The sequence below is a fragment of the Acinonyx jubatus genome, chromosome X, assembly GCF_027475565.1.
Source record: "Acinonyx jubatus isolate Ajub_Pintada_27869175 chromosome X, VMU_Ajub_asm_v1.0, whole genome shotgun sequence".
Taxonomy (NCBI): Eukaryota; Metazoa; Chordata; class Mammalia; order Carnivora; family Felidae; genus Acinonyx; species Acinonyx jubatus.
Window position 1 is genome coordinate 25,306,238 of NC_069389.1, and position 71,471 is coordinate 25,377,708.

The 71,471-nt window shown below is 43.8% G+C and overlaps 3 protein-coding genes and 1 pseudogene across 3 annotated transcripts; all 4 read left to right on the forward strand.

The window, feature by feature from the left end:
* The first annotated feature begins 26,007 nt into the window (after positions 1 to 26,007).
* Positions 26,008 to 29,533, forward strand: LOC106983525 (melanoma-associated antigen B2). The gene is made up of 2 exons (XM_015081721.3): positions 26,008 to 26,163; positions 28,046 to 29,533. The coding sequence occupies exon 2, from the start codon at positions 28,108 to 28,110 to the stop codon at positions 29,035 to 29,037; it is 930 nt and encodes a 309-aa protein (XP_014937207.2). The 5' UTR covers positions 26,008 to 26,163; positions 28,046 to 28,107; the 3' UTR covers positions 29,038 to 29,533.
* Positions 29,534 to 38,873: 9,340 nt separating this feature from the next.
* On the forward strand, positions 38,874 to 44,327 carry MAGEB3 (MAGE family member B3). The gene is made up of 3 exons (XM_015081719.3): positions 38,874 to 40,037; positions 42,129 to 42,206; positions 42,718 to 44,327. Exon 3 carries the CDS (start codon positions 42,747 to 42,749, stop codon positions 43,815 to 43,817), a length of 1,071 nt encoding a protein of 356 aa, XP_014937205.2. The 5' UTR covers positions 38,874 to 40,037; positions 42,129 to 42,206; positions 42,718 to 42,746; the 3' UTR covers positions 43,818 to 44,327.
* A 5,000-nt stretch (positions 44,328 to 49,327) lies between these two features.
* LOC106983509 (melanoma-associated antigen B4-like) lies at positions 49,328 to 52,738 on the forward strand (annotated as a pseudogene).
* A 5,111-nt stretch (positions 52,739 to 57,849) lies between these two features.
* Positions 57,850 to 62,718, forward strand: LOC106983518 (melanoma-associated antigen B1-like). The gene is made up of 2 exons (XM_027054524.2): positions 57,850 to 57,984; positions 61,138 to 62,718. Exon 2 carries the CDS (start codon positions 61,184 to 61,186, stop codon positions 62,162 to 62,164), a length of 981 nt encoding a protein of 326 aa, XP_026910325.1. The 5' UTR covers positions 57,850 to 57,984; positions 61,138 to 61,183; the 3' UTR covers positions 62,165 to 62,718.
* Positions 62,719 to 71,471: the final 8,753 nt, after the last annotated feature.

Here is a 71,471-nt window from a genome sequence, read left to right on the forward strand (position 1 = left end):
ACAATGTGTCTTTTGTGCTTCATGTAATACCTGACACATAGTAGGGACTCCCAGATTTTTGTTGAGTGATGAACAACTGAATGAATGAACACACAAATGAATAGGAAAAGATGTCTGACACCATCAGACAGTACAATGTAGATACTCAATATTTGGTCATATAGCAAAGTAATAAGCAGGAAGAATCACTTGCTTTCAAAAGCAAATATTCACCATACCTTATGTAGCCTAATCCCTTCAGGGTGAGGTAAATAGATTTAAGCCTTTCAAAATTTTATCACAAATCGTGTTCATAGAGGTTATTTCATTTGATGACTTACTTAGTTTAGGTTTGACTGAATCACCACGTTTCTGCATATACGTGACAAAAATATTCTTAAAACGAGCTTCAATTAAAGCAAAAATGCAGATTTACTAGTTAAATTCCAATTTGTATTCAGTTTTTTAAAAAACTTGTACGTCATATTTCCAGTAGCAAAGAACCGACTGAAGATAACTATCACCAACCTATCTCTGCATAAAAGTACTACATGACCATACTATAATTTCCAATCTTCGAAGGCATCATCATCTAAGCTTATTGCTGTCTGTAAACACATGGTTAATAGGCTACAACAGGAAAGAACCCCAACTCGACATAGAGCTGCATCGTTCATAGAGAGGCTTTAAGAGTAAGCATCTAAGGTAAACTGACTCTGATCCTTACGGAAGCAAAGTAATGCCTTGCCTTACTGCCATTTTGGCTAAATTGCATGTCATGCCCCCCACTAATCGTTGCCAGAATATAAGTCACCTTTAGCTTTTGCTATATGCTGTTGACTCCTCACAAAATAATAAAAATGGAAAACAACCAAACACATGTTCCTTGACTTCTGTAAATATCACAGAGTATGTGAAAACTTTTGAAGATATGATAATTATATGAGAAAGATGTTATTTAACTCTGAACAGACCAACTGTAACCTTGGTAACCATAGAATATTTTTTTGTTTTTCTGGAAGCCTGCTGTGTTTTTAATTAGATGAATCAGTCCTTCTAACCTCGGAACACTTTTCAGAATTCTTTGCGAGTAAACTTCTTTTCTAAAAGTTTTGTCTCTGCATCTTCAAATAACAAGAGGGAACTAAAATTTAATGAGTGACAACTATGTAATACATAAAGGTTATGAGGCAGTCTTTCATATTCCCATTTACAGATGAGAACGTTTAGGTCAGAAATATTAAATATTTCCTTAGGATTAAAGAGTTAATAAATTTCAAAGCCAGGATTTTAACCAGTTAAAAATGGGAAAGCGTTTACTCCATTATGTCTTAATTCTTCCCAGTCTGCCATTACTGCACAGTGGTTTCAGGATTTAGGGTAAATTGTAGGGGGGGGCATAGCAATTCCTCTCCAGGTGTTTTGCATTATGAGTCATTTATTCTTTGATTCGCCAAATCTTTATTGAGCGTCCAATATATATGAGGCCTTTCTCAAGGTGCTAGAGACATGATGATGAACAAGATAGGCTCCCTCTTCTTATTGAGTTTCCATTCTGATGGGGAAGACAGATATAAACACAGCAAAAAAAAATAGAATATGGCGTTAGGTAACTAAAGGAAAATGTCCCAGGATCAAGGGATGAAAGGTGATGGAGGTTAGGAGTCAAATTGGGCTTTATAAATAAGGGGCGAGGGAGGTGCCTGTAATATGAATACAGGTCTAATATTAAGCTTCTTCAATTATAGAGAACTAAGATAAAAAGGATATTCCAAACAATGTACTTATCAATGCTTATTGGCTTTAAAAACAGGAATTAATTTGTGTTACTTTGAAACAGTCATCGAGAAAGACAGGAAAAGAGCCTGACTTCACAGCAGTAATAATAATAAAAAGTCTTTCAAGGCTTGTATTGACCTGTCCGTATTCTGCCTCTTGTATCATCTTAGCTCATATTTTAGTGTAAGAACTCTGGCCTTCCAAGTTCAGAGATCCTCACTCTCCATCTTTACACCGGTCTTTCACGTTGATCCTGTCCTAAAATATGATTCCCCTTAAAAAATTTAAAGACTCTTTCTTTCTACTTCTGTTACAGACAACAGGCTCCTAAAAAGTCAGACACATTTTTATTTTCCTTTTTTCTTTCCATAGCATTCTAAATATTAACACAGAGAACCACACATGAATTAAACATTATTTTCATCACGACTGGGTTTAAAAGGGATCAGCAAGAAAAAGAAAAACACAACCTTGACACTGGAGTGGAAATGAGATTGAAGACAATTCTTATTTTAATGTTGTTTACCCAGAAGTCAGCATAGCAAAGTGATCAAAAGTCAAGTGGGTTCTAGAGTCAAACCCCAGATCTTCTGGTGACCTGCTGTAGGATTTGAGCAAATTACTAGGCCTTTTGGATTTTGGGATTCTTCATATGTGAAAAAGCATCAAGATTGTACATTCCTCATGTTTGTTTTAAAGAATAAGATAAAAAGGTACTATTGGTACAGCACCAAGAATTTAATTACACACTGCAGATAGATATTAGTTATTATTTTTACCATTGTTGAATAGATTGGTTTAAAGACAAAAGATCTTTCCCATTTCATCTTGGTAAACTCCTTCAAATATTTAAAAACTCATCTTTCACATCACCTTTCCTGTGTTTCTTTGATTCCCCAGGAAGACTTAGGTGCCCTTTTCTTATGCCCATAGTACTTTGTTCCTAATTATATGTTAGAATTGTGAAGGAAAAACATATACGGAAGCAGTCCAAATGTCCCATCGATTGATGAATGGATAACGAAGATGCAGTGTATATATGCAGTGGAGTATTATTCAGTCATAAAAAAAATCATGCAGTCTTGCCATTTGCAGCAACGTGGATTGAGCTAGGCATAATAAGGCAGAGAAAGGCAAATACCATATGATTGCATTTATAAGTGGAATTTAAGGAACAAAACAAATGAGCAAAGGGAAAAATAGACAAACCAAGAAATAGACCCTTAACTATAGAGAATGAACTGATAGTTGCCAGAGGGAAGAGGGGTAAGGGGGTGGGTGAAATAGGTGATGGGGATTCAGGAGTGCGCTTGTGATGAGCACCGGGTGACGTATGGGAGTGTTGAATCATTGTATTGTACACCTGAAACTAACATAACACTGTATGTTAACCAACTGGATTTTTTTTAAGGAAAAACAACATAACAATTAAAAATAGTTTTTGGAAGGGAAACAGCATTGTAACGGGGTATAGGCAACTCTCTCTCCAGTAGCTACTAAGTCAGTGGTCTTAAGTGAAGTTTTCTAAGTGCAAACCCTAAGATAAGGATTGAGGTGCAACTCATTTATTTAGGAAGTGCTCCTGAGTGAAACTGGAAAGGATAAGAGGGAGACCAGAACGGACAAAGCCAAACAAAGGTGTGATTCCAGGTGAAGGCCCCCTCTCGGTCTGATCCCATGGGGAGCTCCGGAGCATATTTTGTACTCCGAGTTTGTCATTCCATCAGGTGAAGAAGCTGGGCTTTCACACTACCCCATCAGTCAGTCATTGGCCAAGGGAGTGGGATGTGGCATAAATGTGCAGGTGCTTCCAGCTCTCTTCAGCCGATGCTTGGAAGATCTCAGATGGAAGCCAGTAAAAACACAGCACCCAGAAGATGGGCCATAGGGGCACACAGATCAAGGATTAGGGGAGGAATCTGTGTGTCGCCACCAACAGTGTCTGACCCCCGGTCCTCAGTGCACCCCTACATTTTTTCTGGTCGTATCATCAGGTGCAGTAGTTTCTATGAGCTAAATGGCTAGAAGAACAGTAGCCGCCGTTGACAAATAAGCCGTTCCTTTGGAAATAGACACGGTCACACAGCCCCAGGGCGTGGTTTGCTAATTATTGATGGCCATAAGATGGCTGACATCCAGGACTTCCACAGTGTCTACTTGACTGGCTACCGGAACTCCTACTATTTTAGTGACTTTATTCCCCGCTCCCCTACACTGCCGTATTGCTTCTGGTGCCTGGCTCAGTGCCAAGAGAGGTTGGCCTCAGAAGTTCCCTTCTGTAGTAAATAGCATCCTAACTTACGGCAGTAACCAGAGTGCCTTCTGGTCTCAGCCTGGAATGGTGTTGACACACCCCGCATGACCCTCTCATGGCTGACATCTCTGCTGCTGCTGCCAGGGCAGCTGCCACAGCCTAGAGTTCTTGCCACAGAGTGCCCCAGTCCTGAGGCAGGCTCGTAGCCACCCGTCCTGTACCGCCGCAGCACCTTTTCACCATCTCTGGCTGATGTTGGCGTATCCGCTGTCTCTTCCGATCTATAGTAGCTTCTCCTGGGTTGCAAATCTGACTGCCTTCGACCCTAGTAACCAGAGATGCCTAGGTGGCCACTTGCCTCATCTTTCATTCGAAGACTCGCCGCCAAGTGCTTCTGCCTAAATCATAATATCTATTCCACTGTAGTGGTTCCACTCAGGAAAGAGAAATTGCCTTTGTCCTTTCTAATTAAAATTGTAAAACTCGGTCTCTTTTTCTGATGTTCCTGACGTTCTCCATGCAGTTGCATCATCAATATTTCAGCGTACCGAAATCTGTCACCCATGCCTTCTGTTTCACAGTTGGAATCTGTCTTATAAATAGAATATTTCCATTGTTAGGAAACATCCCGAAATTGAAAAAAAAAATATGTTCAAAATTCATGAATTTCATCTAAAATGTATCCATATTTTTTAAAGTTTCTGTGCATACTACCTAGGATTCAGTGATCATTTTTCCGTTATACATCATTCTCTATTATAACACGTAGAGATCCTCTCTGATGGTATACAGGAAGAAAAGAACTGTTCCATGATGAAATGTAGCATGTAATTTTAAAAAATGAACATTTATTCATTCATTTATTCATTTTTGAGAGACTGTGAGTGAGGGAGAGGCAGAGACAGAGGGAGACCCAGAATCTGAAGCGGGCTCCAGGCTCTGAGCTGTCAGTACAGAGCCCGACATGGGGCTCGAACTCACGGACCGAGAGATCATCACTTGAGCTGAAGTCGAATGCTTAACCGACTGAGCCACCCAGGCGCCCCTCACGTCATTTTTAAAATGCTAAAAGGAAAAGTCATGACTGTCTAGTCAGAAACAGGTTCCCACGGATAGGTAGGTAGGCAGATAATTTATAGCATCAGTTATAATAATCTCTTTCTTACTTTGTTGGTCATTTATTCTATAATAATTCATTGAGACCTTACTACTGGAGTGGGCCCCAGGAATAAAAGATGATAGATCAGAACTTCCATTAAGGCCTCATAATCTAGTAAGGAGGATAGACATGAAAAAAATAATTCTAATACAATGTTGAAGTTACCATAAATGAAACAAGGGCAAGAAGTAAAAATGCCAAAGTTTTGTAATAACTAACTTTGTCTTCCATTTGCGTCCTGCTCTTTTGAGTTAGGAAACTAATGATTGGTTTTGACTCAGCTCAGCCCACCCAGGCTGAGTCCCATTCTTTCTGCTTGTGACTACCTTAGAATTCATCACATAATCCAGTAGTTCTTTATTGGTCTGTCTCCTGGACTCAAGTCTGAGCTTTGTGAAAATGGGATTTTGTCCAATTGTCTTTATATCCAAAGTGTCCACTTTAATTTTGGGCACATAGTTGCTTCTCGGTAAATGTTTGGTAACTGAATGAATGAATACACTGAACAAAGGACAGAGAAGGAAGAATTTCTTTGAAATCCTTATGTATGCTTTTCTGTTTAAACTACTAAGGATCATACACTGTTGAGGTCAAATTCTGAAACTCCCAAGTGAAGGTGAGAGAATCACCTAAGGTCACAAGCTCCAGTTTTGTTTTCTTGTCCAAAGCTCCTGACTTTGCAAATTTGGCCAACCTGTCTCCTGTCCGCCATACTAAGGTATAGAGCTCCTTGGGGTCGGAAACACCTGTACCTTCCAGAGCGTCTCGTAAGATGTACCAGAAAGAACTGTTTCCTGTATCGAGAACTTGGGCTTTTAAATGCTGGTTGGATCCAGTTCTGGTAATGTTTGGTTTTTAAAAAATCATCTAGAAGGTTATTATTTGCTGTCCCTGCAGTGCTGTTATGTGATTGCTGCCTCAGCTCTTTGCAAGCAATTATGGCCAGTTTTAAAATCAAGTAGCAGTGCAGGGGGCAGTTCTTCTGGTTCTCTCCAGCAGTTGGAGTTCATGCCTTATTATCATCAAGTCCATTTTCGTGATTCCTCTGGGCTTTCTAAAGAGTATTTAGGATTAAGAGTGTTCTGTTGAGGGTTAGGTATTCAAATATTTTGTCCCTCTTTTGAAATGCAGTCTAAAAATTCTGGCTGCCTGTTAGAATTAACTCTAGTAACCTAAGTATTCCCATCACAGAGGTTAGCTGTATAGATAATCATCCTATGCTGCTAAGTTCCATAAACTGTATTTGCCCCAAATGCCTTTTCACAAGGTTCTAGGAAAGTGTTGGTTCAGAAGACGGATGCTTTTCTAAAATTTTGCCTAATGACTCTACAGGAATCACTTAGGTTGAGAACAACCAGATAACCCCTTTTTCCTTCTCCCCAGTAATCAGAATTTGGGTTCCCAAAGTGTGAAGTTTCAGTACTCTCGACTGGAGATATACATGCCTCGAGTTTGTTGTTCAGAAGCCACTCCTGATCAACTCATCTGTTAGGATAGCAATCAGAGTAGAAATTCAGCTCGCTTGTCCTCTCCTTACTCTGCTTTCGCTTCTTTCTTAAAACTTAAATTTTTAAAACTATTTTTGATTACTTAAGTATACTTGACCTTCATTGGTACATTCGTTTCAGACATTCAACACAGTGACCCTACACGTCTGTATCTCACTCAGTGCTCACCACCTCTTTTCACTTCTGAGTCCTTCATCCCTTCTCTCTTCCTCTGTAATCTTGAGCACCTCTGTTTGACCCTGCCACTCTCTGTGTTACCAGGCTCGTGCTTTCTGGGCAAAAGCTTGTCTGACTTCGTCAATCCTTCTTTGCAGAAGAACTTCGAAATGTCCAAAGGAAACAGTGGTCTAACTTACCTAAGAAGTTACATTTGATCATCCCACTGGTGAAAGTGACCTGCTGTGAGTGTATTCCAATCTGCTAGGGTATCTCCCATAGAAAAGAGTTCAAAGTTAGTGGTGGTGGTAGTTGTAGTAGTAGTAGTAGTAGTAGTAATAATAGACCCAAAAGTTGTACTGAGACTAAGTTATTTCAGAGCAACTACTGTTCCCACAGGGGTTTGAAATACAATTAATACCTCTCTTCTAAGTATCTACTAAGCATATATTGAAGTGTGTATCTCATAAGCTGTAAAACGGCCGGTTGCTTTTTGCGAATAGAAATATAATCATACAAATGGAGAAGAATCACTCAGGGATAATATTCTCTATTGGCTTTTTAAGTAGAAACATAACATGTAATGTGTTTTACTAAACGGGGCCTAAGAGATAATTGAGTCATGTCCTCATTTTGTAAAGAAGGAAGTGGTCTTCTGAGAGATCGTGGTATCTTTTCATGGTGACACAGCTGAGCTAGAAGTGCAGCTGGGCCTCAGGACTCCTGGTTCCTACTGTATTCTTCTCCCTTGAACAGTCACGGCAGTGAATTTGCGGGCTATCTCCTAAATTAGGGGTCCTTAACACTGGGATCTTTGGAAGGGATTCCTAGAGCTTCTTGTAATTTCAGGTCAAGTTCAGTGTGCATGTTCCCTCTGGGGGGGAGCATAGTTCTCAAAAGATTCAGAATAGCCCATACACCTTCTGCCCCCAAAAACGAGGTGTAAAAACTTCTAAACTAAATAAATACTTGTTTTCTCTTAATATAAAAATCATAGATAAATGTTTCACTGGTGTGTCCTGCTTATTTCTCACACCTCTCCACGCGGGAGATTAGTCTAGTTTCAGTTCTAGTTCACCCATCCATGGAGAAGGCAAAGTGCCATGGAGTGAAAAAAAAAATGATTGCATGCACCTTGAGCCTACATAATCGTTCTGTTAAGACATCTTCTTTTACACATTTTTCCTCTATATGTGGTGTCCATTTCCCTACCACTTATCCCACTGACCTCCCCCCTCACCCCTTCCAACTCCTTCCTGAACTGTCAAAAGTCTAACTTATCAGTGTACCATGTCACAGTAAGGCAACTCTCTTAGGCGACTAAAGACCTCTTGGAAAAAAGAGTAAAGGGTTTTTTTGTTGTTGTTTGCTAGTTTTATTTGTCCATCTAATTTCCTTTGTTATATATTGTTCGTTCTTATAGCGTGGTTGCCTTTTTTCCCCCGTGATTGTCTTTTCTCAGCTAGTGTAACACTCTTCTACCTTCAGCTGGCTCTTTCTTCTCTCTCTTTTCCCACCTGTTAATTCCAGATATCCCAACATCCTGAGTTCTCAACCTTATTCATATACATAATACATTATATACATTCTCTCAGGGGCTCATCCATTCTGAAAATTTACATGTGTTCTCTCTACCAAGGAATCCCAAATCTGCCCTTCCTGCCCCCTTGCCTAATATCTTATTTCCACCCAGTCAGATTTAAGCCCAGCTTATTAGATACTCTTCCATTAAATACGGACCATGTCCGTATATCCCCAAAGGCGTTGAATCTTCCGTCTGTGTTTTCTGTGTCTGACAGCATCGCCAACTTTTCAGTCTCCAAATTTAAACATTCAGACTGTTTGCTGGCCTCCCATTCTTTTTCAGTGACAGCACCCAAGAACTGTTTGTTTTTTCTCACTGTATATCATTTACTTCCATTTGTCTCTTTAATAAACAAATGATTTTTATGGGGCACTTCGGTGGCTTCGTCGGTTGCATTGTCCGACTCTTGATTTCAGCTCAGGTCATGATCTCACGGTCACAACACTGAACGCTGCTTCAGTCTCTGCGCTGGGTGTGGAGCCTGCTTGGGGTTCTCTCTCTTTCTCCCTCTCTCCCTCTCAAAAAACAAAAACTAAAATAAACAAATGATTTTTGAGAGTCAACTAGGTGCCAGATGATTTTCCTGATGCCATGGGGGAACCAAGACGAATGAGACTCTGGTTTATCCCTCTAAGAAGTTGCTTTCTAACAGGGAGTGTGAAGAATATTTACAAATCACTATAATGCGAGGCCTCGCTAGCATTGGCAGTGGCCGTCCCTGGCTTCAGTATGCCTCAGCTAAGCCTTTCCGTCAGTGACCCTTGCCCAAATCCATACCCATGTATAGGGTTTATTTCAGATTTTTGCATTCTACATACCTTACCTTATTTTTATTTTTGACTCATGGTCCTTTCAAATTACATCATTTGATTTTTTTTCTCTCTTCTGGGCCAGTGGTGTTAGAAGGATATGACTCCACAATCCTCCTGTTGATCCAGTGGAGTTTTTTGTGAACCGTGCCTTTTGACAGTCAGCATCAACCGGAGGAGAGCCTGGACATGGACTTCCCTACTTGAGAAGCTGATTTTAATTAACTGGAGCTCCTTTTCTCCATCCCTCTTTGCCTCTGAAAAGCTGAGATCCTTTACTGCCTTAGCTTTGGCTGTGCTTCTCTCCCTGGGGAAGGTCTCTGTCTTTTCAACTTAGGCCGAGTTTGACCTTCTAGGCCTCATAAGATACCTAAGTCACTTCTGAGTATCCTTCTCTTCCCACCTGAAACACTTTGGTATGCTACCCGTTGCGATAAAGTACTCCATACGCCCACATTAACAAAAGGAACATGATGGTGCAACGAACAAAAAACTGGGCCCCTTGTTAGGTAGTCCAGCGCAAGGAGGAAAACTGCCGAAACCCTAGCACCCATGCCCATGATTACTTGTTCTTTCAACATCCATAGTCTCCTTCACGTATCGTAATTGAGTGCTCGGCTTGCCCAAATTCCTGTACTCCTGTCATGAATGTTTTATACAGCATCCCATCCTGTGTGTTAACTGCTGTGTCATGCAATTGAATGGAGAGAGGACAAGGAATCACTCATGCCTAGTTTTTGAGCTTTTGCCAATTCCAGGTCTCAGGCAAAAGGCTGCCAAACCAAGAACCTATTCTTAAAACCAGGCATATTTGTCTGTATTTCTTCTACCATTAAGTAATCCACGAAAGCATCATTTTCACAATTTTTTTAAACAAGAAATCCATGTTATTCAACTCCTCTAATATCTTGTGAGAAAACAGTCATTGAAACATGATTCTGTTTATTTTAGGCTAAGACTTTACAGATCATTTAAAAATCTACAACAAGGGGCACCTGGGTGGCTTAGTCGGTTAGGCATCTGACTTCAGCTCAGGTCATGATCTCAATGGTTCGTGGGTTCCAGCCCCGCGTCGGGTTCTGTGCTGACAGCTCAGAGCCTGGAGCCCGCTTCGGATTCTGTACCTCCCCTTCCCTCTTCCCCTCCCCCGCTTGTGCTCTGTCTCTCTCTCACTCGCTCTCTCTCTTTCAAAAATAAACATTAAAAAAAATTTTTTTAAATAAACATATACAACAAATGAGAAGTAATAGCCACATTCTTGGTTGGATCTTGTTTTTAACCTGAAAGGTTATCAAGTTGACTAATGAAACAAAGGTGGTAAATATAATTATCTACCTTTGAAAGCACTCCTGGTCTGTGTGTTACTGATTTGCAATTTTATATTTTATATTTTACATTCTGGGAAACCTTACCTTTTAGTTTTCTGTTTGGAAAACAGAATTTCACCATTCCTTCAAATATTTCTCTGTTGTAGGGGCTTGATGTGGAGTTTAGGTCACTGAGAAGAATTATAAGGGTATAGTGACATCTACAGGTAGCATGTATATTGTTAAAAAGGATGTGATTATGATCAGCTGAGGAATGGACTGTTCTAACAAGCCTCTCTGCCTTACATTCATTCAAATATACCTTGCCTATGGTAATCAACAGCAAAGATTAAACCAGTCACGCTGGAAGGGCTGAGTTAAGAGATCTTGCTAAAATTAAAATTCCTGTAATAACGAGCTTTGCTTTTTTACCTTGTTTCTCATACATAGATTATCTTCATTTTTGAAATGTGAATAGCAGTTTGATTGGCATTTCATTTCGAAAAGCTGTGTAAGGCATACATATATACCTGGTAAAAGCAGTCACTGAAACCTCATGGAAATCACAGAGAAAGAATATGCCAATTAAAAACTCACAAATTCATTTTTGGCTCTCGATGACAAAGAGCCAAAATACAACCATTCTATTCCAGTAGTAACCAGTAGTAATAACTTAGGTTAACAGTATGTCAGGAGGTATTCCTACATTCTCTTAATGATAACAGGACTGGAAAGAACAGAAGTGTGTGTTGGGGGTTGGGGTTGAATGATTAAACTATAATCAAATCAGGCTCATGAGCATCAGTTATTTTCCTGTCTGGGTAAAAAGAACAAATCAGGGAAAGGAAAATAAAGTTTAAGCTCCTTGTGGGGTGAGAATATTAAAACTTTTGTATTTCTCATGGTGGCTACATATACACTGACCAATTAGAAAAAAATGAAAAAGATGTAAATTTGCTTTACAGAACTCTCTAATATCTATGGATTTAGTAGAAAAGAATGAGAAGTTTCAGCATAATTGGGATTTAGCAGTCAAGCTGCTAAGACATATTTATCAGTATCCAGTTTGTGCAAAGTGTTACACAGACCTACTTAAAAGTGGAAAAATCCAGCTGCTTAATTAATTCTTTCTACTCCTTCATGTCTTCCTTTCCCTGTATGTTTCTGCTTCCAGTATTAACATCAAAGAGAGATACCATAAGAAGGTATCTTTTCCCCAACAATTTCAAGTGATTTTCCATTTCTGTGCCGTTGTTTTGTAATGTAGAATATCTTTTCTTTGTCTGATACATAAGTCCTACCCAGCCCAAGTGTCCTGTCCTCTAAGTCTTTCCTGGGTGAGTCAAAATAGAGTTTTTCTTCCTTTTTGAATTCTCACAACAGTCTCTTATGTCACCTGTCATCTTTTACCTTCTTGATATTAAAAATACTTAGGGGCGCCTGGGTGGCTTAGTTGGTTGGGCATCCAACTTTGGCCCAGGTCATGATCTCAGTTCGTGGGTTTAAGCCCCGCGTCGGGGTCTGTGCTGACAGCTCAGAGCCTGGAGCCTGCTTCAGATTCTGTATCTCCCTCTCTCTGCCCCTCCCGCGCTCATGCTTTGTCTTTCTGTCTCTCTATCAGAAATAAACATTAAAAAACTATGTAGCTTATATTAGCTCTCCTGAAGTATCTGAGGGCAGAGAGAATTCTGGAAAATTTTATTTATGTGCCCTGTATACTTTGGGTGCTCAGTAAATGCTTGTTGAATGAAGTCAAAGATTCATCCCATGGAAATTGAATAACAATTCAAGAATTAGAGAATAAGATTTACAAAGATGAGTTCTCAAGGTCATTAGTTCTTGTTTTAAGGAGTCCATTTTATTTCTAAAGACCTGCTCTTTTGACATAAATTAAAATGGTAAACACGGTGTAGGATTTCACCTGTGTGCATATCTGAGAAGGAGGAATAGGGTTAAACAGATAGGGATGATTGCAGAGAGAGGGAAGCAGTGGAAAAATCTGAATTCCCTCCTTTGGGCATGGGGAAAATGTATGAATTTCCAGTGATCCCTGCCAAGATTACCTGGCTAGAGCAATTTTGCTAATAGCCCAATCAGGGAGGCTGGCTCCTAGCTGAGACACCTCATCAGCAAGAGCCTGGAGGATGTTCTGCTACATGGGGGCCTGCACTGTCCAGGGAACAGCATATTAGAGAGGCTCCTCAGAGACCTATGAAGAATTCTATGTGTGTCCCATGAAAAGATGAGTAATTTGGGCACTGCCACACAGATTGCCTCTTAAGCCTGTCGATACTATAGAAGCAAGAATAGCCTCGGAGAGGTTAAGCTTCAGAGAGAGAGGAAAGCATTGCCTCACAGCCAGACCCTGCCCGCACCATCCAGCTCAGATCCAGCAGTCAGGACTGCCACTCAAACCTGACCTGAGGATAAGGAAAAAAAGATGAAGTTTAAAACAAGTTTGAAATCAGTGCTTTAATTTGAACTAAATTTTAATAGCCAAAAAGTAGCCACAAAGCTATGGAATCTTCAGAAGATCATACTGCAGTACTGGAAAGGGAAATACAACAATGCATGAGAGAAGACAGTAATTGGAAACACTAGTCACTTTATCTTTCGATACCAGCGAACTAGGACTTCTCCATAAACCAAGTTACATTACACAACAAAGGATTGGCGCTGTCTCCTACGGCTGCCATAACAAAATACCAAAGACTGGGTGGGTTAAAGACCAGAAATTGATTTCCTTAACGCTTGTAGAGGCTAGACAGTCCAAGATCAAGGTTCTAGTAGGGTTCAGTTTCTGCTGAGAGATGTTAGGACTTTCTGAGTCCCCACATGGTGAAGAGAAAGAGGGAAAGGGAGAGGGCAAGGGGGAAGGAAAAAACGGATCTTGGGTATTTCTTCCTCTTTTATAAGGACACCAGTTCTGTCAGATGAGAGTTCCACCCTTATGACCTCATTTGACCTTAATTACCTTTCTCGAGGATTTATCTCCAGTATAGTCACCTGGGGGTTAGGATTTCAACATACGAATGTTAGGCACAGTTCAGCTCATAGTTAGGACCTGACACATGTGTTGACATGTGGCACACCTGTTTCAAGATATGACAGGATGGAGAAAAGCAGGCTAGAAAATAACTTGCTGTTCTGTGCCAAGGTCAGAGCATTGCAATTTCAAATGGAAGCAAGAACTCTGAGGCCTTCATTAGGTCTTGATTATGAGCAGAAGCCCACAACCAGAACCAGAATAGCAGAAAACTTTACATTGAAATTGATGAATTGCTGCAGGCTCAGTGTCGACAAGCTTGAGAGTTCAAAACTCCCAGGGGGCCCAGTGTTAGAAGCACCCCCACCCCAATCCTTTCCTGTGTTTTACCTTCAGGAGCCCCATCAAGTTGTCAGTATAAAGATTAGAGAAAAATCCCTTCATACTTTAGGGAGAGGAAGGGGGGAAGTAACACTTTAAAAACACCCGCAGAGTCCTCTGTTCTCCTTAAGTAGACCTTTCCTCAAGGGAAATTACTTTACGAGAGCACTGTCAACTAGAGTTTTACCAAAGCCTAAGTGACATGGGGGAAGAGTACTCAACCCAGCTCTCTCTAGCCTTCCATATGGTGGAAGGGAAATACCCACTTAGGCTCACTGAAAGACTAAGAACTCAGGGTTCCTGGGTGGCTTACCGACTTCGGCTCAGGTCACTATCTCATGGTTCGTGGGTTCGAGCCCCACATCAGGCTTTATGCTGTCAGCGCAGGGCCCGCTTTGGATTCTGTTTCCCTCTCTCTGTGCCCCTCCCCCACCCACACTCTCTCAAAAATAAACATTAAAAAAAAGACTAAGACCTAGCCATAGAACTATAGAATGCTCCCCCTCCCCCACACCACCACGTCAGTAGGGCTCATGTAGAATAAAGGAGATGACAGTTAAAAGAACTGGATGCCCTCACACCGTATTTAAGAAGTTGCTAGGAAAACTCAAAGGCAATAGGGGGAGAAAAAACAAGGACACTAAAGGAAATTACAGCCTCTGACACCGCAATTACAGCAAGCAGTAAACATAGTCTAAGTACCAGGCAGATAAACCTAAAACTCTCACTATCTCAGTTCCTTTTATCTGGTATATCATGTTTGGCTTTCAGCAAAAAGACTGTAAGGCATTCTAAAAGGCAAAGAAGCACAATCTGAATGGACAAAGTAGCCTCAGAATTAGAGTCATATATAACAAAGAGTGTGTAGTTATCAGACTGGGAATTTAAAATAATTATGATTAATATTCTGAGGACTATCATAGAAAAAGTGAACAACATGCAAGAAAACATAGGTAATATAAGCAGGGGGATGTAAGCTCTAAGAAAGAATTAAAAGAAAATTCTAGAAATCAAAAACACCAACAGAAATGAAAAATGTCTTTCATGGATTTATCTGTAGACTATACCCAGCCAAGGAAAGAAGCAATGAGCTTGAGGATATATCAGTAGAAACTTCCAAGCCTGAAATACGAAGAGAAAAAAAGGATGAAAAAGACTGAACAGAGTATTCAAGAACGCTGGGACAATTACAGAAGGTGTAACATATATGTAATATCGCAGTCAGAAGTAGAGGAAGGAGAGGAATAGAAGTATGTGAAGCTTTAATGGCTGACAGTTTTCCAGAATTAAACACAGACACCAAACCATGGGTCCAGAAAGCTCAGAGCAGAAGCAGGATAAATATATTAAAAAAAAATCAGCATGTAGGCATATCCAAACTGCATAAAATTCGGAAACAGAGAAAATCCTGAAGTAAGCCAGTGGAAGAAACTGCCTTCCCTATAGAGGAACAAGGACAAGAATTAAGTTGTACTTCTCTTCAGAAACCATACAAGCAAAAACAGAATGAAATGAAATATTTAAAGTGATGAAAAAACTAACCACTATCCTAGAATTCCATATGTAGCAAAACTCCTTCAAAAGTAAAGGAGAAAAAAGACTTTCTCAGACAAACAAAAGTTGAGCAACTTTTCACCAGTTGACCTACTTGCAAGAAATGTTAGAAGTTCTTCAGACAGGAGGTAAATGATGGAGATCAGAAACACACAAAAGTGTTAGAGAAGGAATTAATAAAAGTAAAATAAAGCCTTTTATTTTTCTTATTCTTAATTGATCTAGCATAATTTGTTCAAAATAATAATAGCAACAGTGTTTCCAATGAATGTAGTTTATGAGTGAAATGAATGATAGCTATGTAATAAGGGGTGGAAGAAGGAGTTGGGAATACTCTGTTGTAAGTTACATGCACTACCTGTGAAACCATATAATATTATTTGAATGTGGACTTAGATTTGTTGTATATTTCAAACTTGAGGACAACTGCTAAAAAGGCTTTCTTTTTAAAGGTATAATTGATAAGCTAAGATAGCAGAGAAAATGGAGTCATGTAAAACACTCAGTCAGAACCAGAGAAGACAGAAAAAGAGTGGAAGACAAAAACAGACACAAAGAAAACAGGGCAATGAATAGACAACAGTTACAAATACAGTAGATATTATTAATCCAGATATGTCAGTATTCACTTTCAATGTGAATGCTCCAAATAGACTAATTAAAAGAGACTTTAAGAGTGAATAAAAACAAGGCCACACTAGATGCCTGCAAGAAACCCACATTAAACATAAAGACAGATGAATTTAATGTAAAAGGACAGAGAAAGATACATCTGGCAGGCACTCATCAAAAGAAGGGTGGAGTAGCTGTAGTAATTTTAGGCAAAGCAGCGTCATAGCAAGGAAGATGATCACTGATAAAGAGGTGCATTACATAATGATAAAAGGGTTGATTTTCTAATAAAACATGACAATCTTTAATGTGTACTTAATAAAAGAGCATCAAAATACATGAGACAGAAAGTGATAAATGCAGGGAAAAATAGATAAATCTCCTGTTATAACTGGAGACTTCAACACCTATCAGTGGTTGACAGATCCAGCAGGCAGAGAATCAGTAAGGACTTAGTTGAACTGAATAGTACCATCAATCAACTGGATCTAATTGACATTTATAGAACCCTTGGTCCAACAGTGATAGAATATGCATTCCTCTCCAGCTCACATGAAACATTCACCAAGGTAGATCACATTCTGGGCCATAAAACACACTTTAACAAGTATGAAAGAATAGACACCATAAAAGTATGCTCTCAGACCACAATGGATTTAAAATAGAAATCAGTAATTGATAGCTGGGAAATCATACGATATTTAGAGATTAAACAATACAATTCTAAATTACACATAAAGAACTCAAGAAAAATGAAAAATATGTTTAAATGAAAAAGAAAATCTGTCAAAATTAATGGGATGTGGCAAACCCACTGTTAGAAGGAAATTTGTAGCATTGAATGCATGTATTAGAAGATTGATCTAAGATCAATAATGTATATTCCACCTTAGGAAAACTAGAAAAAGGAGGAGGACACATTAAATTCAAGGTGAGCAAGAAAAAAATACAGAATTAAAAGCAAAAAATCATTGACATTGGAAAAAAGGAGGGGTGCCTGGGTGAGCCAGTCAGTTACGCGTATAACTTTGGCTCAGATCATGATCTCATAGCTTGTGAGTTCAAGCCTCACGTCGGGCTCTGTGCTGACAGTTCAGAGCCTGGAGCCTGCTTCGGATTCTGTGTCTCCCTCTCTCTCTGCCCCTCCCCTGTTCACACTCTGTCCCTCTCTTCCTCAAAAATAAATAAACATTAAAAAAAATTTTAATTTTAAAAAGGGAAATCAATAGCAAAAAGTCAATGAAAACAAAACTTGGCACTTTGAAAATATCAAAACTAAGTTGATAACTTAGATGAAATGGACCAATTCTTTGAAAGGCATATCTTCTAAAACCCATACAGGGAGAAATAATCTGAATAAGCCCATAACTGTTAAAGAAATTGAAACCAGTAATTCATAACTTTTTAAAGCAGAAAGCGCCAGGCCCAAGTGGTTTCATTAGTGAATTTTACCAAGAATCTAAGGAACAAATCACACTAATTCTCTCCAATCTGTTCCAAAAAGTAGAAGTCAAATAGATACCTCCTAACTCATTCTCTGAGGCCAGCATTACTCTAATACCCAAACAGGCAAAGAAATTACAAGAAAGAAAAACTACCAACCAATATGTCTCAGGATGATAGATGTGAAAATTCTCAGCAAAATATTTGCAAATCAAATCCAACAATGTATACAAAGGATTATATACCCCAACCAAATGTGATTTATTTCAGGGATGCAAGGTGTAGTTCCACCTATGACAATCAATTAATATAACCCCTTATATCAACAGGCTAAAGAAGAAAATAATAATATCGTATCAATAGATATAGATATAGATATAGATAAACATATATTATATATTGTATATTATATTATATATATTATATTGTATCTTATATAATTATATATTATATATAAATATATTTAATACATATTAATATATATCTATATGTAGATATATAGATATATATAAAATATATAGATATAGATATTCAGATAACTCTGAATATTCTGGATATTAAAGAAGAAGAATATGTGGTCCTCCTCTTGGAAATTCATTTGACAGAGAAGAAAAATGCTTATTGAACAGTTAATCAACACCTGAAATGTGACCTTTATACAAGCTGTAGACCGACTTTCAACTGTAAGGCTACTTTCAACTGTAAATCTAAGGCTATGAAGAATTCTAAGTATAGAAATGAAAAGAAGTTAATAAATACATGGAGAAGTCTTAAAAGGGAATGGAAAAAGAAAATTATATGTGACCTAAGCTCTGTTTTTATTCCTACCTACAAAAAAAAAAAGTTCAAAATACTAATGGTGCCTTAGCAAAGTCTCAAGTAACATTTTGAGCTGTTCTTATTTTATCCGTCCTGATACATTCTGGACAGTGTGAGGCCTATATTTGAATAGGTGTCCACAGCCAGCTAAGAAAAATGCTCATTACTGAAGGAATGACTCAGCAGTTGAAAATGATCAGCAAACATTTTCGTAGAAGTTCGAAGGTATCGATGGACTTCGATTAGTATTTTTGTATTTAAATAGAAAACACTTTTTTTTTATTTTCTGAAAAAGCCTTATTTTCCAAGAGTTTAACACTTTGTAATGAAGTGCTAGCAAGACATCAGTGTGGGTAACAGTGTGGTTCCAAATTTGGCCTCTCATCAGAATCACTGAGGCTTCTTTTTTTAAAAGCTGCGTTACAATGTTCCTCTTGATTCTGGGGGGGAAGGAGGGGGGGGGGGGTGCAGCGGGCCTGGAAATCTGTATTCTTCCTAAAGTCCCCAAGTGATTTTTCTTACCACGGGGAATGGAGCCCACTGCTTTTGAAGAACTCACGAGTTCTTTCGTCCATTGCTCTCCCTCAGCGAAAATAGACACAATTTACTACATGCATTCACTTTTCCCCTGCGTCATTTGCGGGCCTCTCTGCGGCATTATTGTGTACTCCAGATACATGAACGGACTCTGAATTTAACACGGATCTCCCCTGATTTAAATAGAGCTCTTTTAAGTTCACCAACACTTAGTTATTAACTTACACTGTAATAGCTTTTGTACCTTTTGTTGACTGTTTGATGTTGTTCTGGATTTTAAATACTTAGTGGTTTTTGTCATTAAAGAAAGATGGTCTTGGGGCACCTGTGTGGCTCAGTCGGTTGAGTGTCTGACTCTTGATTTCAGCTCAGGTCATGATCCCAGCACTGTGAGATCGAGCCCCATGTTGGGCTCCTTGCTGAGCATGGAGCCGGTTTAAGATTAATTTTCTCTCTCTGTCTCTCTGTGTCTCTGTCTCTCGCTACCCCACTCATGCACTCTGTTTCTCTCTCTCTCTCTCTCTCTCTCTCTCTCTCTCTCTCTCTCTCAACAAAAGCAAAAGAGATGGTCTTGATCACTCTTAGTGTGGAGTCCATTTTATTCTCCCCATAGTATATCTGTGTCATCTTCAGTCAGGAACTGGAAGCCAGGGAAATCTTAGTTCTACCGATTTGGACTTGGAAACACATTTGAGATAATTGAAGAACTTCAGGCCCCATCTCTCTGTCACAGACACTTGATCTAGACCTCTAGCTTTCAGTCACAAGTACCACATCAAATCCAACTCATTAAAGAAATACATTACATATGTAGGCCACCTGGTGATTGAATGTTTAGTAGACTGAAGTTTGGGGGAAAGTGTCATTCTCTGTTAGGTGTTGTCTGTCAATCACTGACAAAGCCTAAAGTTCACATCCTGATGGTGGATCTTTGTCTCCCTTTATTCCCGTTCTCTGAATATCCTATGCAGTTTTTAAGCTATTTTCTCCCTGGGGTTCTTTTTTAAAGGAAAAATCATTGTCAACAGCGTAAGCAAAGCCCTGCGGTAATCAAAGCAGTATAGAGTCACTGGAGGAAGAAAAGTAGGGAGGAATCATTTAAAAAGCAGCATTCTTTTCTTGGGGCTGAGCTTCTTTACCCATCTGCAAACTGAAAAGAACTAACTGGGTGGTAGGATTCTGCCATTGTTCGCTAGGTGGTTTGGGTATGCCAAGCTGAGATTTGTTTTTCAGATCCTTCCACAGTTGCCTAAGAACAAGTAAGAAAATAGTTTGATAGCAGCAGATGTCCCCGAGTAGTGGAGATGATACTGTTATTGTTGTTTTCCCCCACGCCTTTGCTATTTTCCTACCTCTTGACAATGACCCTTTTAAAGATTACACGTTAATACTTTTAAATAGGCTTTCATAATAAAATGGACAAACCAGTTAGAAGAAACATAGGAGTGATTCTCTAAAACAAAACTGGCACTTTGAAAGTCTGGTAGTCTGGTTAAACCCACTTCAACAGTGATTAAGATGTTTTTATTTTGTTCTGGGTTTCTTGCTCTACAATAAAAGAGTGGTATGTGGTAGCACAGAATTATAAAACTTGAAGTCATCTTCACTAGTGCTGGCTACTCGAAGGGCATGTTTTCAACTGAAAAGATTTTTCGTAAAGCCCCACAGCCCTGCTCCAATTCCCTGATAAAGAATTTTATAATATAAAATCATACACCTGTCCACATATAGAGGGAAATACGTAAACACTAAAGTCTCATTGAAGAGGTATTGCTAAAATATATGCCGGAGGCACAGGTTTTAGACATGGTTATATCTAATATCTTTATTAATTAGCCTGTATGTGACTAAACAGTATATTAATGACACTCATGAGTTTTGTTCCACTGGGAGTTGAAGGCACTAATGAATACTAAAATTACCCAGGAGATGCGATAAATATAGCTCTAAATATGTTACTCACATGCTATTTTTCGAATGTCACTTACCTTGAGCCACCACCTTGTGTCTCTTTTTTCTGAAAATGCTTTGAAATACAGGATTTAAGAAATTAACTTGGTCACATCAGTACACTTCGAATTACCTGTGTCCATTAAGTCCAAATCCCAAGATAAGGGCCGAATTTGGTTTCCATTTTTGCCTAGGAAATTGCTTTAGTTTGAAAATGTATTTGAACTGTAAAGAGGAAAGTGGATGTGTGTTTCGGGAGTACGCATCTAGACTTCTGCAGGCATCTCTGGGTCATTGCTCCGAGCCCGTCTCCGTTCCATGCCTTTGTCTTTCTCAGATACATCTACCATATATGTCCTCTAAGGAGTGTGGCTTGCTCTGGTTTCAGAGCTAATCAGTATCAGAGTAGCAGAAAGAATATCAATAACCTCAGTCCCAGCATCCAGAGAGGCCCAGAATTACGTCTCTCGAAAGATGCAGTATCCAGTACCACTTGGATGAACTGTAGACGCTTGCGTAGCTTTCCACATTCCCACATTCCTATTCTGCTCACGCTGTGTAAAGCCACTTCATAAGATGGGATTTTCCCTTGTGGTTTCCAGACATTCCCATTCACTGCTGAGGCTGAACGTGTACCCTGTACTTACGCCTGTTTTTGATGAGGTCCCTTACAGGTGGCCGGCTCTAGCCGATTTCCCTCCTTGGAGGCTTGGGGGCCGGGGAAATGTGCATCCACTCTCCTTTTAGTAGCCCTAATACAGTATCGTTGCCTGGGAAATTGAGGGTGACCTATATTTAACGCACACCTTAGACTGTGTCTGTCAGTGGTCAGGCATCTCAAGCAAGCTGTGAATGTGGTTAACTCTAGGTCCTGTTAACTCTAAGTTAAAATTCGGAAAAGTACCCGAAGAGCTCATATTTTGTGTCACTTACTAAGAGATGGCCCTGTGCTTTAGATATCATCCTTATAGGCACTAAAGCAGATTATTTTATTTTGAAAATGTCCCTGGCCTATATTCTTGCCCTACCCAAGGGCCGCTGCACTTTGACCAAAAACATCCAAGAAAATAAGCTGAGGGTCTGCCAGGAGCATGATAGACAGCATCTCCAAAATATTCTGTGTTGAAATCTTGAGGTTCAATGTGAGGGAAAAAATGGTAGGAGGGCACATTTTCCACAGTCAAATATATTGAGAAAACTCATTATGCTATATTATCCCCCTTGGAGTTTCTCAGTACATACTGGTATATTGAGGGCTCTGGGAAGTCTTGCAGTGAAAACAAAACCAGAAACTAAAACCTACTCAACTTTGTAAAAGCCAGCTTACTCTAAAATGATTTCACTTTTTTTTTAGTGGCACCTAATATTACCTCACAGGCCCTATTTTTGGCAGTGCTGATGTAAACACCCTTGCAGCACTGACCGGGAGGTATATTTGATTCCCTGGAACAGTGTCTCAGCAAGATGCGCAGGTGCAGGTGTGGTCTGCTGTTCCACCCTTCATTACTGTCACCCCCTCTGCAACCGGTCCCTTGCAGGCCCTCGAACTTGATTTTCTCGGAGTACAGTGATTTCGCAGAGGACCTCCCATATGAATGGAGAAGAATAATATAACTCCAGAAGACAGGGACCTCAGGGTCCTGTCCCACCCATGCTGTGAGACCCGGGAGGTTCAGGCAGAATTGCAAAGGACCTTTATTTCCCCCTCAAGTAGTTTTGCCAGATGTGTGTGGCGCGCGTGCGTGTGTATAACCAGTCCTATATTACTTTGTCTTGTGTTATTTTCTCCTCAGGGGACTCATGGAGGTGAGGTCCTTTGTCTGAAAGAAGTGATCCCAGTTTGGCAGAGGGAGGAAGTCCAGACTCTGCTTAGGAGTCAAGGTAAGGAATCAGAATGAGTGGTGAGACCACCCACTGCAGGAGGGAGGGGCCTTGCCATCAACTCTAGGAGGTCTCACGCAAGGACAGTGATGTGAGACGTCCCCTCGCTTCCCCATAAGGGTCTCAGAGAGGGCAAAGGCCTTGGTGTGAAGGGAGATGGCCGCAGGCAAGGACAGCCGGTGTCCTAGGAGTTGCCAGGAGTCGTGGTGAAGGCCCTGAGTGAGGCCTAGAATGGCAAACTGCCCTTAAAGTTACTTTGGGGTTGTGGGGAAACCAGAGAGAAATCCCCCAGAGTGGGGATGCAATGTGTCGTGTGCTCTTCTGTGAGTGGGGGTAAAAGCAGTGTCCAAATTCTCTGGTTTAACCACATTGTCTCTAGGCAGTTTCTGAGACATAAAGGTGATTCTGTCGAGGTGAGATGTTAAGAAGCCACTAGGCACTCTTTGTACCTGGCCTGGATTGTCAGAGCCCACTCCATCAAAAGGGCATTCGGGGTGCCTGTGTGGCTCAGTCGGTTAAGCGCATGATTTCATCTTGGGTCACAATTTCACGGTTCTTGAGTTCGAACCGGTTCATCGTTCTTGAGCTCCTTGCTGTCAGCACAGGGCCCACTTCAGATCCTCTGTCTCCCTCTCTCTGTCTCATTGCCTCTCCCCCACTCATGCTCTCCCTTTCTGTCAAAAATAAATAAACATGAAAAAACATTTTTAGGGATGCCTGGGTGGGTCAGTAGGCTAAGTGTCTGACTTCGGCTCAGGTTGTGATCTTGCAGTCCATGAGTTCGAGCCCCACATCGGGCTCTGTGCAGACAGCTCAGAGCCTGGAGCCTGCTTTGGGTTCTGTGTCTCCCTCTGTCTCTGCTCCTCCTCCGCCCTCACTCTGTCTGTGTGTCTGTCTGTCTCCTTCTCTTTCTCTCAAAAATAAATAAAAACTGACAAAAAAATTTAAGGCATTCAAATTAACTTATAGTGAGTTCTAGGTTTTTAGTGCAGGTTAAATTAATGAAAACAAGGGTGGTTTAGATGGAAGGGCCCCCTGGGAGGGCAGAAAGTTATTGATCCTTGATGCACATTTTTGGAGCTTTGTGTTGCATCTAACTGGGGAACTATACCTTATACCTGTGTTGAATGATTTATCGTGTAATAGGGAAATATGACTTAGTTTTCCTTGCTAATCAACATTTTGGCTGATTTGATTTTATTTGTTCTAGAATGGTACATATTTGCTGACAGCTGCTGGATTAAAAAAAAATCCCAGCAGGGTGGGGTGGTATTATTAGGGTTCAAATTAATCATACTAATAAATACCATGTAGAATTGTCAGTAGGCCATGTACTGTGCCAGGCACTTTACACATATGAACTACAGTCCACCATCCTGTAAGACAGAGCTTATCCAACCCATTTCACAGATTCAGAGTCTGATGCTCTCTAAGGTTAGTCATGTGCCTGGATTCGCGCAGCTGTTAAGGGACAGGGTTGAAGCTAGACCTCTAATCTGGACTAGTCTAGAGTCCACACTGTTCTACTTCTACCCTGAGGTCCACCTTGTGTCTCTTAATTCAGTTTGCCCCTTTCTTCTTAAAAATGTATCTCTGGGGCGCCTGGGTGGCTCAGTCGGTTAGGCGTCCGACTTCAGCTCAGGTCATGATCTCACAGTCTGTGAGTTTGAGCCCCGCGTTGGGCTCTGTGCTGTCAGTTCAGAGCCTGGAACCTGCTTTGGATTCTGTGTCTCCCTCTCTTTCTGCCCCTCCCCCACTCACGCTCTGTCTCTATCAAAAAATGAATAAACATTAAAAAACAAAAATGTATCTCAGGCGGCCAGAAGAAGGACTCCGTGCTCATACCACCCAGTTGGAATACATTCCCAGAGTAGTATGAATACCCAAGTAAATGAGAGGCATGAATAAAGAAAAGAATACATAGTGCCAGTATGATCATCTATACGTGAAGCTTCAGATGGCCTTAAGAGATGAGGGGCTTTCAAAGTCATCCTGGACAGCCCCTTCCCTGGAGAGTATAAATCTATATGAACAGAATGTACATGAGACTCAATCTTGCTGATGAAGAGAAGGAAAATAACAGCATATTTCACCCCTCACAGACCATCGCCTTCCTGGGACTGCCGTCACTCCCAGGACAGGGACCGAGGTTTGCAGAGCGGAAACTGCTCATGGGCTGGCACGGATGTGGCATTTCCCGGAAAGCCTTTAACCGAAGATGCCGGGGCCAAGAGGAATAGCCCGAGGTTAGAGGGCCTGAGAGACCAATACCCCAGAACGTGGGGGATCACAGTAGGCTGCCACCTGCTCTCAGACTTAGAGGCCTCAGACAGAGCTGGCAGGCTGAGCATACCCCTCACTTACTCTTCAGGACACCCAAGGACTTGAGAATTTTGGCCCAAGACAGACAGTCCCAGGTCAGTAGAAGGAGGAGTCCCGGCCTATGGCAGGTACGGACATGAGGACCCCAAATGAGGAATGATGGAAGGACTCAGCCAGAACAGTGGGCTTCCATGAAGCCTGGCTTAGGTCCTCAACTGTAGGAAATCCAGAACAGCATGTCTGGATGTGGCTTATTCTGACTTCCACGCCAGAGGTCCCCAGAAGGTGAATACTTGGACTTCATGGGAGCAGCCTCAGTGCAACAAGGAGTTCCAAGACTGGTCAGGTATCAGGGTGAGGACTCTGAATCAGAATGAGGGACTCACTCACCCCAGAACAGAATATCCCCACAAATGCCCCCAGTGCTGTCCTGGGATGCCCAGGACAGAATTGTGAGGTGGAAGAACCCCCTCATTCTCCCTGGAGTGTCTCATATAGGTGAGGATCTTGGCCTAGCGGGGACAGCCCTAGATGTGCAGAGAGAGAAAACCCAGGCCTTAGGAGTCATGGTAAGGACCCTGACTATTAGGCAGGGATACTCCTACCAGCAGAGGCTGTCAAACAGATCTCCACCCTATTCTTAGCCCCGGGAGGCCCCAGAAGAGCTGTCAGTTCTTCCTCAGCCCCAGTTTGGCCACAGGAGGAGTCCTGGCCTTAACTGAAGATGAGGACCCTGCGTCAGCTGATGAGGGAAAAACTCCCTTAGAAAAAGCTTCCCAGGGCCCTGTTGGTGCTTCCAGGCTTGTGCAGCCCAGGAAGGGGTAGCCACGCGCCGCGGGACCAGAGATTCCCCTCTGGCAAGTCAGGAGAGTGGAACTTTGGAGGCCGGCAGGGGGAGGAGCCCCAGGCCCTGACGGACGTGGGGAGGACCCTGGGCCAGGACGCGCGGGGACCACCGAGTTCTCGGCGGCGGGGTCCTAGAGCGCCCCACCCCTGCTTTCAGCCCTCGGAGACCCCGGGCGGCCGCCGCCGAGGGCCGGATGCGGCTGCGCCGACTTCCTTTCGGGCCCGGACCTCAAGGCGGAGGGCGCGCGGCGTTTGTTCGGCGGCGGCCGGATTCCCGGGACCGGGCTGAAAGTGAGGTGAGGACGCCGAGTGGGACCCGAGGAGACGACTCCCCGCGCCCCTGTAACAGAGGGGACCCCTCCCCGCCATGGGCCCGTTTGGCCCCGGCTCCGGGCGGTCCCGGCGGAATGTGAGGCGGAATTCGGCCTAGAAGTTCTCAGAGACCAGGCCTCCGTCTCGGGAGTAGTCCCGATACTACCGAGGGAGGCGGTCCTAACTAGATTCAAGATGAGGGCCCCGAGTGCTAACGAGCGGACCTTGACCCAACAGAGGGGGCTACTCTGGGAAGCACCCCTGCACTCAGCTCTAGGAGGCTCCATGCCGGGTAGACAGATGCCGAGGGAGCTACCTTCTTCTCTAGCAGCTAAGGGGATTCAGGGTTATACCGACAGCTCGCATACTCAGCCTAGGAGGCCCGGGGCAGAGCTGGCAAGCTGAGGTGCCCCCTCATTTCCTCTCGAGGTGGTGATCTCAGGGAAGTGACGGCCTGTATCTAATGGCATAAGCCCCATTCAGCGAAAGGATCCCAGTCCCTAAACAGGAATCGACGTTGTGGTACTGAGTGATGATGGGGGAATCCCTCCAGGAAAGAAGGGGGCCGCGTGAAGCCCAAACCCTGTTTTCACACTTGGGAAACTTGGGCATGGTGACATGATACATTACACTCACTTCTTCCCAGAACATCTCGGGGAAGTGAAGAACCAGGTCAAAGGGGGCAGCCTCAGGCCAGCAGAGGGAGGATATGGGGTCATGCCACGTGTCATGGTTCATGAGTTGGAGCCCTGCGTGCGTCTCTGCACTCATGGCCCAGAGCCTGCTTGGATTCTTTCTCTCTGCTCCTCCCCCTCCTTCTTCCTTACTCTTGTAAAAGCAATAAATAAATAAAGTCCTGCCTAGTATTATCTCTGGGAGACCTCCAAGGTAGATGCCATATGAAGTGCTCATCAGTTTCCACTCCATGGTAACAGGAAAGTGAGAGTCTTGGTCCAAGGGGAGTGGTTGTAGATCAGCAGAGGCAGAAATCTTAGACCCTGTTGTGAGCCAGATTTAGACCTTGAGTTGGGATCCTATGGAGGACCACCTGCCATAGGACATCAACCTGCCTGCAGTAGCTTTTACTCTTGAGAGACCACGTTTGGTCAGTTAAGGTTGTCTTCGCTTCTTCCTCTTGGAACTTATGCTCTTAATATGAGGACTCTAGGGATCATCCAATCCTGAATAGAGGGGACATCAAAGCATCCATCTTAACCCTTTGGTTTCAGCCCAAGAATCCTCAGGGGAGAGCCTTCATGTTGAGCATCCCCTGACTTCTTTATATCAGGTCTAAAGGAGGTGATATTCTTAGTCTGAAGGTTAAACCAAAGTTAACAAGGGAGAGTGGTTCTGAGCCTTTTAAGGAACCAAAGTGAAGGCCTTAAATGAGGCTGAGGATCCCAGTGAACTCAGGACAGAATGGACCCTGCTGAGCTCTCAGCACTGGGCAGGGAAGTAGACTGAGGTGCCCCTTCACTTCCTTCTCCTGGGTCCCTGGGAGCTTTGAGGTGTGAAATAACAGGTAGCAGAGGGAAGGGTGCCCCATCTCTGCCAAGACTTGATATGATAACACTAAAGATAAATGGAGAGGGCCCAACATGCCAGAACACAGAGGCCTCTCCTGCAAACATCTGCTCTCACCTCAGTAAACCCGAGGCAGGGCTAGTAGGATGCAGATAAGACACACTGTGAGGGTTCTGTGGTTCTCTGTAAGATTCTTAGGGGATAGGATGACCAAGAGAACAGGAGCCTTTGTCGGGTCCTAGAGCAGTATCCTCAAGTATCCTGCCGAGGTCACCTTTGATAAATCCAAAGTGGAATCTACCTGTTGAAGGTGATAACATCATCTTATTCTCGCTTCTGCAGTTGCCCATATCACCTGTCCACTGGGCTCACACCCTTGCCTGCTATCTCTGAGCACAGCCGTTATGCCTCGTGGTCAGAAGAGTAAGCTCCGTGCTCGTGAGAAACGCCGCCTTAACAGAGCCGAGACCCAAGGTCTTAAGAGTGCTCAGGCAACTACAGCAGAGGAAGAAGAGGCTACTCCTTCCTCCTCTCCTGTTCTTGGGGGTGCTTCCTCAAGCTCCCCTATTGCTGGCACTTCCCAGGAGCCTCAAAAAGCCCCAGCCACCACCAGGGCTGCTGCACGTGCTTCACGGCGAAGATCTAAGGCAGGTGCCAAGAGCCAGGTTGAGGAAAGTAAAAATTCCTCTCTGGCCTCAACTTCCACCGGGAAAGCTCAAAACGATCCTCTAAGCAGGAAGGTGGGGATGTTGGTACAGTTTCTGCTGTATAAGTATAAATTGAAGGAGCCCATTAAGAAGATAGACATGATGAAGATCGTCCACAAAAGGAACAGGGAGCAGTTCGCTGAGATCCTCAGGAGAGCCACTGAGCGCATGGATCTGGTCTTTGGCCTCAAATTAAAGGAAGTCAAGCCTGGCAGTAACTCCTACACCCTCACCAGCAACCTAGACCTCACCGACGATGGCACTATGAATAATCTCTGGGGCTTTCCGAAGAATGGGCTTCTCATGCCTCTCCTAGGTGTCATCTTCTTGAATGGCAACTGCACCTCTGAGGAGCAGATCTGGGAATTTCTGAATATTTTGGGCGTCTATGATGGAAGGAGGCACTTCATCTTCGGGGAGCCCAGGAAGCTCATCACCCAAGATTTCGTGCAGGAAAAGTACCTGGAGTACCGCCAGGTGCCCGGCAGCAATCCTCCACGCTATCAGTTCCTATGGGGCCCCAGAGCCCATGCTGAAACCAGCAAGAGGAAAGTCCTCGAGTTTTTGGCCAAGGTCCACAATACCATCCCCAGTGCCTTCCTGCCCCATTATGAAGAGGCTCTGTGAGATGAGGAAGAGAGAGCCCAAGCCAGAGCTGCAACCAAGCATGCCTCTACTGCCAAGGCCACTGCATGTTCCCAGGCCACATCTGGCCACTCTTCTCCCTAGAGAGGGCTGAGGCAGATTCTTCGCTTTGTCATGGGAAGGCCTGTTAAGTAGTGTTTGTCATGGGCACAAATAATTTGTTGATTACCTTTTTTTTAAATATATTCTTCAGGCACTGTTCCTTTCAATAGAAAGTTTATGTAGATTCAGAATATAAGTTTTTGGATGACACAGATCACACATTTATTGCTGTTTATCAGTTTTAGGTGTAAGAGTTCATTTTTTTTGAAATATAGATCAGAAATTGTTAAATCACTTTTGTGATCCAGAGCAAGATAAGATGGCTTTAAGATAGGATATCCTTGGAAATGTGAAAGAATTCCACACTAAAATAGTTAGGATGAGAAGATAGATAGATAGATAGATAGATAGATAGATAGATAGATAGATAGATAGATAGATAACTAGATACATAGAAACCTAGATTCGTAGATAGATGGATAGGTACATAGGTACACAGATACATAGATTACATAGATACGCAGATAGGTACATTGGTACAGTAATAATTGGTTAATTCTTTGTTTGCCTTACTCTATTCTTTTTCTAAATTTAAAAGACATATACCTGCATTTGTTTATGTTTGTTAAGAATGTTTGATAACATGATCATAATGAATCAAACTTCTTTATACATGTCTCTTATTTTACACAAACATTGAGCAACTGCTCTTGGGAAGTCTTCATCCTTGTACTGGGGGTGTTTAGTCAAAGAAGACCAAGCCCCTGCCCCTGCGATTATAGATTATAGGAGCAGCTGTCACTATGGGAAGAAGGTGAGATAGTAGTACTCCATAAAGAACAAGGGAAGGGGCACCTGCGTGCCTCAGTCAGTTAAGCATTTGACTTCGGCTCAGGTCATGATCTTGCGGTTGGTGGGTTCGATCCCCACATTGGTCTCTGTGCTGAGAGCTCAGAGCCTGGAGCCTGCTTTGGGTTTTTGTGTCTCCCTCTCTCTCTCTGCCCCTCCCCCACTGGCTCTCTCTCTATCTCACGTGCTCGCTCGCTCTCTCTCAAAAATAAACATTTAAAAAAAAAGAACAAGTGAAAATCTTGGTAAAGAGGGGGCCGAGAGAACATACTGCTTAGTTTTCATTCCTAAGCAGAACTTTGGCTGATGGGGAGGTTTTTCTTGGCCAGAGCACTGCATATTTTCTGACATGTCTTAGATGTAAAATGAAGCAAAACAAAATTCAGCTGCACAGATGGTAATGTCTGAGGTCAAGATAATCATAGTAATACCTGCCATTCCCAAATGTCTCAGTATAGATGCTTTCTGTACATTAGACAGTCCTAAAAGATAGGATTTATCAAATTTACTTCACAGGGGAAGCCTGAGGCTCATAGAATTAGAGTTTGGCAGTGTGCCAAAAGGCATAGGGCTAGTAAATGACAAGGTGGGGCCTAGGCTCCCCGCCAGAATTACTACAGAGGCTACATTGTTTTACTCCTCGCACCCTCAGACACACCCTGTGTTTATTTCAGTTTTCTTTTCAGTACTTCAAAATTCGTCTTAGGTGCTAAAAAAGAATGGCCTTGTGTCCAAACTGCTGGGCTGCAATATATAGCCAGAGCAAAAAGAATGCCAGAATAGCTGAGAGGGATAAATAAAGGACACTATTAGGTGACAGTATGATTACATTTGCAATGCTAAATAATCTCAAAAGATCAGTGGCTCTCAAAATTAGCCTGGACAATCTCTTACCGGTAGAAAGGAAATCTAGCAGAACAGAAGTTACATGAGAATCTTCATCAGGCTGATAAACAGAAGGAATAGATCAATGTGTGTTTTCCCCTGACACCCCATCACCTGTCCTGGGACTCCTGCCTTGTGCTAGCCCTTGCCCATTTCACATCACTCCCAGGACAGAGTCGCATTCTCTGCGAGGATTGTAAAGCAGCAACTGCTCCAGGGTTTGCAGAGATGTGCAATTTCCCAGGAAGCCTTAAATCCAAGAGACAGAAACCGAGGCAAGGGCCCCATGGGGAGACCAGTGCCCCAGAATATAGGGAATGCCAGGGACTTCGGTCCCGTCTGTTCTTGAACACACAAAGTCTCAGACCCAGTTGTTAGACTGAGCATACCCTCCCTTATTCTGCAGGCTTTTCACTGGCGTAAAAACCTTGGTCTGAGACCCAAGTTCTCCTATCACTAGAGAAGGGGTATTGGTCTCTCATAGATGTAATGGAGATAAACCTGAATGAGGGTGGTGGAAGGACCTAGCCAGAACAGTAGGATCCCATAAAATCCTGTCCCACTGTCAGCTCTGTGAGTCCAGAAGAGTCGTGGCGGCTTGTGGCTAACACTGATTTTTCAACTCCGGTCCCAGAAAGTTGAGACCTTTGTCTGATGGCTGTATCTTCAAATTAGCAGAGAGGGTGGGGTTCCAGGAAGGATACGGGGTCAGAGTGAAGATGCTGTGTGGGGACATGGGGGTCCCCCCACCCACATCTGACAGGGCTGCACCTAACCCCTTCTCTGCTGCTAGCCTAGGAGGCACAGGCGAGAGCTGCCACGCTCACGTGCCCCCTACCTCCGCCTTCTGCCTGGAGGGAATCAAGGAAACTAGGGCCTTGGTTTTATAGGCTGGCTATTAAGTGGAATCCCAGCCGTGACGGTGTCAAGGTGAGAACTCCGTATGAGGAATGGGGCAACCACCTACTCCGTACCAGGTATACTATGACATACTAGAACAATAATAGTATTAAAATCAATGTGGGGTATGAACAAGGGGAAAAAAGATGATTTTTGCAGGCAATAGGATCATCTGCATATGTGATTTCAGATAACCTTAAAAGATCAGGGACTCAAAAAATTATTTGACTCAGGATCTTCCCTACAAAAAGCAAATCTATGAGAACAGTGGTTACATGAGACCTTAAGCGTGTACAGGAAAGAGAAGGACAAGGACCCATTCTTTGCAAGGTTTGGAGTAGGGAAACTGCTCGAGAGTTTTCGGGGATGTGGCGTTTCCCAAGAAGCCCTTATCGGAAGTGACAAGGCCCTTTGGGAGGATACCCGTGAGTCAGGACTGGTGAGAGGGGAAAGCAGCGTTCCAGAGTGTCGGCTGTTCCAGAGGGAGCAGCCCCTGCCTTCTCTCAGAGCTAGAAGGCCCCAGGCAGAGCTGGCAGGCCAAGAATCTCCTCAGTTTTTTATCACACTTGTCAAGGATTTGAGACTTTAGTCTGAGGAAGACTATCTCAGGTCAGTAGAGAGAGTTGTCAGACACAAATGTGAGTTTTCTTAAAAGGAGCGAAGGAAGCATCTACCCGGAACACTGGTGGCTCATAGAGTCCAGTTCCTGCCAGCAGCTCTTGGAGGTCCTGAATTCCATCGCATGATGAAGCATAAAGAGGCTTTGAGCGGCACCTGGGTGGCTCAGTCAGTTTGTCTGATTCTTCGTTTCAGCTCAGGTCATGATCCCACGGCTCGTGGGATTGAGACCCACGTCCAGCTCTGTGCTGACTGTGTGGAGTCTTCTTGGGATCCGATGTCTACGTTTCTGTCTGCCCCTCCTATGCATGCTCTTGGACTTTCCCTCTTTCTCTCTCTCTCTCTCTGTCTCTCACACAAAGAAAGCAAGAAAGGGAAGGAAAAGAAAAGAAAGGGAAGAAGGGAAGGAGGAAGGAAGGGAGGGAGGGAGGGAGGAAGGAAGGAAGGAAGGAGGGAAGGAAGGAGGGAAGGAAGGAAGGAAGGAAGGAAGGAGGCTTTTTAAGAGGTGAGAAGAAGAGAACCTGCTGCCGTGGCCAAGGTGTGTGTCAGGGCCGTGAACCGGCAGTGCCTCCCACATAAAGTGAAGTCTGGAACGGGGAGATTGGTCATCTTGTGATGGAAATGAGAGGTCAGCATTTTAAGTAGTGAAGCACCTAGGTGGACGTGGAGGGGACCCATTGTAAGTCTTCTTTTTGTCCTTGCTTTGCTTGAGTGGGAGATTTATCTGTTTTTATCTTGGGGGTTCTTTTTGGCACTTTTAAAATACTGTTCCTTGTAATAGAAGGTTTATTTGATTTCAGTATCTGTGTTTATGAATAATATGTATCACACATATGTTGCTGTCGATCAGTAGAAATATAAACGCTTTGGTATTTTGTACAACAAATTAAAAAATCCTTGCCGCTCTTCTCTTGGTCCAGAGCAAGCTAACCTGTCACATGAGCAGGGGTTGTCTTGCAAATGTGAATGAACCCTGTGGTAGAATTGTTGGGATCAAGAGATGAAAGAAAAGGTTTTGTCTGAGTGGCATCAGCAACATGGTAGAATCAGAATTTCCAGCCCTTATTTGCCCACAGAAGCACAGAACTGACAATAACATAAGTAATAAAATACCTTTATGAAAGGTCCAGAATCTAATTAATAAGTTGCAATACTATATGTGAGCATAAAACTGAGATCAGCTGCTCTTGAAATGGATAAGAAAAGTAATTAGACTTTACTGGCATCAGCCTCTCCCTCAAGTTGACACAATTTAGTCCTAAGAGAGATTGTGACTTCTCTCTGTGTTACGGGTAGGGGAGATTGGGATGAAAATCCCATGCACCCAAAAAACTACTAAAGCTAATAAATGTATTCAACTGCAGGATGTAAAGTCAACACACAAAAATCAGTTGTGTTTCTACACACTAACAAGAAACTATTGGAAAATAATTAAGAAAATTCTATTTAAAATAGTTGGGACGCCTGGGTGACTCAGTTGGTTGACTGGCCAGACTCCTGATTTCGGCTCAGGTTATGATCCCAGGGTTGTGGGATCGAGCCCTGCGGTGAGCTCCTTGCAGAGTGTGGATCCTATTTGAGATTCCCTCTCCTTCCCTCTCCCTCCCTCCCTCCCTCCCTCCCTCTCTCTCTCTCTCTCTCTCTCTCCCTCCCTCTCTCCCTCCCTCTCTCCCTCTCTCCCTCTCTCTCTCCCTCTCTCTCTCTCCCTCTCCCTCCCTCCCTGTCTCCCTCACTCACTCACACACACACTCTCTAAAAATAAAAAAATAAATAAAAGTGTCAAAAATAAAATAGGAATAAATTTAACCAAGGAGGGGAAAGATCTATACACTGAAAACAGTGAGACATTGATGGAAGAAGTTGAAGAATAATAAATAAAAGGAAAAATATCCAATGTTCACTGATTGAAAGAATTAATATTTTTAAAAATATTCTTACTAGTCAAAATGGTCTACAGATTCAGTGCAATACCTATCATAATTCCAATGGAAGTTTTCACAGAAATAGAAAAAAAACCTGGAAATTCATCTGAAACCACAAGAAGCCCTGAATACTAAAGTAATGTTGAGAAAGAGGAACAGAGATGGAGGCATCACACTTCTTGAGTTTGAAATATATTGCAAAACCATATTCACCATAACGGTGTTATACTAGTATAAAAACGGACGCACAGACCAATGGAACAAAATAGAGCCCAGAAATAAACCCATGCATAAATTGTCAAGTGATCTTTGACAAGTCCACCAAAAAATACACGATCGGGAAAGGATAGTCTCTTCAGTAAATGGTGTTGGAAAAACTGAATATCCACATGCAAAAGAATTAAATTGGATGCTACTTCTACTCAAAAATTAGTGAAAAATGGATTAAAGACTTAAAAATGAGATTGAAAGCTGTAAAACTCCTAGAAAAAAAGCATAGGGAAAAAGCTCCTTGACCTTCATCTTGGCAAAGATATTTTTGAATATGACAACAGAAACATAGGCAAGAAAAGCAAAAATGGTGAACAAGTGGGACTACATCAAACTGAAAGGCATCTATACAGCAGTGGAAAAATGAAAAAGCAGTCTCTGGAGAGGGAGAAAGTGTTAGCAAACCATGTATCTAAGGGACTAATACCCACATTATATAAGGAATTCATACAACTCAATAGCAAACAAATAACTGAATTTTTAAAATGAGTAAAGAACTTGAATATTTTTCTGAAGACACACAAATGGCCAATAGGTATATGAAAGGTGCTCAGTTAATCCCCAGGGAAATGCAAATCAAAACCACGATATCACTTCATACTTGTTAGGATGGCTACTATTAAAAAGACAAAAAATAACAAGTGTTGGTGAGAGTAAGGAGAAAAGGGAGCCCTTGTGCTGTTGGTGGGAATGTAAATTGGTAGAGCCATTATGGAGAAACTGTTTGGAGGTTCCTTAGAAAAGTAAAATTAGAACTGCATGATTCAGCGAGCCCACTTGTGAGCGTATACCCAAAGGAAATGAAACCAGTATCTTAAAGAGATACTTGCACTCCTATGTTCATTACACCATTATTCACAATATCAAAGATACGGAAACAACGCAAATGTCCATCAGTAGATAAAAGGATAAAGAAAATGTGGTGTATAGATACAATGGAATATTATTTAGCCTTAAAAATGAAGGAAGTCCTATTACATGGGACAACATGGATGAATCTGGGGAACATTATTCTAAATGAAATAAATCAGTCACAGAAGGATAAATACTGCATGATTCTATTTTTATGAGTTATCCAAAATAGTCAAACACATAGAAACACAGAGTAGAATGGTGGTGGCCAGGGGTTGGGGAATAGGGAAAATAAGAAGTTGTTGAAGTGGTATAGTTTCAGTTGTGCAAGATGAATAGATTCCAGAGAGAGATCTGCTGTAAAGCATTGTGCCTATATGTAACAATGCTTTATTGTGTGTACACTTACAGATATCATATATTTTCACTCATATGTGGATCTTGCTAAACTTTACAGAAGATCATGGGGGAAGGGGGAAAAAAATAGAGGGAGGGAGGCAAACCATAAGAGACTCTTAAATACAGAGAACAAACTGAGGGTTGATGGGGGATGGGGGAGGGGCAAAGTGGGTGATGGGCAGGGAGGAGGGGCACTTATTGGGATGAGCACTGGGTGCTGTATGTAAGCCAATTTGGCAATAGATTATATTTAAAAGATTTTTTAAAAATTGTTAAGAGAGTAGTTCTCACATTGTGTTCATAGCACACCAATTAAAATGTATGTTGTCTTTCCGTCTCCCCAAGTAGAGAGTAAGCTGATTAAGTACAAGTATTTGGGAAAGACCTTGCTTTTACACCCTTGATGGGAATGTAAATTGATGTAGCCATTATGGAGCAGTATGGCGGTTCCTCAAAAAATTAAAAATAGAGCTATCAAATGATCCAGCAATTCTATTTCTGTGTATATATCAAAAGGAATTGAAATCAGGATCTTGAAGAGCTATTTGCAGTTCATTGTAGCATTATTCATAATAGCCAAGACATGGATGCAACCTAAATGTTCATTGATGAATGAATGGATACAGAAAATATGGTATATGCGTACAATGAGATATTATTCAACCTGAAAAAGAAGGAAACCTTGCCATTTGCAACAACAGAGATGAACCTGAAAGACATTATGTTAAGTGGAATAAGCCAGACACAAAAGGACAGATACATGTTATATAAGGAATCTAAAATAGTCAAACTGATAGAAGCAGGATAGTATGGTGGTTGCCAGATGCTGGGAGGAGAGGTATTGGAGAGGTGTTGGTAAAAGTGTACACGGTTTGAGTTCTATAAGGCGAATAAGTCCTAGAAATGTATAGCAGAGAGCCTATAGTTAATGTCATAGTGGATATTTAAAAAGCTGCTGAGAGGGTAAATGTTATGTTAATTGTTATTGTACTCCTAAAAAATAATAAAGAGGACAGGAGAAGACTATTGGAGGTCACGGATATGTTTATGGCATAGATTGTTATGGTAGTTCGCAGGTGTATACTTATCTCCAAGCTTGTATACATTACATGTGTACAGCTTTTGGTATGTCAGTCATACCTCACTATAGTAGTTTTTGAAGAAGCAGATGTTTTGTCTTATTTGGAGTTGTAGTCTCAGCACAGTGTCTAGTATACAGTAGGCAATTTGTAAATATTTAATCAATAAGAGAAACAAAGTATAAATAAGAAAAAGATTGTCAATTCTTGGTTTGCCTAATTCCTTCTACTGTTTCTTTTTATAAAAGTAAAATTATATACCTGGATTTCTTTCGATTATTCAAATATTTAAAAGAGAAATTAAATGTTGATGAGCTCACTCTCTTGTTTATTTCCAGTCATTAATTGAGAATGAGCTCTTTAGAAGCCTTCAGGTTATTACTGGGGATGCTTTTATTTGTTTTTGTTTTTAAATGTTTGTGTCTTTTTGAGAGAGAGAGAGAAAGTGTAGGGGAGGGGCAGAGAGGGAGACAGAGAATCCAAAGCGGTCTCTGCACTGATAGCAGAAAGCCTGATGCAGGGCTCAAACTCATGAGCTGTGAAATCGTGACCTGAGCTGAAGTTGGACACTTAACTGACTGAGCCATCCATGTGCCCCCTGGGGATGCTTTTAAAACGAACCCTCAAAACAGCAACAATAAGTTCTGGCCCCTGCCCATTGAATTTTAGAGTCTGGATGCTGCTATCATGTAAAAAGAGATGGTTATATATTCACTGTGACCTAAAGAACAAGTAAAAAAAAAAGGGGGGGGGGAGGGGGTTGAAGAGGGAAGGCGGTTTGAGTTGTACGCAGTCAAGTGTCAAAGTTCTCGGGCCAGGCAGTGTGGAGCCTTAGGAAACTGAAAACCCTTCAGTGAGTGATAACTTTAAGTAGGATTGCATCGTGGACTAGATGACGCTGTGGGAGTGGTGAGCAGGGGCCAGATCCTCAGATGGAGGGCCTCGGAGATGAAAGACTAAGCCTGCGATGGAAATTTGTCCTTAACATGGCCTTTGGGATTGTGGCTAAACCAAAGAAAATCTCCAGGTGGTGTAGGAATGAAAGGTGTCTGTGCTCTTGCCCAGGGCAGCTGAACACGATGCACAGACTAGATGGTCTATGTACAACATCACCAGGGAGTTTCTGAGCAATAAGGATTATACTTCTTTGAGGTGGAGTGTTCAGAACCCACTGGACTGCACTTTTCACTCTGGGTTGGGGGAGCCACAGACCACTCTATTAAAAGGGTCTCTTTTACTCAGTTACTTCATCTTGCATGTAATATGGCAAATTCTAGGCAAGGTCTAGATTTTTGCTGATGGTTAAATGAGTGAAAATAATGGTGATTTAGATTGAAGGGTAGCTGGAAGTTAGGGAAAATATTGGTCATTGACAAAAATTTTGAGAACTTTGAGTTGTATCCAACGGGGAAAGACTCTCCCACAAACACACTGTATATTATAACCTTGAATGAGGATATATTACATAACTGGCATTGCTAAGCAGCATTTTGGTTGTGAGTTCTTTGTCTTGGAGTTTGGTAATGTACTCAAGTTCACAGGGCTACTAAGTGACAGGGCTGGGACTAGACTCCTGGTCTGAATTCGTCTAGAACACATGCTGATCATTCCACTCTTCTCTGCCTAAAGCAAACTGTTATGTTCCGTAATACTCCAAAATGTCTCTCAGGGGGTAAAAATGAGGATTCTGTGTCCAAAGAACTGGATTGGAATACATAACCAAAGCAGTTAAGAATACCACAGTAAATCAAAGGCATGAACAAAGAGGAGAAGCGGAAAATGTCCAATGACAGTATTGATTATCTACATATGCATTGTCAAATGACCTCAAGATTGTGGAATCACAAAACCATCCTGGACGACTCCTTCCCATTAGGAAGTAAATCATTTAAAACAAATCACATAAGAGGCTCACTGACTACTGTGAAGAGGGATAGATCAGTGTCATTTTTCTTTGACACCCCATCTCTGTCCCGAATCCCCTGCCTTACGTTGCAGTTTCCCCATTTAACATGAAGCCAGGCACTGGAACCTGCAAGGTTTGCATTAGGGACACTGCTCAAGTTTGCATGGATGTGGAGTTTCCCAGGAATCCTTTAGTTATACAGGACCCCCATTAATGAAGATTGGGGAGATAACCACCCTACTTTATAGGGGGTCCTTCAGACACCTGCCAGACCAGCTGTGCGGCCTGGAATGCCCAGGCAGGGCAATCAGAGTGGACATTCTTCTTTCACTCCTCATATTTCTTAGCAAGCTCAAAGTCTTAGCCTAAGAAAGGGGCCACACTTCAGTAGAAGGAGGCTCCTGGGTTGTATCGATAGATAGATATCAAGTTGAGGACCCTAGATGATGAATGTAGAGACCACTGACTCCAGAGCAGTGGTATTCCACAGAGACTCAAATCTGCTGTATGCCTCTCAGGACCCAAACATCCTTGGCCTAGTGTGGCTCACTCTTCCACCTGGGAGGTCTCAAGAAGGAGCAGTCCTTGATCTGAGCAGAGTAACCTCATGTCAGGGAAGATGGAGTCACATGATTGAACAGGAGCAATGTCAGGTCCCTGAGTGAGCAAAGAGGACATCACTAGACCCACAAATGAGGGAGCTTTACAAACCCCTGCACCCATCTTAACCGTGGAGAGGCCTCAGGTGGAGCTGTGAGCCTGAGAAGCCTCATTTCTGCCTGGTGAGTCTCAGGATGAGAGCCTTGTCTGACAGGGTGCAGGCCCCAGTTCTGCAGAGGGAGACGTCTTGGCCGTAACCAGAGTGAGGGAGGCTCACAGAGTCCTGCCCTCTTTTCAAGCCTATGGGGCCCCAGGCAGAGGTAGTCGGAAACGGGGCATCCTGACTCCTCGCCAGGGACTCGGAAAGGTGAGGGTTCGCTTTGGGGGCTGGCAGACTTGGGTCAGTAGGGGGAGGAATCCCAGGCTCTGATGAACACCAAGGTGAGGACACTGAATGACAACCTAAAGACCACTGACTTCAGAACACTGCGATCGCATAGAACCATGTCCTTGCTGTCAGCCCTCAGAACCCCACGTGGCCATGGCCGGATATGATGTATCTGAACTTCCGCTTTGGAACCGCGGGCCTCGCCCAGTGTTCGCAGCATTTCTTCTGCCAAGCAACGGAAGATTACTTCCCAGGAGTTCTTTGAAGTCAAGGTGAGGACCTGAATGTAAAATGAAGGGACCACACCGCCCCCCCCCCCCACTTCCTGTAACAAAGGTGGCGCCACAAAGTACTGCCCCTGGGGTCTGAAATGGAATGTCCTGACAGGACCGTTAGGCCGAGTTTTGTCTGGAAAGTCTCAGGGAGGAAGGCGTCGGTCTAAGATAGTAACCCTGGTTCTGATGATCAAGGAAACCTAGGCCCTAAGTAGAGTCAAGAGGAGGGTCCTGAGTAGCTAATGAGGGGATCTTTTCCCAGTAGAGATGGCGATAGAAACCGGTACGCCTGCTTTGGTTCTGGGAGGCTCCAGGCGGGGGCAGTTTTATTTGGTAGGCTCTGACTACCGCCGCCCCGCCCGCTACTCCCGCCATCCCCCACCCCTAACCGCGCGCGCGCGCGCGCGCGCATGCGGACACACACATCCCCCCCTCGCTCTCTCGCTCTCTCGCTCTCTTGCTCTCTTTCTTTTCTTTCTGTCTCTCTCTCTCTCTCTCTCTCTCTCTCTCGGGGCTCCAAGAAGTAAAGGCTAAAGCCAAATAAATTTGGATTTTGGTGAACTGAATTTAGTAGAGGGAGGAGTCCCAGGTCCTGATATCAAAGTGAAGACCCTGAGTCAGGACGTAGGGATCACCGACTCCAGAACACTGGGATCCCATGGAGCCCTTTCCCTGCTTTTAGCCCTTGGAGACCCTGAACGGTTGTGGCCAGTTATGACTCATCCTTCTGTCCTCTCCAGAGTTCTAGGAAGTGAGGTCATTTGTGGGGGAGTGGGGGTGGGGGTGGTGAGGCCACTGGCCAGCTGAGGGTGGAGTCCCAGTACTGGCCTGGAGCCAAGGTGAGGACCTTGAGTGGGGACTGAGAGGACCACCCTGACCCATAACACAGGGTGCTCTCCTAGGTCCTGCTGCTGCCCTTGGCCCTGGGAGGCCTGGCAGACCTATCAGACTTTCTGCCTGGAAACTCTCAGATAAGGAGGGCCTTCATCTAAGGGAGTAGCCTGGGTCCTGCAGATGGAGGAGGCCTAGGCCCTAAGTGCCATGAAGGTGAAGCCCTGGAGTGCTAATGAGGGGACCTCTCCCCATTTAGGGAAAGCAGCATCCCTCTAGCTTGTTTCTGGAAGGCTCTTGGTAAGGGTAATCCTATATGGAGGTCCCTGAATTTCCCCCCTAGGGGCACAAGGAATTGAGGGATTTGCTGTAAGGCAGGAGGCCTAAGTCCTACCAGCGTATTGGCGGCCAGCGGCCTAAATCCAACCTGTAGTTAAGGTCAGAGACCTAAGGGAGGACTAAGGGGAACACCAACTCTAAAAAGGGGGTCTCACAAATTCTGGCCCTTCTCTGATAAAAAAGAATGTAATCTGGCCATTTGCAACGACATGGATGGAACTAGAGAGTATTATGCTAAGTGAAATGAGTCAGAGAAAGACAAATATCATGTGATTTCACTCATGTGGAATTTAAGATACAAAACAGATGAAAGTAAGAGAAAGGAAGCGAAAATATAAAAACATGGAGACAAACCATAAGAGACTCTTAAATACAGAGAACAAACTGAGGGTTGCTGGACGGGAAGTGGGTGGGGCGAATGGCTAAATGGGTGATGGAATTAAGGAGGGCACTTGCTGGGGTGAGCACTGGGTATTGTATGTAACTGATGAATCACTAAATTATATTCCTGAAATTATTATTACGCTATATGTTAACTAACTTGGATGTACATTTAATAAAACAAAATAAAATAAATAAAATGAAATGAAATGAAATGAAATAAAAATTCTGGCCCTTCCCTCAGCCCTGGGGAAACCCTGAATATTTGTTAGGCTGAGGAACCCGCCCCCCCCCCTACCGCCTCATTTCTGTCTGGAGAGTCCCAGAGATATGAGCATGTTGGACTTATTGGCCTCAGTTCTGCAGAGGGAGGAGACCCAGGGCTCCACAGGAATCAGAGTGAGGAATAAAGAGTGATGGTTCCACTCACCCCCCCCAAAAAGAGACAATAGAGGGCCCCCCTTGCTTGTAGCACTGAGGAGCCCAGGTGTGGAAGTCAAATGTATGTGAACCCAACTTTATTTCTTATGTCATCAGGTTGGTGAGAGCCTTTGTTTGAGGGGAGAAACATCAGATCAGCAGAAGAAGGTGTCCCAGGCCCTACCTAGAGCCAAGGTGAGGAAAGTGAATGCGGACTGAGGACCCCAATGACCCCAGAGCAGATTCCCTCAGAACTGTCAGCAGTGGGTCACAGTAGTGGGCTGAGATGCCCCTTTAGTTCCCCTTGAGGGGTCTCAAGATGATGAGGACCTGGGTTTGAGATGTCAATTTAGAGCAGCACCGAGGAGGGGGGCTCGGCCCTGCCCAAAGCCGTTATCACGGTCCTGAATGTGAACTGGGAGAATCCCCATTCTCCATACCAGAGAAGATTCCGCAAGGACTCGGCCTACCCAGCACCGCTCTCAGCCCCAGTAAGCACCAAGCAGGGCCAGCAGGCTGCAGCCTGAGGCTCACTTTAATTACTTCCATGTGGTTCTCAGAGGACAGGTTGGTCATAACAGGAGCCCTGTGGTTGGTTTCCTAGGGCAGTGCCCTCACAGAACCTGAGAGGCAGCCTTGGTTAAAGCCAAGGTGGTCTCTCCCAGCTGAAGGTACTCCTTCTCATCCTCTCTTCTCTCATGCCCAGATCACCTGCTGTCCCTGACCACAGTCATCATGCCTCGGGCACAGAAGAGTAAGCTCTGCACCGGGGAGACGCGCCACCAAGCCCAAGGTGGGACCCAGCCTCAGAGGGGTGCTCAGGCCCCTGCGGCCACGGAACAAGCATTCCCTTCCTCGGCCTCTCCTCCCTTTGAAGTTCTTACTCAGAGAAATCCTGCTGCCAGGTCACGTAGAGCTCCCAAGAGGTCTCAGAGGGCCGTGTCCGCCACCACAAAGTCTGCAGGTGTTTCTCGCACAAGATCATACAAAGGAGCCGACTGCCAAGTTGAGAAAAAGCAAAGTTCCGTCCAGTCCCCACTCTCCATTGTGCAGTCTCAGGGGGACCCTGTAAGCAAAATAGCGAGTGTTTTGGTACAGTTCCTGTTGGACATGAGCAGAATGAAAAGGCCCATTATGAAAGCTGATATGCTGAAGTTTATCAATAAAAAGCATAAACATCGCTTCGTTGAGATCCTCAAAAGAGCCTCTTTCAGCTTGGAAGTGGTTTTTGGTGTTGACTTAAAAGAAGTCGATCCTACCAAGCATTCCTATGTCCTTGTCAGCAAAATGAACCTCCCCAACAACGGGACTATAAACCGTGGCAGGGGGTTTCCCAAGACCGGCCTCCTGATGAATCTCCTGGGCGTGATCTTCCTGAAGGGCAACTGTGCTGCCGAAGAGAAGATCTGGGAGTTCCTGAGTAAAATGAGAGTCTATGCGGGGAAGAGGCACTTCATATTTGGGGAGCCCAAGAAGCTCATCACCCAAGATTTGGTGAAGCTCAAGTACCTGGAGTACCGGCAGGTGCCCAACAGCGATCCTCCGCGCTATGAGTTCCTGTGGGGCCCCAGAGCCCACGCCGAGACCAACAAGATGAGAGTGCTCGAGTTTTGGGCCAAGATTAACCAAACAGTCCCAAGTGCCTTCCACCCTTGGTATGAAGAGGCTTTGAGAGATGAGCAAGAAAGAGCCGAAGCCACAGTCACACTCCAGGCTGAGACCGATGCTACGGCCAGTGCATGTTCCAGGGCATGTCCAGCAGCTCGACCTAGTGAGGTCGAGCCCGATCCTTCACATTGTGACTGAAGAGAGCAGTCAGTGTTCTAAGTAGTGGAGGCCTGGGTGTGACTGAAGGAACAGCATGTAATCCTTGGTGCTCCTGTTCTGTATGGGTACTTTGGTGATTTACCAGCAGTTTGAGTTTTTGCTACTTTTCAAATGTTGCTATTTTGAAATGAAATCTTACCTAGCCTTATAGTGTAAATTTATGGATTATTTTGGCCTCACTTGTTATCAGTTTAAAAGTTAGAGTGTTGCTGTTTCATAAAACAAACTGGGAAATTGCCCATCTTATTTAGTGTTCTGGTACAAAGTAGCATGGCATTGAAATATGAATTTCCTTGAAAATGTAAAAGGACTTAAGCAGTGAAATATATGGAGTCAAGAAGTGGAGGAGAAGAGTAAGATGGTCTGTATTTGGTTTCCTAATTCCTTTCACTCTGTATTTTGTAACATTCTAAATAACAGCATGTGTTTGACTAATGGAAGAGTGTAGCATCACATTTTAATGAATTAGACTCACTGCTCACAGGCTCGTTTATTCCCCAAACATTGATGGAGCGTACGCTCTTAGAAGGCTTCATGTTAGCCCTGGGAGAGCTGACAAAAAGATCAAGACACTGACCATGAAATCACAGAGGCGAGAAGCATCTGTCATATAAGGAAGAATGGTGATCTGCGCTCTCAGACCAGAAGGACACATGACAAGACAGGAGAAAACAGGAGAGAGGTGGTTCCAGATGAGAGGAGTTAAGTGTCAGTGCCTGAAGCAGGGCAGTGCTGGGTCTTCAGAGACTGCAGTTCCCTCAGGGGGAGGTAATTCTAAGTTAGCTGCATGGGGGGCTCCAGGAGGCTATGATCACAGGGAGCTGGGCCCAGACCCTCCCGTGGCGGGCTTCAGAATTGAAAGACTAAGCCCAGAATGGCAAACTGCCCTTAACACTTACTTTGGGATTGTGCAGAAAGCAGAGGGAAATCACCCCAAGCAGGGATCAAGTGCGTCCTGTGCTCTTCTGCCAGTGCAGGTGAACGCAGTGTGCAGATTGGAGGTTTTATTTACAGCATGTCCACAGAGTTTCTGCGAAATAAGAGCATGCTCTCTTGTCATGGGTGCCCAGAATCCCCTGGACTGGCACGCGTTGCCCTGGGTTGGGGGCGCCAAAGCACACGCCACTGAAGCATCATCCACATTAGGTCACCTTGTATGGCATTTGGCAAACTCCAGGCAAGGTCTAGATTTTTGTTGGTGGGTGAAAGAATGAAAGCCAGGGTGGTTTAGGAACAAGGGTGGCTGAGGGGCGCCTGGGTGGCTCAGTCCGTTAAGCGTCCAACTCTTGGTTGCGGCTCAGGTCATGGTCTCACAGTTTTGTGGGTTCAAGCCCCGCGACACGCTTTGCACTGACAGTGCAGAGCCTGCTTGGGATTCTCTCACTCTCACTCTCTCTCTGCCCCTTCCCCACTTGCACGGTCTCTGTCTCTAAATAAATAAGTAAATAAATAAATAAGCAATCAAACAAACAAATGGCAGCTGAGAGGAAGGTAAGTTTTGGGGCCTTGAAACACATTCTAGGAGCTCTGTGTTGCATCTACTAAGGAAGTCTACCTTATGCCAACATTGAATGACATACTTTAATGGGAGAGATAGTACTTGGTGTTCCTTGCCAAGCACAATTTTGTATGATAGAGTTGTCTTTGTTCTGGAGCACTGCATGGTTTCTGACATCCCCTGAATTAAAAATGATTTAATTGAGATCATTGTAATGGGTTGAAGCTCCAGGGGACCAATTAATCCTAGTGAGAACTGGCATCCTTTAAAGCTCAACACAGGCCACACAATGTGCCATGCACTTTACATGCATTATGGACATCCTACCAGTCCCCAAACAGAGCTCATCAAACCCATTTCACAGATGAAAAGACCGCCTCACAGAGTCTGGTATCGCTGTCCAATTTCACGTGGCTGCTAAGTGACAGGGTTGGAACTAGACCCTTGGCCTGAATTAGTCTGCAGCCCACACTTCCACTGCTCTGCACCTGAGGCTGATGTCGTGGTCCTTAACTCCCCTTTTTTCTCACTACTACAGAAGGTATCTCAGGTACTAAAAAGGACTCTTTTTGCCCAAGACACTGGAGTGGAATACATAACCATAGCAATTACCATATCAAAATAATTGAGAAGTGTGAATAAGGGAGAGAAAGAGATAATATTCAGTGACAGTAGGATCATCTATATATTCAAAGTCAGCCTCGAAGATCAGGAGCTCACAAAATCATTTTGGACGACCCGTCCCATAAAGTTACATTCATTCAAACAGAACTTACATAAATACATAAAACACTAAGTGTGATTGCTCAAGAAGTGGATTAAAGTATTTTTTTTTTCTTTGACAGCACATCTGTTCTGGGGTCTCTGCCTTGTGCTATCGCTTCCTACCTCGCATCACTCCTGGGACACGGACCCAATCTCTGAACGATTTGCTATAGGGAAATAGTCCAGAGTTTGCAGGGATGTGACCTTTCACAGGAAGCCTTGCGTCAAGAAACAGGAGCCGTACGTGAGGGGATGCTCCTGCTAGGCCAAGCGTGAGCATCCCCTCACTTGGTCCTCAGGGTTAGCATCCCCTCACTTAGTCCTCAAGGACAGGTGAGTCCTGCCGTAGGAGGGTGGCCTCAGGTCACTAGAGTCGCTGACACGTATGAGATTGAGGACCCTGAATGAGGAATGACAAAAGCACCCACCCAGAACAGCGTGGCCCATAGATGCCTGTCCCCTGCTGTCAGCCCTCAGGGTCCCCAAACAGCCTTGGAAAGACGTGGCTGAGACTGGTTTCCACGTAACAGGCCAAGAAGGTGAAGAGCTCGGCCTGAGCTTGGTTGACTCTGGTCAGGAGAGGTAGGATTCCCAAGGTGTGCCAGGAGGAAGGCCAGTATTCTGAAGAGGTCAGGGACCACTGTGTATCAGTGGAGACCTCACAGAATCCTTCCTACTGTCATGAGAGATCCAGGCATAATTGTCCGTCAGAGATGGCTTCCTATCCTTCTCAGGGCTAATAGAAAAGTTGGGAGGTCTCAGGTCAGAGAGAGGAGTCTTGGGACATCCCATAAGGCAGATTTAGGACACTGACTTCGAAACCTGAGTGGGAGCACCATATCATAGGTGCCTGCCATAGCCGTCATCTGCGGGACACCACGGCACATGTGGCCAAATAAAGTATAAGCCTTCCTCTGAGGAAATGCCCTCAGATCAAGAAAGAGAGGAACCTCGGGCCCTGCCAGGAGTCAGGTCAAGGAAACTGAGTGAGAACGGATGGACCACCCATCCCTGAAAACGGGAAAACAAACCGGGTGGCCCTGCCCTTGCACTCCAGACTTAAATCCCCAGGGCAGGGTGTGAACCTGAGCGCCCCCAACATCACTTATTTTTCAAACAGCGACCTCATTTTCTAGAGCAATTTTACATTCACAGCAAAACTGAGCAGAAAGTACAGACAACTCCCAGGTACCCTCTTCCTGACGCACACAGCCTCCCCTACTTTCCGCGTCCTGCCCCAGAGTGCTACCTGTGGCGCAACCTGTGAACTCGCACCACCACGTCATTAGCTCGGCAAAGCCCATAGTTACATCAGGCTTTGGTCTTGCTGTTGTACGTTCTGTCCCGATCATCCCTCCCTCCCCCACCCGTAACCCTTGGCAACCACTGATCTTATTACTTTTCCAGCAGTTTTGCCTTTTCCAGAATGTTATACAGTTGGAATCATGCTGTATGTAGCCTTTTCAGATTGGCTTCTTTCACTGAGTACTACGCATCTAAAGTTTTTCCCTGTCTTTCTGTGGCTTGATTAGCTCATTTCTTTTCACACCCAACAATACAGACATAACTCAGTGATACGCGGGTTTGGTTCCAGACCACAGCAATAGAGTATCACAATAAAGTGAGTCAAATGAGTGTTCTGGTTTCCCGGTGCATATAAAGGTTATGTTTATACTCTACCGTAGTCTATTAAGTGTGCTATAGTATTATGTGTAAACAAAAAACAACATGCATACGTTAATTTTAAAATGCTTCATTGCTAAAAAAGTGTTAGCCATCGTCTGAGCTTTCAGAAAATCACCTCTTTGCTGGTGGAGGGCCTTGCCTTGATGTTGAGGGCTGCCGACTGATCAAGGTGGTGGTTGCTGAAGGTTGGGGTGGCTGTGGCAATTTCTTAAAATAGGGCAGTACTGAAGTTCGCCACCTTGATCGACTCTTCCTCACACAGATAATTTCTCCATAGCATGTGATGCTGTTTGATAGTTTTTTTTACCCACCCCAGAATTTCTTTCACGTTGGAGTCAATCGTCTCAAACTCTGCTGCTGATTTATCAGCTAGGTTTATGTAATATTCTAAATCCTTTGTTGTCATTTCAACAATCTTTCAAGCGTTTTCACCAAGAATAGTTTTTAGCTCAAGAAACTACCTTTTTTTTTAATTGTTGTTCATCCATTAGAAGCAGCTTCTCATCCATTAAACTCCTCATCTCTTTTATTACGAGATTGCATCAGTGCAGTCCCATCTTTAGGCTCCAATCATAATTCTAGTTCTCATGCTAATTCCAGTTCTCTCCACTCATTTGGTAAATGAGCTTTGGCTTCAACTTTGTCTCCAACTGCATTAACCCCTAACAAGAGAGTCAGCCTGTCCTTTGAAGCTTTGAAGCTGGGCATTGACTTCTCCTATCTAGTTATGAAAGCCCTACGTGGCATCTTCTTGCAGCATCAAGCTGTTTTATTTACACTGAAAATCTGTGTAGTGCAGCCACCTTCACGAATGCTCTTAGCTAGACCTTCTGGGTAACGCGCCGCAGCTTCTCCATCAGCACGTGCCGCTTCACCTCGCGTGCTCATGTTACGGGAAGAACTTTCTCCTTAAACCTCATGAACCAACCTCTGCCGGCTTCACACTTTCCTTACGTGGCTGCCTCACCTCTCTCAGCCTTCACAGAATTGAGAGAGCCTAAAGCTCTGGATTAGGCTTTGGCTTAAAAGAATGTCGGGGCTGGTTTTGATCTTCTATCCAGACCACTCGAACTTTCTCCATATCCACAAGAAGGCTGCTGTGCTTTCTTATCATTTGTGTGCTCACTGGAATAGCACTTTGAATTTCTTTCAAGAACTTTTACTTTGCATTCACAACCTAGATAACTTCAGTGCAAGAGGCCTAGCTTTTGGCTTTCTCGACTTTGGACACGCCTTCCTCACTAAGCTTAATTAATCATTTCTAGCGTTTGATTTAAAGTGGGAGATGTATGACTCTTCCTATCACTTGAATGTTGAGAGGCCAGAGTAGGGTTGGTTATTAATTGGCCAAATTTCAACATCTTTGTGCCTTAGGCAATAAGGAGGCCTGAGGAGAGGGAAACATATGGGGAATGGCCGGTCAGTGGAGCAGTCAGCAGTTACCAACTAAACTCACCCTCATCTATGGGTGTGATTTGTGGCGCCCCAAAACAATTGCAAGAGTGACATCACTGATCACAGATCACGGTAACAAATAACAATGAAGAAGTTTGAGATACTGCAAGCTTTACCAAAATGTGGCACAGAGATACAAAGTGAGCACATGCTTTTGGAAAAATGGTGCCAAGAGAATTGCTCGGTACAGGCTTGCCACAAAACTTCAATTTAATAAATGCAATATGTGCAAAGTGCAGTAAAGTGAAGCACAATAAAACAAGGTATGCTTGTATTCCATTGTTGGGATGTACCATAGTTTATCCATTTACCTGCTGAAAGACGTCTTGGTTGCTTTCAAGTTTTGGCAACTATGAATAATGCTGCTATAAACATCCATGTGCAGGTTTTGTTTTGTTTTTGTTTTTGTTTTGAGGATGTAAGATTTCAACTCATTTGGGTAAATACCAAGAAGCATGATTGCTAGGTGGTATAGTATGTTTAGTTGTTGTTTTATTTAAAAGAACACTCTTTTGAGGTATGATAGACAAAAAGCTGTGCAAATTTAATGTGTACCAATTGATGAATTTGCAGATAAGTACGTACTCATGAAAGTGCCTCCACAATTTGTTATAAAAATATCCATCACCTACAAAGGTTTCCTCCCACCTTATTTATTTATGTATTCTAAGAACAGTCCTTATAAGATCTATCCTCTTAGCCAGATTTTAAGTGTACAATGCAGTATTGTTAACTATAGGCTCTATGCTGTCCAGTAGATCTCTAGGATTTATGGATCTTCTATAACTGAAACTTTGTAACCTTTGATTAATACTTCCCCATTTCACCCTTCTCCCAGACCCTGGCAAGCACCATTCCACTCTCTGCTTCTGTCAGTCTGACTATTTTAGATTCCTCATATAAGTGGTATCTGTCCTTTTGTGTCAGCCGTATTTCATTTAGCATAATGCCCTCCAGGTTCATCTATACTGTTGCAACTGGCAAGGTTTCCTCCTTTCTAAGGGTGAATGATATTTCTTTGTATGTATGTTTCATATTTTCTTTATCCATTTGTCCATCAATAGACATTTAGACTGTTTCTATATCCTAGCTGTTGTGAGTAACACTGCAATGAACATAGGAGTGCAGATATATCTTCAAAATCCTCATTTCAGTCCCTTTGGATATATGACCAGAAGTAGGATTGCTGAATTGTATGGTAGTTCTATTTTTAATTTTTTGGTGAACCTCCATACTGTTTTCCAAGTGGCTGTACCAATTTACATTCCCACCAACAGTGTAGATACGTTTGGTGCAGTAAGAAATTTCCAAACCGTCTTGCAGAGTGGCTGTGCCATTTTGCATCCCCACCAACAGTGAATGAGAGTTCTTCTTGCTCCATATCCTCACCAGCATTTGCTGTTGTCAGTGCTTTGAATTTTGGCCACTCTCAAAGGCATGCAGTGGTAATTCATTTTTATTTTTTCAAGTTTATTTATTTTGAGAGAGAGAGAAAGAGCAAGCGATTGTGCAAGCAGGGGAAGAGGAGAGAGTGAGGGAGAGAGAGAGAGAATCCCAAGCAAGCTCGGCACTGTCAGAGCAGAGCTGGATGTGGGGCTCAAACTCATGAACCCATGAGATCATGACCTGAGCTGAAATCAAGAGTCAGACGTTTAACCAACTCAGACACTGAGGTGCCCCTCATTTTTATTTTAATGTGCCACTTTCTAATGACAGATGATGCTAAGCATGTTTTCATATGATTATTTGCCATCTACGTATCTTCCTTGATGAGGTATCTGTTCATATATTTTGCCCATTTTTTGATTGGGTTGTTTTCTTCTTGAGTTTTAAGTGTTCTTTATTTTGGATAACAGCATTCATCGGTATTTTTTTTTTGGTAAACATTTTCTCCCAGTATGTGGCTCATCTTCTTGTTCTCGTGATGTTTTTTTGCAGGGCAAAAGCTTTAATTATAGTGAAGGCTAGCTTATCAATTATTTCTTTCATGGATTCCCATCACTTTTTATATCAGATCTAGAGGAAGTGAGATTCTTGGTCTGAAGGTCCAGTGGCCAGTCATCAGAAGGCGGGGTGGGGGAGGAGTCCACAGCCCTGTGTGGTGTCCAAATGAGGACCCTGAGTGGATATTTAGGACCTAGCAAGCCCAATACAAAGAGGTTCCCACAGAGCCATAAGCACTGAGTGCCTCCTGGTAAGGGTGGTTAACTAAGGTGCCTTTCTCACTTTTTTTTTTTTTTTTTAATGAGTCCCAGGGAACCTTGAGGTATCAATTGCAGTGTAATTGAGAGGAGGGTTTTGCAGCTTTACCGAAAGTCATCATGATAATTTTGAAGGTAAACGTAGAGGATCCCTTGCCATGTTGGAACATGTGGCCCCACTGCCAGCCGTGCTGTCACACTAGTCAGTAAAAGGGGTGACAAGCTATAGCCTAAGGCTCACTCTGTCTCCAGTAGGTTCTCAGAGACAGGCTGACTAGGAGAACGATAGCCTCATAAGTTAGAGAGTGTCCTCAATAAAACCTGCAGGAGTGGCTTTGTTTAACACCAAGGTGGAATATCCCTGCTGAAGGTGCATCTCATTGTCCCTCCTCCAGGGGCCCACAGTACTTACTGTTCTGCCTGCTGTTGATGACCACAGAGTCATCATTCCTCAGTATCAGAAGAGGAGGTTCATCCACATGAGAAATGCCACCAGGCCTGAGGATCTCAAGGGGGCTCAGGCCACCACAACAGAAAAGGGTCCCCCTTCTCCTCTCCTGTTTTGGGGATGCTCCCTCAGATTTTCGTATTGCTGGCATTCCTAGGAGCCTCAGAGAACTCTATCCACCAGCATTACTTCTGCAGTCATTTCATGCACGAGGTCTGAACAAGGTGTCAAGAGCCAAGATGAGAACGTTCAAACTGCTCTGAAGCCCCATTCTCCCCTGAGAACTCACTGAAATATTCCCTAACCAGGAAGGTGAGCATGTTGATGCACTTTCTACTGGGGAAGCATGCAGGGAGGGAGCCCATGATGCAGGCAGCACTGCTGAAGGTTGTGAACAAAAAGTATAAGGGGCACTTCCCTGAGATCCTCAAGAGGACCTCTGAGCACTTGGAGCTGGTCTTTGGCCTCGAATTGAAGGAAGTCAAACCCAGTGGCCACTCCTACACCCTTTCCAGCCACCTAGACCTCACCAACGATGGCAGTGTGAACAGTGGCTGAGGCTTTCCTAAGAATGGGCTTCTCATGCCTCTCCTGGGTGTCACCTTCTTGAATGGCAGGTATGACAGTGAGGAGGACATCTGGAGATTCCTAAATGCCTTTGAGAATCTGTGTTGAGATGAAGCATTTAATCTTTGGAGAGCCCAGGGAGCTCATCACAGAAAATTGAGAGCAGGAAAGGTACCTGGAGTACAGACAGGTGCCCAACAGTGATCCTCCACGCTATAAATTCCTGTCGGGCCCAAGAACCCACGCTGAACCCAGCAAGATGAAAGTGCTGGAGTTTTAAGCAGTCGACATATTCAGTGCGGTCCACATCAGAATAACACCAGCATTCTTCACAGAGCTAGAACAAAGAATCCTAAAATTTGTATGGAACCAGAAAAGACCCCGAATAGCCAAAGCAATCTTGAAAAAGAAAACTAAAGCAGGAGGCATCACATCCCAGACTTCAAGCTACACTATAAATCTGTAATCATCAAGACAGTATGGTAGTGGCACAAAAACAGACACTCAGATCAATGGAACAGAATAGAGAGCCCAGAAAGGGACCCACAAATGTTTGCCCAACTAATCTTTGACAAAGGAGGAAATCCAATGGAAAAAAGACAGTCTCTTCAGCAGATGGTGCTGGGAAAACTGGACAGCGACATGCAGAAGAATGAACTTAGACCACATTCTTAACATCATACACAAAACTAAACTCACAATGGATGAAAGACCTAAATGTAGGGCAGGAAGCCATCAAAATCCGAGAGGAGAAAATAGGCAACAACCTCTTTGACCTCAGCCACAGCAAAGTGTTACTTGACATGTCTCCAGAGACAAGGAAACAAAAGCAGAAATGAACTATCAGGAGGGACCTCATTAAGATAAAAGGCTTCTGCACAGTGAAGGAAACAATCAGCAAAACTAAAAGGCAACTGATGGAATGGGACAAGATATTTGCAAACGACATATCAGATGAAGGGTTAGTATCCAAAATCTGTAAAGAACTTTTCAAACTTCACACCCAAAAAACAAAAATCCAGTGAATAAATGGGCAAAAAGACATGACTAGACACTTTTCCAAAGAAGACATCCAGGTGGCTAACAGACACATGAGAAAATGCTCAACATCACCCATCATCAGGGAAATACAAATCAAAACCACAATGAGATACCACCTCACAGCTGTCAGAATGGCTAAAATGAACAACTCACAAAACAACAGATGTTGGCGAGGGTGCGGCAGAAGAGGAACACGTTTGCACTGCTGGTGGAATACAAACTGATGCAGCCACTCTGGGAACAGTATGGAGGTTTCTCAGAAACTTAGAACTACCATACGACCCAGCAATTGTGCTACTAGGTATTAATCCAAAGGGTACAAAAATGCCGATTCGAAGGGGCATGTGCACCCCAATGTTTGTAGTAGCACTATGAACGATAGCTCAAGTATGGAAAGAGCCCAAATGTCTATCGACTGATGAATGGATAAAAAAGATGTGGTATGTATATACAATGGGATATTACTCGGTAGTCAAAATCTTGCCATTTGCAACAAGTGGATGGTTCGAACTAGAGAGTATTATGCTAAGCAAAATAAGTCAGTCAGAACAAATATATGATTTCACTTATATGGGGAATTTAAGATACAAAATGGATGAACATACAGGAAGGGAAGCAAAAATAATATAAAAACAGAGAAGGAGACAAACCATAAGAGACTGTTAAATACAGAGAACAAATTGAGGGTTGCCAGAGGGGTGTTGGGTCGGGGGATGGGCTAAATGGGTGATGGGCATTAAGGAGGACACTTGTTGGGATGACCACTGGGTGTTACATGTAAGTGATGACTCACTAAATTCTATTCCTGAAATTATTATTACACTATATGTTAACTAACTTGGATAAATTAAAGAAATAAAAAAGGAAAGTAAAAACAAAACAAAAAAAAAGTGTTGGCATTTTTGCCAACATCACGGCCTTCCCATGCCATTAGGAAGAGGCTGCCAGATGAGGAAGAGAGAGCCCGAGCCGCAGCCAGGGCAGCCTCCACTGCCAAGGCCAGTGCACGTTCCCGGGCCATGTCCAGCAGCTACTCTCCTCCCTAGGGATGGCTGAGGCAACTTATTCGTGGTTAAGGAAAGCAGTTGATCTTGAAACTAGCGGAGGGCCCTGGTGCGGCTCATGAGAACACAGTGTAATACATTTGTGTTTTTGTACATTTTGTTTAAATTGGAGATTTAGCTTTTTCTTCCTAGTTTCAAATGTCTTTCAATTAAAGTTTTATTTAGCTTCAGAATCCAAGTTTGTGAATGACATGGATCATACATTTATTGGAGTTTATCAGGTTGAAAAATAAGGATTTGGGTATTTTGTAAAACAAATTGAAACCCTTGAAACATTTCTTGTCACATAGAACTAGGTGCCGTGATGTTGGAGTATGGATTTTTTTGTGAAAAAGGAAACTACTCCACAGTAAAGTCTGTGTGATCATGAGATCCAGAAAAAAAAAAAAAAGTGAAACGTAGTCGCTTCTTGGTTCGTTTTCTTCCTTTTAGTCTTTATAAAATTGAAGTATATGTACCTGGATTTGCTTAGCTTAGTCAAAATGAAATTAAATCATAACAAATTTGACTTGCACACTTGCTCTTTAATTGCTCAAATGTTAATTTAGCACCTGCTCTTTGGAAGGCTCCTGGCTAGTACCGGGGATGATAAGAAAAATAGACCCAACCCGTGCCTCTAAAACTGTGGAGTCTAAGAGCAGCTCTCGTATAAAGTGGGTGGTGAGTTATTTCCTAAGGTGGAAAGGACTAGTAAAAATAAAGGGTAGAAAGGAGGGAGGGGCTCCAGATGAGTACTAGTGTAAAATGCCCTGAGGCAAGGCAGCTTTGGACTTTGGGCAGCTAAAAGCCCTATGATGGGAAGTAATTTGAAGTTATAGCTGTACGGTGGGCTAAATGCGGCTGTGTAACTGGGGAACAGGAGCCAGGTGATGGGGCTCCAAGTGGAGAGATTTAAGTCTGGAATGGAAAACTCCCTTTAGCAGTTCCTTTGGGATTGTGAGTAAACCAGAGGGGATCTCCACCCCAGGCAGGGATGGAACGTGTCGGTGCTTCTGACCCCAGTGCAGGTGAATAGAGCACAAACCGGGTGTTTTATGTAAATCATCTTCAGGGAGTTTCTGAGACATAGGGTGGTGCTCTTTTGAGGTTGGAAACTCAAGCCACTGGGCGGGCACTCTTTGCTGTAAGCTGGGGAGTCCGAGCCCATTTTATTAAAAGCACTCAAATTCAGTGTTTTTTGTTTTGTTTTGTTTTGTTTTTATTTTGCTTCTAATTCTGCAAACTTGAAGGGAGGTATGGATTTTAGGTGATGGTGAAATGAATGAAGATCGGGTGTTTGGGTAAATGGGCAGCTGAGAGGAAGGAATTAGTCTTTGAATCCAATTCTAGAAATTTGAGTTGCATTCAACTCGAAAAGATTCCCCCACATATGAAATATGATTTATTGGGGGGGGGGATTTACTTAGAGTGTCTTTAGAAGCAGCATTTTGAACTGATTTAGTGTTCCATGTCCTAAAAGGCATATATTCTCTGATATCTCCTAGACTAAAACAAATATTCCATCAGGGTGGGGGTGGTATCCTCTGGGGTCAAAATAATCCGAATCAATGTAATAACAGGCATTGTGTAAAGTCTCAATGCATTCCGGGCATCTTTCCAGGTACTTTGCATACATTAACCATGTTCCACCAGCCTGTGAGACAGGCTTTAACAAACCCACTTCACAGACGCAGGGCCTGAGGCTCACAGAACTTCGTGATGCACCTGGTTCACGGAGCTAATAAGTGATGGGGCTAGGACTAGACCCTTGGTCTGAATTTGTCCAGAGCTCACACTTTTCCGCTTCTCCCAGCCTGAGGCTGGCCCTGGGTCACTGAATTCACTTTCTTCAACTCCAAAATGTTTCTCAAGTGAGGAAAAGAAAAACGCTGTGACCAAAATACTGGATTGGAATACATAACCAGAGCAATAAGAATATCAAAATAAATAAGAGATATGAATAAAGGAGAGAGACAGTGACAGTATGATCATCTACCTGTGAAAAATCAGATATCCTCAAAAGATCAGGGGCTCACAAAATCATCTGGTTCCATCCTTCTCTGTAAAAAGTAAATCTTTTAGAGCCACCCTAAGTGTGGTTGGGGAAGAGAAGGAATATATCAGCGGTGGTTTTTTTTGTTTCTTTCCTCAGCATACACCTGTCCTGGGCTCCCTGATGTATGCTGCACTTTCCTTATCTTGCAGCACTCTTGGGACCCAGACTCATGTTCTGCAAGATTTGCAATAGAGAAACTAGTCAAGTGTTTACAGGTAAATGTCGTTTCCCAGGAAGCCTTTAATTAAGAGACAGGCAAAGATGAGAACCCCCATGAATGAGTACTGAAGAAACAGCTCTCCCAACATATTGGGGTCATCCAAAGACTTAAAGATGGTGACTTGAGCTCAGTGGAAAGAATCCCAGTCTCTGAAAGATATTGTGAGGACCATGAATGAGAAATGATGAGAGACCCCAGCCAGAAGTGGTTAGCATCGCATCCCTACTGTCTGTTCTTGGAGGCAGTGAAGGACCATGCTCAGGCCAGGATCACCCTCACTTCCAACTTGGAATTCTCAGGAAAGGAGGACCTTGATGTAACATGAGCAGCTACAGGAAAGCAGAGAGTGAAGTTACCTGGATGGGTCTTCCATCGAGGTGAGGACCCAAATGTGGACTAAGAGCAGCACCCACCGCACAAACAGAGGCCCCAAATATCTCCTCTGATGCCGACCCTGGGAAGCCCCGGGCAGAGATGTCAGTCTGATTTCAGCCTCGAAGGTCTCAGGGAGGTGAGGGCCTCCGTTTAATGGAAGATGCCTCACTGTTGCAGAGAGAGGGACCTGGACCGTAACAAGAATTCACGTGAAGACCATGAGTGTTCTGAGGGGACCCCCAAAGCAGAGGGGGCTAAATAGAGTCCCGCGCCTTTCTTAGCACTGGGGAACCCAGAAGAGGTCCAACTGACCTCATTCTACCTCCTGAGTCTCAGGGAAGGAATAGCCTTGTCGCACAGGTCGTAAGTGGAGTCAGGGTGTGGCCCTTGAATGCAAGTGAATCTCTCCCGAAAGAAGGAGGCTCGTAGAGCGCCGCGCCTCTCGCCAAGCTTGTGCAGCCCAGGAAGGGGTAGCCACGCGCCGCGGGACCAGAGATTCCCCTCTGGCAAGTCAGGAGAGTGGAACTTTGGAGGCCGGCAGGGGGAGGAGCCCCAGGCCCTGACGGACGTGGGGAGGACCCTGGGCCAGGACGCGCGGGGACCACCGAGTTCTCGGCGGCGGGGTCCTAGAGCGCCCCACCCCTGCTTTCAGCCCTCGGAGACCCCGGGCGGCCGCCGCCGAGGGCCGGATGCGGCTGCGCCGACTTCCTTTCGGGCCCGGACCTCAAGGCGGAGGGCGCGCGGCGTTTGTTCGGCGGCGGCCGGATTCCCGGGACCGGGCTGAAAGTGAGGTGAGGACGCCGAGTGGGACCCGAGGAGACGACTCCCCGCGCCCCTGTAACAGAGGGGACCCCTCCCCGCCATGGGCCCGTTTGGCCCCGGCTCCGGGCGGTCCCGGTGGAATGTGAGGCCTAGCAGTCCCGTAGCCGTGGTCCTCGTAGCCACCGGGACGGCCTCAGGGACGGGAGGGCCTTTGTCTAAAGGGAACGACTTCTTTAGGCAAAGGGGGTGGTCTGGGACCTCGCAGGGGACAAGGCGGGACCCTTGGAACTCATGAGGGTACGCCCCTCCGGGTGACTGCGCAGACCCCCACTCCTGCTGGCAGTTTTGGAATGCCCTAGAGTAGCTCGGCTAAGAGAACCCCCCGGTTTTGCCTAGGGGGTGGCTCAGGGAGGGAAAGGCCTTCCCTAAGGAAGGCGGCCCGGTTGGGAGGAGGCTTGGCTCTAAAAGGAGTGAGGGTAGGACCACCCGTACTAACGAGGGGACCTCTCCTCAAAACACGGAGCCGCGGGCGCGCCTGCATGCCTCAGTTGGGTGAGCGGCTGACGCTTGATTTCTGTTCAGGTCACGATCTCATGGCTGGTGAGTTCGAGCCCCGCATCCGGCTCCGCAGCTGACAGCGTGGAGCCCGCTGGGGATTCTCTCCCTCCCTCTCTTTCTGCCCCTCCCCAGCTCCCACGCTCTGTTTCTCTGGCTCAAAAATAAATATTTTTTAAAAAAATAGGGAAGTGCACAGAACTGCACCCCCACTCTCAGATATGAAAGTGTCCAGATAAGGCATCCAGATGTGCAGCACACTAACTTTTCTTCTAGCTACTCATGGACGTGAGGCCTTTGCTTTGAGGCTTGTAGACTCACATAGAGGGAGGAATCCCAAAAGACTCCATCTTTTACTGGTATATTTATTGTTTTTGTTGTTATTGTTAGTGCCCTTGTGATGTCATTTGTACTTTTTAAATGTTTGCTTCTTGGTGAGCCGGTTACACAAAGGCACAGTCTCCTCTGAAGCATGTCTCGGCCTGAGCCATAGTTTAAGGGTTGGCTGCCCAGTTTAGCAGAGGAAGAGGAGTCCCATGTCATGCCATATGTCAGGGTACCAATCCTGTAGAAATGAGACAACTACCCCAGAACAGAGGAGGCCACAGAAATTCCACCTGTGCAGTCAGCCTCAGGAAGCCAGGAAGCCAGCCTCTCTGGCTGAAGTACCCCCTCATTTCCTTTAAGGAAACGTTTGGTCTAATTGGAGAGGCCCCATTCAGCAAAGGAAGGAGACCTGGTTCCTAATAGGAGTCGAGGTAGTGACACTGATTACAGATGAGCGGACCGTTCCCAGAAAAAGGTGAACCACTTAGAGCCTTCTCAGAACTAGGAGACTCAGACACAGTGACATGATAAGTGTCACTCACTTCTTCCAGGGAATCTCAGGAAAGTGAGGAATCTTATTGGTGGGGGAAGCATCAAGTCAGTGTATAGAAGATTTTCAGGTACTGCCAGGACCCAAGGAAAAGACCTAAGAATTGAGGGGACCACCTACACCACAGCATTGAGGGCAACAGAATCCCTTCCTGTCAGCCTTGGAAGTCCACACACAGCTGTAGCTAGATCAGGAAACTTTACTTCTGTCTAGGGGGTCTCAGGGAGGCAGGGGCCTTAGAATGATGGGATAGTCCTTAAGCCAAGACACAAAAGATTTCCAGGTCCTTCCTGAGGTGAGGATGAAGGCACTGATGGATGACTGAGATGAGCACCCACCCAAAGCTCTGGGGCCCACGAAGTTCTGCTCCCTCCAGCCCTGGGAAACCTCAGGTAGAGGTAGCCAGATGCGTCAGCCCTCACTTCCACATCATAAGCCTCAGGGAGATAAGGGCCTTGGTCCAAACCTAGAAGACCCAGGTGGGCTGAGGGAGGAACCTAGATCCTGTGTCCAAATTAGGACTAAAGAGGTAAGTGATGTCAGAAGGGCGAAGTCCGTGGAATCTAACCCCTGCTACCAATCCAGGGAGTCCATGGATAGGGTGACTGGAAGTGGCTCACTGTTTCTTTCATCCTGGGGTTTTCAGGATGGCGAGAATCTTAATACCACCTGAGGGAGCTCAGGTCAACAAAGGGAGGGCCTTGAGGACTGTGTGCAACTCCACCCCATACCAGCAGGGCGCCCCCCCCCCCCCCCCCCCCCAGTGATCTCTCTCCTTCTCGTCAGTCCCAGGAGTCTCCAGGAATAGTTGTTCATTAGAGGTGCCCATCAGGTCCCACTCAGAGATAACAGGGGAGTGAGAAGATTGATCTGATGGGTCAGTAGCAGGAAGAATCCCAGGCCGTCTTTTGAGTGAAAAGTGAGGACTACACATAATAGGGCCTCAGCCCACCTGCTATAGCTTTCAGCCTCTAGAGACTATGGGCACTGTGGCCAAATACGGCCACCCCTCACTTCTACCACTGGGTCTCAGTGACTTGTGGACTTTATTACGAGGAGAATTCCTCAGGTCATGAGAGGGGGAGTCCCAGATCCTCCCAAGAGGCAAAGTGAGGACAGCTGAAGCTACCACCACCACTGCCCTCCACCGAGTAGGGGGAACAGAATCTTTCCAAGTCCCCATGCTCAGCCCCGGAAGGCCCAAAGCTGGATTATTAGGCTGAGACTCCTTCTCATTTCTTTGCATCAAGTCTAAGGGAGGTGAGATCCTGTGTTGAGGGTGTAACACCTGTCAAGAGAAGGGAGGGTCCCAAACTCTAGGCGTAGAAAAGATGAGGACTGAGTGAGGACTGAGGACCAACAAGTCCCGCAGCGAGAGGGCCCCACAGTGCTGTCAGCACTTCTCAGTTCCTGCTTGTGGGTCCCAGGGAGCTTCGACGTGTCAATTTCATGGAAGCACAGGAAAGAGGTCCTGGGCCCTACCAAGAGTTGATGTGATAATCATGGATTATCCTTGAACACAGAGAAGGTACATGCTACCAGTCCCACTTGTCACCTCAGTGAGCCACAGGCAGGGCTGGCAAGCTGGAACCTGGGGCTCACTTAATCTGGCTTCCTCCACTGGGTTCACAGGGGACAGGCTGACCGAGTGCAAGAGCCCTGGGGGGTCCCAGAGCCGTGCCTCTCAGAAAACCTGCAGAGGTGGTCTCTCCCTGCTGAGGGGCTCACACTCTCATCTTCCCTGCTCCAGGTGTCGGTAGCTCCTGCCCACACTGCCTGCTGTCCCTGAGCCAGCCATGCCGCGGGGCCATAAGAGTAAGCTCCGTGCCCGCGAGAAACGCCGCCAGGCCCGAAGTGGATCGCAGGGTCTTGAGGGTGCTCAGGCTGCCGCAACAGAGGTTGAAGAGTCCACCTCCTCTCCTGTTTCTGGGGCTGCTCCCCTGAGCTCCCCTGCTGCTGGCACTTCCCAGGAGCCTCAAAAAGGCCAAGCCACCGCCAAGCCTGCTGGGCGTGTTTCACGGCGAAGATCTAAGGCAGGTGCCAAGAGCCAGGTTAAGGAAGGTAAAAATTCGTCCCAGGCCTCAACTTCTGCTGAGAAAGCTCAAAACGATCCTCTAACCAGGAAGGTGGGGATGCTGATGGAATTCCTGCTAGAGAAGCATAACATGAAAGAGCCCATTATGAGGGCAAGTATGCTGAAGATTGTCACCAGAAGGTATAAGGAGCACTTCCCTGAGATCCTCAAGAGAGCTTCTGAGCACTTGGAGCTGGTGTTTGGCCTCGAGTTAAAGGAAGTCAAGCCCAACGGTCTCGCCTACACCCTCGTCAGCATCCTAGATACCACCGATGACAGCAGTGTGAGCATTGGCTCTGGCTTACCTAAGAGCGGGCTGCTCATTCCTCTCTTGGGTGTCATCTTCTTGAGTGGCAATCAAGCCTCTGAAGAAGACGTCTGGGAATTCCTGAATATCTTGGGCGTCTATGATGGAAGGAAGCATTCAATCTTCGGGGATCCCAGGAAGCTCATCACCCAAGATTTGGTGCAGGAAAAGTACCTGGAGTACCGCCAGGTGCCCGGCAGCAATCCTCCACGCTATGAGTTCCTGTGGGGCCAGAGAGCCCATGCTGAAACCAGCAAGATGAAGATCCTCGAGTTTTTGGCCAAGGTCCACGACACCGTCCCCAGTGCCTTCCCGTACCATTATGCAGAGGCTCTGCGAGATGAGGAAGAGAGAGCCCGAGTCCGGGCCGCATCTGGCCGCTCTGCTCCTCCTTAGAGAGGGCTGAGGCAGATTCTTCGCTTTGTGTTTGATGAGGTCTGCCAACCTTTTAAGTAGTGAGAGGTTAAGGTGGGGTTGGAGAGACCATAATATATCTTCTTTGTTTTCCTGTTGTGCATTGAGTAGCATACAAATGTTTTAAAAGAATGTTTAAAGAGAATGTTTCAGAAGAATCTAGTAAGATTCAGAATCCAAGTTTATAAATGACATGGATCACATATTGCCGTTTATCAGGTTTAAGAGTAAGGTTTAAGAATAAGATTTAAGAGTAAGTTTTGGTATTGTGTAATGTAGCTTGAAAATCCTTGTGTCTTCTTGGAGTTCCAGAACAAGATAATATGGCTTTGGAATGGGGATTTTTTTCAGAAATAGGAAAGAACCAGCAAAAATATAGCTCTAGTTTTAAAATAGAAACAAAGTAAAATGTAGTTACATCTTGGTTTGCCTTATTTTTGTCTGTCTCTTTGTGAAATTCAAGGATATATACCTCAATGTCCTTAATTTATTGAAGAGTTCAGAGAAAATTAAAGATTAATAAATTACGTTCCTCACTCAGTGCCCAGTTTATTCTCACCACTAATTGAGTGTCTGCTCTTTGGAAGGTTATATATTAGTAGCGATGATGCTAACGATAAAGAAGACCCTGCACCTGGCATAGATTTTTAACGGCAGTTACTATATAAGGAAGATGGTGTGATGAATTCTAATACGTAAAAGACAAGTTAAAAAAAAAAACAATGAGGAAGGGGGTCAGGTGAAAGTACTAAAGTGTAAATTCTCTGAGCCAGGACACTTTGGGGTCTGGGGCTTTGGAGATTCCTTGCCGCAAAGTAATTTTAAGTGAGCCGCTTGCTGGGCTAGGTGGGGCTGTGATTGTCGTGAGCAGGGGCCAGACCTTCAGATGGGGGGCCTCAGGGTTGAGAGACAACTCTGGAGTGAGACACTGGCCTTAACAGTTACTTTGAGATTGTAGGTAAACCACAGAGCATCACCAACTGGGGAAGGACTAGAAGGTGGTTGGTGCTTTTGTGCAGGTGCGGGTAAGCTTGGTGCGCACAGTGTTTTGTGAATGTTGTCTTTGGGAATTTCTCAGAGATAAGGGCGATATTCCCTTAGCAGGATGCCAAGAAGCGCTGTGCTGGCACTCTTTGACCTGGGGGAACCAGACCCTACTCTGCTAAATAGGTTATGTTGAATGTAACTTGACAAAATGTCAAAATAGGAGGCAAATGAAAATAGCATTGTTTTTGTTGGGAGGGCAGTTGGGAGGGAGGGGAATTCCTGGTGCTTGACATAAATTATACAAGCTTTGGGTTGAATCCCGGTGAAATCCCTGCATCCAAATTAAAGAACATACTCTATAATGGGGAAATTTTGCTAAGCAGCAGTTAGGCCGACGTGGTTTTCTTTGTCCTAGAGTACTACAGTCTCTGAAATCTCCTGAACAAAAACAAAAAAATTCCCAGAGATGAGGGAAGTTTCTTCTGGTGTGAAAACAAGCATAATAATAACTACCATTTATTAAAGACCTAGTATTTGCCAGTCGGTGTGCGAGATACTTCACATACATTACATATGTTCTAGCACTCCTGCAGGACAGGGCTTATCCAACACTTGGCAGACGAAGAACTTGAAATATTCCCAAGTTCATATGGCTGGTGAAATGACAGAACCAGGAATAGAGCTCAGTCTGATTGCTCTGGAGCCCACACTGTGCCACTCCTCCCAGCCTGAGGCCTACCTGTTCCTTGATTACCTTCTCTTCTCGCTATGCCATGATGTCTCTCAGGCAATGAAAGAAGGACCCTGTGGCCAAAAGAAGGAAGATAAAAATGAGAATTGGGCACAATTTGGGGATTGTCCCCGGGGTTCATGTCCCTAGGATCTCCTGGCCCCTCGCCCCAGGGTCCCCCTGACAGCTGGCTCTGCCCTGGTCTCAGCACAAATGTCCACTCCCGGCACTTTCCTGCATGACGGCTCCCTCCCCTGGGACTTCCCCAGTGGGCCCTCATGTCCTTACCTGGACCTGACCTTCAGGCCAGCTCTCTCCTGGGTCCTCCCCTGGAGGCTGCACCCTGCTCCTGGGGGAACAGACAGCTCTCAGGCCTCACCCTCCCCTGATTTAGAGCATTCCAACTCCCTGCAGCTCCCATCCCGCACCCTGGCCCCCCTCTGACAGCAACTGCCCTTCTGTGTAGTTCTGACAGGTCTAGACACCTCCTCATCTCCCCTGGGTGCCTCCACCTCACTCTAAAAGGTTTGCTGCCAAATCAGCTGGTAAGTACACTCTGATTTGACATCGAATCTCCAGGGCCTTTGTTTGTAACTCTGAGGCTGGAGAAGACTTTTTTGGAAACAACTTGATATTTGCAGTAGAATTTTAATGAAGTGTCTTATTTGAATGTGGTCATTGAATCTGTACACTGATGAGTGAACTTAACTACGTGGTCAAGAACCAAAGCCTCCTGCCTAAGTGGTAGATGAGGAAGGACCCAGGAAACCACTGTGTAAGCAAATGTCTGCTGAGGCTCAATTCCCAAAAACTCATCTTGGCAGACATGCTAAGTTTCAATAAAAAGGAAAAAGGATTCACTGTTCTTCCAGTGAATCTTGTCTGTATCTGTCCCAGGGAAAATGTTGTTTTCATACTGTACTTAATGGCACCTGTTCACATCAGGTGGTGGGTAGCCATGATTTTGACCATGCACCTAAAAAAGTAGGGGAAAATTCTCAGCCTACTGAGATTATACAGGTTATTGCAAATGGCCATGCAGGAAGGTGCTGTTGAGGGACAAGGGGTAAGCCCCCCCTGCTGAGATTTATAGGACCCTTTTGAAAATTCGATGGTAATTCTATATTTGAAAACATCAGTTACATTGTACGCAAGAGAAGAATAATTGATGAATTTCAAGGTAAATTTGGCCTTCTCAGAAACTCCTCCAACTTCCTCAAGAAGGTTGAGGGTACTTGGGTGGGTCAGTCGGTTGAGCACCCAACTCTTGATTTCAGTTCATGTCATGATCTCATGGTTTGTTGAGTCGAGCCCCACATCTGGCTCTGTGCTGACATTGGCAAAGCCTGCTAGGGATTATCTCCCTCCCTCTCCCTCTGCCCCTCCCCTCCTCAAAACAATAAACATTTTTGAAAAAGGGAAGAAGGTTGTTGTTATAACCAATTGCAACAGTTGCTCCTGATTGAGTACCTACAATGCAGAAGCCATCAATTGCCATCCCACTCATAGTTGGGAGGGTCATGTGACTAACCCCTACCACTGACCTATGAGCAGAAGCATGTTTATCACCTCCAGGCCAAAGCACATTAGAGCCAGTATGCCACCTCCAGGCTCTCTCTTCCATTCAGCAGCAATCCTGGGGAGCCCGTGTTGACATGTGGAGCCACGTGATGGATACAGCCTGGATCTCTGGGTCGCCTCATAGCAGTGAGTCTCTTGCCAACCCCCATCAGGTAGTATGTACGCAAGAAATAAGTGCTGATTGCATTAAGGCATTCAGCTTTCAGGTTTCCTCTATTGCATCAGTTAGCAATAACTTCATCTGAGTCATGTGCAACTGGTATTTCTGTTGTTAGCCTCATTTAAACATTTTAAGGGCAAAGCTAATAGTAGTTTATATCTTCTTGTTATAAAAAATTCTAACACAGGTCAATCAGAGTCTCCCCCCCCCCATAACATTCCCCCAAAATTCAACCCCCTTTTCAAAAGTAACCACAATGAACAGTCTGATGTGTGTCATTTTAAAATGGATTTGAGGCTTTTTCATACCTAGATGTGCCATAAGAAGATAGCGTTTTTAGGCATACATAGGCAACAGTGTGCATATTGTTCTGTAACTTGCTCTTCTAACTTAATGAAGTGAATGCAGGATCTTTCCATGACAGCTCATATGAGATCTGTCTCACTTTTTATAACTGCCATCACCATTAGAAAAAGTCCCAACCATCCCTCTCTCTGGTTCTGGCAACTTACGGCATGAAGCAGAGCCACCTCAACCAGCCTATAGGTCCCTGAGAACTCAGGGCCTCTGTGTTAAGATGCTGAGTTTTGCGGCTATTCATCAGGCACAAGGCGTTTACTAATATGTAGGTTAAGGATTAGCAATGGTTACAAGCAATTCAGATTTGAATTTCTCATCTTTGTATTCCACAGGTAGCACATAGGACTCTTAAAAATATGTTAGGGGCGCCTGGGTGGTTCAGTTGGTTGGGCATCTGACTTCGGGTTAGGTCATGATCTCATCAATCCATGGGTTCAAGCTCTGCATCGGGCTCTGTGCTGACAGCTCAGAGCCTGGAGGAGCCTGCTTCAGATTCTGTGTCTCCCTCTCTCTCTGCCCCTCCCCTTTTCACGCTCGCTCTCTCTCCCTCTCTCTCAAAAATGAATAAACATTGAAAAAAAATTAAAAGTTAAGAAAAACTTTAAAAGGCATGAGAAATGCCAATTATAGATATTAGGGAAACCTTTAAAATGGGAAAAATAATTTATAAAGAAGAAGTAAATGATCTATAATAATTTCACCTATAAAATACAAAAAATGTATTACTCATAAACTGTTCTCTCTCAAGATGGCAGATTAACAGAAAATTTGTATCAGAGGATAAATTCCTGATGGTTCATGGCTTTCTACTTAGTTCATGGGGCATATTTATCTCACACTATCTAGAAAGACAACACGCAGTACTTAGGAGCATGGGATTCTGGAGCTAGACATTTGGTGTTTGAATCCCATCTCTACCATTTATTAGCTGTGTGATCTTGGATAAATTACTTAGCCCCTCTGTGCCTCTTTTCTCATCTGTAAAATTGGGTACCTAACTATAAAATGATATTGAGGATTAAACATAAGGCATTCATAGCAGAGCCCACAAATTCATAAGCATTATATATGCATTAACTATTATTTTATTATCAAAGCTTTTTGCTGAATTTTGATCTTGTGTGTTAACTAACCTCTAATACAGTAAAAATATGAACCCTATAGATAACCTTAACAACAAACCAAAGTGTAGAGAGGCACCCGGGTGGCTCAGTTGGTTAAGCGTCCAACTCTTGGTTTCAGCTCATGTCATGATCTTAGGGTTTGTGGGTTCAAGCCCCATGTCAGGCTCTGGACTGTCAGCATGGAGCCCCCTTGGGATTCTCTCTCTCTCTCTCTCTCTCTCTCTCTCTCTCAAAACAAATAAACTTACAAAAAAAAGTAGAAATATAACCTCTGAGAACTGTCATGTCTGTAGTCCCTAAAACACTATAGGAGAATTCTCATTAATATTAAGTTGATAAAAAATTATTTTATAATGTTTAAATACTAGCCACGGTTATCAGAAAAAGTTATTAACCTTAGTACTTCATTCCTCATTTATATAGGATAAATGAGGTGCTTTATTTTCTGTCATTAGTAAATAGCTACTTAAAGGAGAACTGAGGAACTTGGCTTTGACCACATCTTGGACTAAGACTTAAGGAGAGTTTGGTATCCAAGGATACCTCTTTTTTTTTCGGCCCAATCTTGCTTTAATCTCGTCTTTTTTTTTTTTTCTTTTTTAATTTACATCCAAGTTAGTTAGCATATAGTGCTATAATGATTTCAGGAATAGATTCCACTGATTCATCCCCCCTGTATAACACCCAGTGCTCATCCCAACAAGTGTGTTCCCTAATGCCCCTTACCCATTTAGCCCATCCCTGCACCCACAACCCCTCCAGCAACCCTCAGTTTGTTCTTTGTATTTGAGAGTCTCTTATGTTTTGTCTTCCTTCTTTTTCTATTATTTTTGTTTCCCTTCCCTTATGTTCATCTGTTTTGTATCTTAAAGTCCTCCTATGAGTGAAGTCATATCATTTTTGTCTTTCTCTGACTGGCTCATTTCACTTAGCATAATACCCTCTAGTTCCATCCACATCGTTGCAAATGAAAGATGTCGTTCTTTTTGATTGCAGAGTAATATTCCATTGTATAGGTATACCACATCTTCTTTATTCATCCATCGATGGACATTTGGGCTCTTTGCGTACTTTGGCTATTGTCAATAGCACTGCTATAAACATTGGGGTGCATGCGCCCCTTTGAAACAGCACACCTGTATCCCTTGGATTAATACCTGGTAGTACAATTGCTGGGTCAGAGGGTACTTCTATTTTTAATTTTTTGAGGAACCTCCATACTGTTTTCCAGAGTGGCTGCATCGGTTTGCATTCCCACCAGCAGTGCAAAAGAGATCCTCTTTCTCTGCATCCTCACCAACATCTGTTGTTGCCTGAGTTGTTTATTTTAGCTATTATGATGGCTGTGAGGTGGTATCTCATTGTGGTTTTAATTTGTATTTTCTTGATGGTGAATGATACTGAGCATTTTTTCATGTGTCAGTTAGCCATCTGCACGTCTTCTTTGGAGACGTGTCTATTCATGTCTTTTGCCCATTTCTTCACTGGATTATTTGTTTTTTGGGTCTTGAGTTTGATAGGTTCTTTATAGATTTTGGATACTAACCCTTTATCTGATATGTCATTTGCAAATATCTTCTCTCATTCTGTCGATTGCCTTTTAGTTTTGTTGATTGTTTCTTTTGCTATGCAGAAGCTCTTTATTTTTTGATGAGGTCCCAGTAGCTCATTTCTGCTTTTGTTTTTCTTGCCTCTGGAGATGTGTTGAGGAAGAAGTTGCTGTGGCTGACGTCAAAGGCTGAGGCCTGCTTTCTCCTCTAGGATTTTGATGGCTTCCTGTCTTATATTTTGGTTTTGAGTTAATTTTTGTGTATGGTGTAAGAAAGTCGTCTAGGTTCATTTTTCTGCATGTTGCTGTCCAGTTTTCCCAGCACCATTTGTTGAAGAGACTGTCTTTATTGCATTGGATATTCTTTCCTGCTTTATCAAAGATTAGTTGGCCATATGTTTGTAGGTCCATTTCTGGGTTCTCTATTCTGTTCCATTGATCTAAATGTCTGTTTTTGTGTCAGTACCATACTGTCTTCATGATGACAGCTTTGTAATACAGCTTGAAGTCTGGTCTGGAATTGTGATGCCTACAGCTTTGATTTTCTTTTTCAGGATTTCTTTGGATATTCAGGGTCTTTTCTGGTTCTGTACTAATTTTAGGATTGTTTGTTCTAGTTCTAGCTCTGTGAAGAATGCTGGTGTTATTTTGATGGGGATTGCATTGAATCTGTAGATTGCTTTCTGTAGCGTTGACATTTTAACAATATTTTTTCTTCCAATCCATGAGCATGGAATATTTTTCCATTTTTTTGTGTCTTCTTCAATTTCTTTCATAAGCTTTCTATTGTTTTCAGTATTTAGACTTTTCACCACTTTGGTTAGGTTTATTCCTAGATATATTATGGGTTTTGGTGCAGCTGTAAATGGGATCAATTCCTGGATTTCTCTTCCTGTTGTTTCATCATTGGTGTATAGGAATGCAACTGATTTCTGTGCATTGATTTTATATCCTGCGACTTTGCTGAATTTATGAATCAGTTCTAGCAATTTTCTGGTGGAATATTTTGGGTATTCTATATAGAGTATCGTGTCGTCTTCAAAGAGTGAAAGTTTGACTTCCTCCTTGCTGATTTGGATGCCTTTTATTTCCAAGGATACCTCTTAATGTGACTTTTAAAAATCTGAGGAGTTTCTGGTGATCCCATTGGAGAGTAATATGAAAGAAGAACTGGAATACATTGGAAATCCTACGTACTCAGAGCATTGTTTTCATGCATATTATATGTATATGTAATATATATATTATGTAATATATGTAGTATATATAGTATACTATATATATATCTAATATATATATTAGATATATATATTAGATATATATATATATATCTGTATATATCTAGTATATATATATATATAGAGAGAGAGAGAGAGCAAGGGAAGGGCAAAGGGAAAAGGAGAGAGAGAATCTTAAGCAGGTTCCATGCTCAGCATGGAGCCCAACATGGAGCTCGATCTCACGACTGAGATCATGACCTGAGACAAAATCAGAGTCAGTTGCTTCACCAGTGAGCCACCCAGGCACCCCCATGCATATTGTATATTTTTAAGTGATTTTTAAACTTACCAGCTGGAACATCTCATGTCATGATTATTAGCCTCATAAGATATTTCATTTTTATTTATACAAATATTTGGAATCTTTGATTAGATCTGTGCATTTGGGTCAGGTGGACTTCTTTTATTTTGCATCAATGCACTTCTGGAATTTCCTTTCTCCAATTCTCCTGGAATTTCTCCAATTTTCTGGCATTCTCCTTTTTCTAATAAAAAGCAGAAATACCTAGCACAGCTTTCTGTTTGACTCTATTATTGTGCCTTATGTAATTAATGTAAGTCATATTTATGTCATGGAATAATACATATTTCTTGTCTAGCCACATTGCAGGTTAAATAGGCTGTGGGATCTGGCCTGAGAAACTAATCACCCTTTGTTATTTCTTTCCAGTTGGGAAAGAGCGGCCAGAATTCTAAACAATTAACGTAAGAACTAAATATATAGGATACAAGTTGTTTATAAATCAAGATCTCTTGTACTAAGGGGAAAACATTAAGACCACTATTCTTGCAAAACATAAATGGAGAAGTCAGGCAAAGACAATTCAATCAGCATTTATGTCATTATCTCAATATTTCAAGCCAAACTACAAGTATAATATACTGTGATGTGTGTTTGTATTGTGATATCAGTTTCCAATTATGGTATCTATTGGCTTTATTAATCTGACAAACACATTTCTTAGCTAAAGCCGAAAGACACTGCAGAATCTCTGTCAAACTATTATAACTCACATCCTCTAAAGTGTTTGGTGTTGCTGGCTCAATAATTCTACATCTGGAAATCTAAGGAAAGGTCTCTTTTCTGGAGCTCTGATGCATACAACGCTGTTGTGACCGTTCTCTCCTTTGCCAAATATGCTACTGCCTTGGCTTTTGTATTAGTCACAATAAGCTATGTTAGAGGGTCAAATTAATACTGAAAGTTCAGTGTTTTCCCACAACAAAGGTGTATTTCCCGAGGTTGCTACACGTTCAGTGGGTATGAGGGAGGAAAGCATATTAATGGTTTGTCCTGGCGCTTGTCTCTTCACTGAGGCAGGGAAGAGTGGCCAGAAAGTTGCTAAAGGGCTTTTTTCTGATTCAGGCAAACCTATTATTTCCTTTCCCATTCCATTGGCTGAAACTAGGCATATGTCCTTGGTTAGCCTCAAAAGGTCTGAAAAAATGGGGCTTTCTGGGTGCCTAAGAAAGAAAAATACGGAATTGGATTTGGTGAGCATAGCATTGTCTTCTAGA

Excerpts from the sequence above, each read along its gene's own strand:
- LOC106983525 (XM_015081721.3), top strand. The coding sequence starts at position 28,108 with ATGCCTCGTGGTCAGAAGAGTAAGCTCCGTGCTCGTGAGAAACGCCGC.
- MAGEB3 (XM_015081719.3), top strand. The coding sequence starts at position 42,747 with ATGCCTCGGGCACAGAAGAGTAAGCTCTGCACCGGGGAGACGCGCCAC.
- LOC106983518 (XM_027054524.2), top strand. The coding sequence starts at position 61,184 with ATGCCGCGGGGCCATAAGAGTAAGCTCCGTGCCCGCGAGAAACGCCGC.